The sequence below is a fragment of the Dryobates pubescens genome, chromosome 24 (assembly GCF_014839835.1).
Source record: "Dryobates pubescens isolate bDryPub1 chromosome 24, bDryPub1.pri, whole genome shotgun sequence".
NCBI lineage: Eukaryota > Metazoa > Chordata > Aves > Piciformes > Picidae > Dryobates > Dryobates pubescens.
The window spans coordinates 4404020-4476108 of record NC_071635.1 but is presented as its reverse complement, the minus strand read 5'-3'; the positions used below and the strand labels follow the sequence as shown (position 1 = coordinate 4476108).

The 72089-nt window shown below is 44.0% G+C and overlaps 1 protein-coding gene across 4 annotated transcripts; it reads right to left on the bottom strand.

Annotated features, from left to right (window-relative positions):
• Window positions 1–30461: 30461 nt before the first annotated feature.
• Window positions 30462–69213, bottom strand: UGT8 (UDP glycosyltransferase 8). Of its 4 annotated transcripts, none has more exons than XM_054172681.1 (6): window positions 69103–69213; window positions 50565–51388; window positions 35501–35643; window positions 34545–34621; window positions 32800–33019; window positions 30462–31208 (listed from the first exon to the last, which is right to left on the bottom strand). In XM_054172681.1, the coding sequence occupies exons 2-6, from the start codon at window positions 51384–51386 to the stop codon at window positions 30845–30847; spliced, it is 1626 nt and encodes a 541-aa protein (XP_054028656.1). In that variant the 5' UTR covers window positions 51387–51388; window positions 69103–69213; the 3' UTR covers window positions 30462–30844. The 4 variants fall into 4 exon arrangements, with proteins under 4 accessions (XP_054028656.1, XP_054028658.1, XP_054028657.1 ...); XM_054172683.1 differs by having other exon boundaries at window positions 69048–69156; XM_054172682.1 differs by lacking the exon at window positions 69103–69213 and adding an exon at window positions 68635–68763.
• Between the last annotated feature and the right edge of the window lie 2876 nt (window positions 69214–72089).

The following is a 72089-nucleotide window of genomic DNA, read 5'->3' as shown; positions in this document are numbered from 1 at the left end:
CCCAGCTGACTGTCCTGGTGGACTCAATATATAGAAGCTCCCAGACCTCACCTAAAGTTTGCTTTGAGGCAGTCAGGATCTTACTGAGATGAACTCAAACCTGAAATCTTGGGGGGGATGGGGAATAAAGTAGTTTCTAAGTCTATGGTTTTCTGTGTAGAAGCAGCTCCCAGGGTATTTCAGCTGCTTTTATTCCCTGATCACACAGACCATTTATTTTCAGTAGCTGAAGTGGTCATAGTGGAGAACATCAAGGGGTTGTGAAAGAGCTACACTGGGAATGGTGATGATAAAGTTTCAAGGGGGCTCTGTAATGGGAGATGATTTGGTTTCAAGCGGGCTGCTCTATGGACTGGAGTCCTTCTGGGATCAAATCATCATCACAGACTTTTCTTATCCTTGTGAAGGGGAGGTTAAGGATTAAGCTGGGTTGTTATTCATGTCCCCCGCCCCAAAGCTGTCCCTCACACAGAGCACAAAGTAAACAAGAGTTCACATGCACAAGGAGGATTCTCCCACAAGGGACAAAAGCATCACTGTAGAGGATTAAAGCTTTATTTAACGCTCTCATTTTTAATAGCTGTGTTGTCACTTAAAATGCAGTGTTCCCATGGATGTGATGCTGTGGCATCATTATCACACATGTGCAGATTTGCTTTTCCACTGGAAATTTCCAAGTCCACATAAAACAGCCCAGAGTCCCCTGAGCCAGTGGTCCCACTCTCTTTCATCTCCCCTGCCTTGGCTGAAGCCCTAGGCAGAGACAATGCAACCAAGGGTTGTACTTCTGCAAAGATGATTCAAGGGCCTGGGAAGCAGAGAATTTGGGACATAAGCTAACAGGAAACTCTACACTCATGGATGTGCAGATGTATTTTGCAACAAAACTCAAACTTTTCTTCTTTTGGTCTTTTGGGGGTTTTTTTGGCAGAAGTATCTTAAATCACTTCTTTGGCTCCTTTGTGATACCTCTCTCCTGAGGTTGCTACCTTGGGAGAGCTGGAGTTTCCCAGCTCTTCTTCTCCCAAAGGGATGATCACTTCTGAACCCATCAGGCAGCCCTAGACCCCTCTAACTCCTCCCATGCATGCCCTTCTCCTGGCTCTTTGATATATATCCTTTTCATCTTCTTTTTTATTATTATTATATTTTAATTTAGAGCCACACCTGACCATCTCCAGCTGGCCCTTAGTTGTTTCAGATAGTATCACAGAATGGTAGGGGTTAGAAGAGACTACTGAAGATCATTTAGTCCAACCCCCCTACTAGAGCAGGGTCATCCAGAGAAAAATTACACAGGAACACAACCAGGCAGGTTTTGAATGCCTCATGAGATGGGGACTTCACAGCCTCTCTGGGCAGCCTGTTGCAGTGCTCCACCACCCTCAAAGTAAAGACATTCCAAGGCTGGAGCACCTCTGCTATAAGGATAAATTGAGGGAGGTGGGATTGTTCAGTCTAGAAAAGACTCCAGAGGCACCTTAGAGCTGCCTTCCAACACCTGATTCTGTTCTTCTGTTCTTCTTCTGAAGGGATGCTACAGGAAAGCTGGAGAGGGACTTTTCATAAGTGTGTCTAGAGACAGGACAAGGGGGAATGGTTTGAAGCTGAGAGAGAGTAGGTTTAGACTGGATCTTAGGAAGAAGTTCTTCAGTACAAGCGTGGTGAAACTCTGGAATGGGCTGCCCAGGGAGGTTGTAGATGTCCTCTCCCTGGGGATGTTCAAGGCCAGGCTGGATGAGGCCTTGAGCAGCTGAGTCTAGTTGAGAGGTGTCCCTGCCCATAGCAAGGGCAGTGGAGTAGATCTTCTCTGAGGTCCCTTTCAACCTAGGCCATTCTGTCATTCTGTGACTCTGTGGTTTTGCCTTCAGCTCGAGTGAAACCTCCTGTGTTTCAGTTTGCACCCACTGCCCAGGGCAGGAGGGTGATTTAAAGCAGGGTGGTTGCTGTATGTCAGCAGGGAGAAAGGTTGAAACAAGTATGAGAAGAGTGATCAACAGTAATTTGTCAGGAGTCCATCACTCCGTCTGTCATTAAGCAGAGTCTGCAGCTCCCTCTCCCTGCCTGCCCAGGCAGCAGCAGCAGCAGCAAGCTGTGCACGCCGTGTAATGGCATTTTGATGGACTGCCCTTCCTACAGCCTCCCCGAGATTGGACTGCATAATGTACACCCCCAGCACAGCACTGCCTCACTGCTCTGCAAGCAGCCAGACCCCTGGCCTGCTCTGATCAGACTATGATGAATTGGACACCTGCCCGTGGAGCTGGGCTGCGCCGATGGGAACGATTGCCTAGTGCCTGGGATATGGCACAGAGCTGGCTGGCCCTGGCTGAACAGCCTGAAGGGCTGTGCTGGTCCATCCTGCCTCACCTGCAGGGTGAAAGAGCAGCCACCCCTTTATTTGGGGTTGAAAGTATGAAAAAAAGCAAGGGAGATGGGGGGGAGGTAGGATTAAAATAGGCGAGAGAAATACTGGAACAGGTTGCCCAGAGAGGTGGTGGACATCCCATCCCTGGAGGTATTCAAGGTCAAACTTGATGGGATCATAAGCAACCTGACCTAGCTGGGGATGTCCCTGCTCATTGCAGGGGGGCTGGACAATGAGTCCAAAGAGTGTGAAACCTCTCAGGAAATTTCCACAGGGTCCAAAAAAAGCACTGTGATTTTTTTTCCAAGCCCCATCCCCAACAGCAACCTCTCCCCACAACCATCCCTCAGAGGAAGCTCCATGGTACATGAGATTTATGGGAGGGGAGAATCATGCAGATTTATCTTGTGAAAACAAGAAAGAAAGCAAAAAAACCACAACAGGATCTACAGGCAGGCTGCACAGACCAGGTGCTGAAAGGGTCTTTCCCCAGGTGGTAACTCACAGACAGATACTTGCTGACAGATGCCACACAACAGACTCACCAGAACCTCCAGTTTGAAGATTAAAACTAGTCTGGGGAAGGTTTTTCAGGGTTTGGGTGATTGCAGTCTGTGTTCTGCAAGGGTGATGATTTGGACAGATGGAGTAAACTTCCTCACCCCTGGCAGGTTCCAGCTTTTTCTTTTAATCCCAAAGTTCAACTCTGTCAAACAAAGTGGCTCATTCATCTTCAGCAGCAGCCTCTCATTCACCCAGATTCCTCAATTCCTCCTAACACTGCACTGTTTGCAGTGTAAAAACCAAACTGAGGTGACTTCACCAGCTATTAGAAGAGCACACATTTGACAGACAGGTTTGTTCTCAGGCACTCACAGAAAATACCACTGGCAACCCCTGCTCACAACCCATGGGAATAGAGAAACTTCTTTTTTTCCCCATCTTTTTCACTGATGCCTTTCCACCCACACCCTCCAGCCACATGCCACCCTTCCAGCAGGAATTCTCATCAGAGCTCATGTTTTTTTCACATCTAATTACCAGTGAACAATTATAGGAGCCACATGAGTGATGTTACGAATGGGGTGGCCAATAGATGCAGTGGCTGGGCAAGACCTGGGTGCAGCCACCTATCTCCAAACTGAGGTTGCCCAAAAGCTTCATCCAAGGTCATGCAGCATGGCCACAGCATCCCATCTGCTGGTGATGCTCAGCACAAGGCCAAGTGAAAGGGCAGGGATGCAGGGATGCAGAGCACCAGCAGCAGGTCCAGCCAAAAACAATTTAAGGACAATGGTGTGATGCTCTGGAAAGGTCTTGTGTGTATGCTCCTCCTTAGGTGATGAATGTGACTCACTGCAGCCAGAAGCACACAGCAGCTCAGGGATGTCCCTTTGCTGGGGGATGATGCTCTGAAGCTCACTAACTTGCCATAGACAGTTATTTTTTTCTGAGTGTAATTTCTCCACAGGGGCAAAGCTTTCCAGATGGAACTCAGTGAATGGTCACAATGGTTTCCAGTGGGAGCTTGTCAGTGACAGGCAATATTTCATGAGGAGCTAGGAACCAGGGCACAAAGCTTTGGCTCTTTCCCTCCTAAGACCTTGCTAGGCGAAGTCACTCACTGCTCCAGGCTTCACTTCCTCTCTAACCTGATTCACTACTTGTGTTGCTGCAGAGCTACAGTCCCCAGACATGAACTTATTGATGGGCAAAGACCAAACTCACACCCAAGAAAGATGATTTCCAAAGAGCACCTGGCTCCTGAAACTTGGCTCATTAATTTGGGGATGCATGGACCAGGTTATAGTACAGGTAGTTCAGAGGATAAGACAGAATCAAGATTTTTTTCTCTTCTCCCAGACCAGCCATTTAAAGTAAAAGAAAGAAAAAACCCAAACCAAACAAATAAACAAGCTCAGAATATTCCACTTTTCATTTGGGTCCCTCACTTCTCACAGAGCTTCTCTGGAAGGCAAGAGGCTTTTTCTGATGGAAGCAACTCAAGCTTCTGCAGTCTAATTGGGGAGATAAACTCAAGACCAGTGTTCTCGAGCTGGTGGCCTTCCTGCCTGCCCAGTTCTGCAGTATGCTGTGCACACACCCAAGAGCTGCTGCATTTGGAGTGGGCAAAATTGCCACCAATAAAGGGCTCTGGTGTTTGCAGAAACAAGGCTAGATGCTGGCACTACAGCAGCCTGCAGGACGCAGCTCCTGCTTCCCATGGCAATGGAAAGTAACTCGATTCATTTGTTCAATAATTCAATACTAAAACAAATATTGATTGGATTAATAGAAGAATTTCAGGAGTCCTCTTCTGATCTGAGGCTTTTTTGTGTTTGGGTTTTTTCCCCTCTTTTGGCATTCTTTCCCTTTTAGCTGTCATCATCATTTTCTCTCCTGCCAAGACAGAAAAAGAGGACAAGAAGTCACCATCTGAAAAACTACAAGAAGACCCAATACCCTCAAGCTCTTGCCATCTTTTTTTCATCTTCTCAGAAGAGAGAAAGAGAAAAGAGGAGGAGGCCATTTCTCTCCTTTTAACAGGCTCACAGACAGGATGGGAATATACACAAATTTATTGCCACCCCTTTCTCAGCAGCTGGTGATCAATACACCTAAAGAAGCATTTAAAATTGATCTCCAAGCTCTTGTATGCTTCTGCTGGTGTCAAGGCTCTGCACAAGGATCCTGGGTGGTGTATAAGCAGAGAAGAAAAGGCAATATGTCTGTTGTAATATATTGATTAACCAGTGATAAGACCATTTTGGAAGAGTTATCCATAGGTGCCTGTCATTTATTGATGTCAAAGGCACGGTGCTTTGGTTGGAAGCACCTTTGATACTTAAAGAGATTTGATATTTTGGGAAGAGAGAGCTCTGGGAATAAATACTGAGAGCTCTGGGAATAAACACTATGGCTCATTTTAGCTGACTGAAGCTTTGTTTGGAGTGTGAGGTATCATCTGTCTCCACTTCAGAAAACTCTTCTCCCCACAAGCCACCACTGACAGGTTTACTCTGAAGTCCTTGGCTGATCTGTGATGATACAGGGAGGTGGTGGAGTCACCATCCCTGGAGGTATTTAAAAGATATGAGGATGTGGTGTTTAGTGGCATGGTTTAGTGGTAGTGGCTTAGCAGAAGTTGTGGAATTGAGAACCCTAGGAGAGTGGCTGGACTTGATCTCATAGGTCTCTTCCAGCTTCAGAGTTTCTATGGGTCTGTGACTCTATGATACATGTGTGCTGGGCTTTTTTTTCCCTTCAAAATATATCAGACTATGCTCACACCAGAACCCTTGGAAATGGCTACACTCGTCTCCTGCATTCCAGCAGACACAACCACAACACCAGTCCAGCCTGCCCTGGTCCATGAAAATTCACCTGGCTACCTGCATCACCAAGTATTGCTTCTACTGAGCAGGATCATTATCCTAATGATAGCTATCTACCCATGTGGCACAAGACATTCTGCTTTGATGCAGTGGAGTAACACTGCTGGAAAAGCTTTGCTCCTTCGTGAAACCATAGGATGACAACCCAGCTCACTGAACCCTCATCACTTGAGAGGTGCCTGCAGCACCCCAGAGGCACCACAGCTTCATCCCAGCACATCAGAAAAGCCATGGGGGAAATGGAAAGCTATCCTGATGCAGCCCTATTCAAATAAACAGGCAGACAACCCCTTGCCTGCAAGGACACACAGATGTGGGCAGAAAGGAAAGGACCACTCCATGGATTCAGGTATCTAAATCTTCTGCTCTCACAGTGCTGGCCAGAGCCCTTTCCTATTAGACATGAGAAATCAGCAGGAGCTTTCCCGTGATTACCAGGAAAAACAAGGCACAAACACCCTCAAGAGAAGATTTTTTTTTCCCTTTCCCTGACTTCACCCCTTTGTAAAATTAACACAGTGGTTGTCTTCTTGTACAGTATTCTTCTCTCTCCACCTTTAAGAGGTTAAATCCTCTCAGTAGCAAAGACCAGTGTCTTCTTTCCTGGCTGAACTTAGTGAGGTTCAAATGCATTTCCTTCCTTTTTTTATCTTTTTTCTTTTTTCTAATACACTGAGTATTTCAGATCCATTTGATGTCAGATATGAGAGGCAGCAGTGAGCAAAACAGAAAAGCACAGCTGCAAAGCCACATACACCTTCTGCTCTCACTAAAGCTCTCTCAGTCACCCAGGGTAAGAAGCTCCACAGTGCCACCTTGCCCATTCATTGTGCAGCAGCAAGAGAGACCAGAGAGCAGGAGCCTTTTCCTCCAGTCTCAGCAAGCATCCTGGTGTTGCCAGCAAGGCACCAAGAGGAACCATTCTTCCCCACAGACAGCAGGCACATCCCTGGGGCTGGCTTAGAACCGTTAGAATTTCTGGGAACACAAAGCTCTTCACCACAAGAAAGGGAAAATTACTGGCAGGGATAGCTTAAGCTAAAACCTGTATTCAGATGTAGATTCATCCACAGGGTCTAGGCTCACACCTGCCCAGCCCAGCCCTGCTTTTGTAAAACCTTCTGCAAAGGTTTTACATGCTGGGGGATGAAGACATGTAACATGTATAATGCATACATCACAGCAGGCTGAAGAGCCAAAAGGGATGCCCTGTGCTGGGAGAGGCATCCCAGGTGCAGAGGGAGGAAGAGCTCAGGAGTCCTCTAGAGGTGCAGGAGGTGACTCTGCATCCACACCTTCATGGCTCCCACTCCCTTTACTTCTTTCTCCATCAAAACCAGTGCAGAGGAGCATTGCCCCCACTAAGCTGTCATTGCTATCTGGTATTGGAAGATTGAACATGATCAGCCGATGTTTCATGACTGACAGCCTAGAGAGTCAAATAGGGTCAAAAAGGTGACTGGAGGTGATTGGTGATACCTACCATCCAGAAGCACTTGTCCACACACATTGCAGGCCACATGACCTCTAGAGACTGCTAACATCTGTTAATCATCTCTGCACTACTTATACAAGTGTTAATAGCAAGTTTCATCATAAGGTTAGCAGCAACAATCTGTTCTTGCTTTGAGACTGTGTGGATGAGCTCAGCAAAATCAAGTTGAAGGGCAGGGGAAATGTGCCCAAACATTTCCTACTGAGCACTTGCTCTCTCCACAGGAAGGTCAGCTCTCCAGGGCCATGTGAGAGAAAAGAGCTGTCTTCCTTATGTCCTTTAAAAAAATTCCACAAGTAGGAGAGCCATAAAATCTTGAAACTTATGTAAGGAAAGGTCAGTCCCAGATGATCTGGCATTAAATTGGTGAACTTCAAGATAGTTAATGCATTTTAATCTACATCTCGAGGACTACAAATAGAAGCATAGAATCATTTAGGTTGGGAAAGACCTTCAAGATCATTGAGTCCAATAATTAACCCTCTCTCCCAAGTCCACTACTAAGTCATACCCTCAAGCACCACCTTTGCATGGGTTTTAAATACATTGAGGGATGATGATGCCACCACCTTCCTGGGCAGCCTGTTCCAATGCCTGACAACCCTTTCAGTGAAAAAACCTTTCCCAATGTTCAGCCTAAACTTCCCCTGGTGCAGCTTGAGGCCATTCCCTCTTGTTCTATCACTAGTTACTTGGAAGAAGAGACCAACACCCACTTTGTGACAAGCTCCTTTCAGGGAGCTATAGAGAGCCTCCTGGCACATGCATGGACACACAGGATTTACACCTGCTCCAAGCCTGCCAGCATGCGCTGTGCTTGATGTGGGAGGAGAGAGGCGACGCAGGTGCTGGCAGGGCCCCTGGCTAGAGGGGCCCCTAGAAAGGACACTCTGAAATCCAGGGCTGTGGTTCAGATGGGATCAGTTGATATCTAGAAGTATTAAGAAGAAATTTAGAAGCAAACAAAATGACTGTTTCCATAGTACCCCCGTGGCCATGGCACTGGGTGGCTGCACACATGGTTGCATTGATCAGTTGATTAATTGATGATTTGGCTAAGGAGCCACATTTTCTACCAGCAGTTGTGACTCTGGGCACTTGGTAGCATTCAGCAACACACTCTGTGCTCAAGGAGCCCCATGTCTCTGAGGCACCGAGCAGCTACAGCACCTAATGAACTTTTCAAACCCTCTTCTGTGCTCTGCTCTTCATGCCCACTCCAAACCCTCTACAAAACTGCTGCTCCAAGAATGTAAGGAGATAAACAGAACAAAACAAAACAAACTAAAAAAACCCCACCCCACCCTAGTCATTCAATGCTTAAGGCATAAATAAAAGTTAAACTTCAGTTGTTCTTATCTGCTGACTCACAACAGCCCTCCCGTGTGTGTGAGCCCTGATCCCCGGCTTGGCAGCGAGGCGCTGCGAGAGCGGGCGACCGACAGACCATTTTGCCTGGCAAAAAGAGATTGCACAGGGTCACGCTGGGGCTTCTCCTGGGAGCAGCTGGGGAAGTCACCGAACTAGGAAATACACCGGTGTTTAGATCATCGCCAGGAGCTGAATGCTGATGAGCTGCTCTTCCCACCGGCAGCATCCCATCCTGTCACCCAAAGCTGCAGGAGCAGGTCCTTCTGCTCCTCTCCTGACCCATCTCTATCAATTTTGTAGAAGCTGCTCTGCACTTACATCAATTCACTTAAAGTGGGAATTGGGGGGGTTGTCATTTCCCTCCTATTGTACTGGACAGGCAGAGATTGAGACCTGCTTTCCACAGACACCACACAAGGTGCAAGGCAGCAAAAAGTCTTTCCCCTGCAGTTTATCATCTCCAAATGCTTAGAATTAAATTCTCGAATCTAGATTTTTCTTTTTTTTGCCTTAATTCCTTAAGCTCAAAGCTGCCATAAAGAATCAAGCCTTTGCAATGCCTGGAATACTTCTAAGCTGCCAAATAGAGGACCTGGCTTTATTTTGTATGTATTAATTACATGCTGCCAGGTGGGAGGCTGTGCTCTCGTAGGAACACCTGCTAATCCAATTACAAAGTGTCTTGTACTGGGGCAAAACATGATAAACTATCCAGTGACTTCACCAGGTATGGAGAGAGAATGTTTCATAGATAGTGTCAGGGTGTGGTGGTCCTCATTCTGCTCTCTTTGCTCACCTCCATGGCAGGCAGTGATTAGCAGTTTATTGGTATCACAACGTTGGGATGTGAATGTACACCAGCCTCAGCAGTCCCAAAATTATCAGATGCCCTTTCCTACATCTGCTGCATTCCTGCCCCTGCAGACTTTTACCTGGCGAAGGCCTAGCAGCAGCAGCTCTTCCTGAGCAGAGCTGAGTTATTGCCCATGTAGCATCAATGCCAAGCTGAGGAGAAATCATTGCTGGCTCTCACCTGTGGTTTTCCTGTGCCACAACAGGGCAAGTCATTGGCAATTGGAATGTGCTGCCCAGGGAGGCGGTAGAGTCACTGTCCCCGGAGGTGTTCAAAAAGGGATTGGACATGGCACTTGGTGCCATGGTTTAGTAGTCATGAGGTGTTGGGTGACAGGTTGGACTTGATGACCTCTGAGGTCTTTTCCAACCTTATTGATTCTATGATTCTATGATTCTAAGTCCCCCAGGTTTTGTGAGTAAGTCCATCGCTCCTTCCCTCCCCAGGGAGAAGATCAGCTGGGATCAGTGCAGTTAGGTGGGAGCAGAAGAGGATCCCCATACACAACACTGGAATCCTGCCAATAATCACCAGAGATTACATTTTAGTGATACTGCAAAGTCTTATCAGTGCCAGGGAGAGTCTGGACAGTGCCATTTCTTTTTATTGCCAGCTGGTTGCTCCTGCATCTCCTGCTGCAAGCTTCAGACAGTCCTTCTACACTTGGGACAGAGGACAAGCAGAACAGAGCCCCATCACAACTCTGTGTCTTGCCCTGGTAAGAAATGTGTCCAAAGCAGCATCAACAACAGGGGCTTTCAGCTGCACTGGTTAAGCAGACTGAGCCTTTGAGTCATCTCCATGAAGCTGTCAGCAGTACATCACCCTCCCCGCCTCAACTTCTGGCTTCTGCTTGTACACATAATCTGCTCTTTTGTCTTCCAGGAGAGCTAGCCAAAACTAAAATGAGCATTTACAGCACTCCTCCTCTTCCTAAGATCACCCAGTGAGAACTTCACTGGGTTTATTTGCTCTCTGATCAAGCAGAAATTGAAGAGGGGCTGTGCAAACAAAGTCACCTTTGTGGCACTTGTCAACAGAGTTTTATTACCACTTCGATCCCGATGGCCATCGAGAGAAAATCATCCAATGGATGTAATTTAGTAAGTGGTCAACAAGACTGCCATGAGCAAAGAAATCTTGTTCCTTTTCTTTTCCCCTCTCTCTGAGGTAGTCTCCCATCCCTCCCCTATTAATCCTCATCTGCAGCAATGGTGCCAACAGAGCAAACACGTGGGTGCTGGGGTGATGCCACATTTCCCTCATCCTCTGCCATGGGCATGGCTGCTGCAAGCTTACTGTCTTCTGCCCACAAGTCTCTATCAGAGCTTCCTCTCCTCAGCACTTCATGGAGAGAAAAGTTTTCAAGAGGCACATTGTCCCTTGAGGGCCATTGGGTCTTCAAGCTGAGCAGAACCTTCTTCAGCCCTCAAATTTGGTCATACATTTTCAAACTGAGATATTTTTTTTCTCTGCAGCCAGCCATATAAATTTCTCTCCAATTTCCAAAGCAAGGCACTTAGCTGCTAAAGGGCATGCTTAAAGCAAGGGAATATGTGACAGTAGAACATTCCTGACCTTCAGTGTGGGACAGATCACAGAATCTCAGCATGGTGGGGGTTGGAAGGGACTTTGGAGCTCATCTAGTTCAGCCCCCCCTGCTAATGCAGATATGGCTAGGTCAGGTTGCAGATGGTTAAATGTCTACCTGAATCATGATCCCTTACAGAAGATAAAGATGATTTTCTGGAAAAGACCTGGGTTTGCACAGGCACTTTCCTTGTAATTAATCCCCTCTCTTCCTTTACAGATCTTTGTAGTACAAAATTACAATGTCAGGAGCCCTCCTCCAAGAAAAATGTCACGACCTGGCTTTTTAGCACCATCTGAAATCTTCCACTCTCAGAAATGAAAAATAAAACCCATTTTAGACTTGTTATTAAGAGGAAGAAATGTGCTGATAGTCTAGCAGTACCTGTGAATTATAAGCGCTGTACGCATGGAGACAAGCACTGAGAGATTTACAGCTGGAACAGAACCATCCACACAGCCCTGGAGCTCCCTTGTTCCATCCAGTTCCAAACACCATCTGCCTTGGCCATTGCTTAGGAGGATGGCTGAGCATCAGCCATAGTCATCAATATTCTGTCACCTCACAAAACACTTCCTTAAAAAACAGGTTCCTGAACTCCTGACTGAGCTTCCTTAGTCTGGAGGATTCCATAACTCTGATTTAAATTATTCAGGATTCAATGGCTATTTTTTAACTCAGAGTCTCACCACCAGATCCAAGCAGAGGGAAGTACCATCCACATTTCATAACCACACTTCAGCAGGGCAAAAGTGCTTGAGCTCTCAACATAACCAAATTCTGTTCCACCAAGTCAACAATTCAAGGACCTAGACTCCTGAGGAGGAGCAAAGGTGTCTTGTGGCAGACACCAGCCAGCCATCACTATTTAAAGGTAACAGCAGAAGACCCCCAGCAGAGCTGCTGGTTGAATAAATATTGTAAGAGATGGGCAAATTGTTCCCTGGATATAACTAGTCACCTTGGCTTGTGGCCACTTCTGGGCTTCCCAGTTTCAAGAGAGACAGGGAACTACTGGAGTCCAGCAGAGGCTACAAAGATGCTGAGGGATCTGGAGCATCTCTGAGAAGGAAAGGCTGAGAGACCTGAGACTTTTAGCCTGGAGAATAACAGCCTAAGAGGGGATGCTCTCAATGCTAAAAAGCATTTCCCAGCATAGCTCTGACGAAGACCCCTGGTTAATGAGCATATTGTCTGGAGAAGTCTGAGAGATCTTATCAATGTCTATAAACATCTGAGGGGTGGGTGTTAAGACAAAGGTGCCAGTCTCTTTTCTGTGTGCCCAGATATAGGACAAGGAACAACAGGTACAAGCTGGAACTCAGGAAGTTCCACCTCAACATGAGGAAAAACTCCTTTATTGGGAGGGTGCTGAAGGCCTGGAGCTGCCCAGAGAGGTTGTGGTGTCTCCTCTGGAGACTTTCAAAACCCATCTGAATGCACTGCTGTGTGGCCCACCCGAGGCAATCCTGTCATGGCAGGGAGGTTGGACTTGATCTTTGGAAGCCCCTTCCAACCCCCTCACATTCTATGATTCAATGATACAAATTTGTAAGGAAAGGAATATTTGTTTAAGGTGCCATCAGGAATTCACTCGAGGAGATGTGGTGGGTGCTTGGCGTTCACCAAGCTGCTTGGAGCACTTCTGCAGGTACCAAGCAGGCTTTTGCCAGGGGGTTTTTGCAATCTGGGCACTCCTGCTTCCACATTCCCAGTTTATCACAGCAGAATAATTTGACAGGGTTTCATTATACCACCCATGGGGCTCTTGACAAGTAAACATATTACAAAGTGGCAAGAGTAGGAAGTATCCTGCAGACTCTTGCTCATTTTGCATTTTCCATTTTCCCGGTGTGCTGCGTGGTGGTGGCCCTTTGTGAGACTGAAGACTGTCATCTTTCTGTCACTGTTCTGTCAGCTGCCTCTGGGGGATCAGGAATCAGAGGAAAAGTGCAGCTTTCACCTCCTTCTGTCTGACAGCAAATCCCCAGCTCTTCTGCATGGGTTTATTATCCGTATCAGAAGTGTCTCCAGTTTGCAAGCAACGATTCAGGGGAACAGGACGTGTGCAGTGACACTCCAAAAGACAGTGGCAGGCTGGGGACTGAACCATGAGGCTCAGGTCAATGCACTGAGTGTGTTTGTCCTTGTTTGTGTAGAAAATGTGACTCGTGTTTTTGCACACTTAATTTCTCTGTGAATAAAGCCACTCGCTGAGCTCACTCAGCAGATGTCAATCCTCCTTCTGTCAATCAGCATAAAGCCCAGCAGTGGCCAGAGCTACAGACTTTGTAGGGAAAAAAATTAAGAACTCACACAGATCTTAGTCTTAAAGAAGCTTTCCCTTAAGTTTAAGGTTACTTTTCACCACTACATCCAACTCCCCACCTATTTCAGTCCCTATCTTCCCTCACTGCTTGATCCCCAGGTGCCTAAGAGGCTTACTGGTGCACACATCTTTTGTGCTTTCCTCTTTTTTTGTCCTCCAAACACAACTTAAATGGGATTGTTAAGGGAGAACCACAGTAAGAATGCATTAAAAAAAAGAGTTTCTATTCATGCTATGATTGACTGAAAGTAAACATGCAGTAAATGGCATCCAGCTGATGATCCCTTTCCTGATCCCTTTCCAGAGTCTGTCACCAAGAGCTGGATTGATACCAACGTAACTCTGGTGACCCTCACACAGGAAAACCTCCTGGCCGTTTTCTCATTGCTGGAACACATTAAATACACTAGGTTAGCTGCAGAGCCAGAGCTTCCTCGAATCAGGGCTTGATCCTACCAGAAGGAGCATTTAGACCCTGTTCTAGGAAGGAGCTCAGGCATGAAAATATTCCCCATAACGGGCTGTGGGACTGCTGGTGTGCTGCAGGGCAAGCTTGCAGGGGATCAATACTCCCTGCCTGGGTGGGCTGAATGACCTCTGCTAAGGTTTTAAATGCACAGAAACCTGCCATAGAGTTTGGAACACATTTTCTAGGCTTTTTACTAACTGCCCTTGTACTCTGTCATCCTTAACTGGTGGTGCCAGCAGTATGAAGGAAGAGACCTTATAACTACATTTCCATATCTGGAGATCGTGACAGGACAAGGAGCAATGGTTTGAAACTGGATCAGGGTAGATTTAGGTTGGACATAAGGAGGAGGTTCTGCACATTGAGAGTGCTAAAATACTGCAATAGGCTGCCCAGGGATGTGGTTGAAGCTCCATCCACAGAGACAATCAAGGTAAGACTTAAGGTTACCCTGGGCAGCCTGATCTACTTGGAGGTACCTCTGCCCACTATAAGGGGCTTGGACAAGATGACCTTTGAAGGTCCCTTTAAATTCAGCGCAGTCTGTGAGATGGCAGGGAAATATCTACCTCCCCATATCTATCCTCACTGAAAATCTTAGGCAAGCTGCCCCAAGCAGACTATAAGGCCTCCGGGCCCCTGGAGCACGCTCCTGTTGCACAGATACTCACACAGCAGCTGTGGGATGTGCTAAACCCTGAGCAAATAGCTGCAATAGGTGAAATTCCGGTCGTCTTGGGAGATCTGCCAAGCTGCTCAGGCTCCCAGCTCCAGATTCATCCATCGTGAAGACCTTGTCTACAAGGTAGCTTCTGTGTCAGACAAAAATCCATCTGATGACATTTTATTTTTGAAAGCATCATCCATCCAGAGGAAATGAACCTTTGCTTTCTAATCTATTTGGTCCATCTCCAAGATGTGGCAGAACACTTTGTAAATGAGGATGTTACCAAAAACATCTCCCATGTCGAAACGTCTGCATTCCCTTGTGTGCCTCAGCCCCAACACTGAAGGCTTCCATCTCACCAGAAGCATGAAACCATGGAATCACAGAATGGCTCAGGTTGGAAGGGACCTTAAAGATCATCTACTCCAATCTCTCCACCATGGGCAGGGATACCTCTGAACTAGATTCGGCTGCTCTAGGCCGCATCCAGTCTGGCCCTGAACAACTCCAGAGAGAAGAAATCCATGGCTTCCCTGAGCAACCAGTTCCAGAGACTCACCACCCTTGTACTGAAGAAATTCTTCCTGAGATCCAGTCTAACCCTACTCTCCCTCCCTTGTCCTGTTTTTAGACAGCCTTATGGAAAGTCCCTCTCCAGCATCTTGTAAAATCCCTTCAGGTATTAGAAGGCAGCTCTAAGGTCCCTCCGGAGCCTTCTCTTCTCCAGGCTGAACAACCCCAGCTCCCTCAGCCTGTCCTCACAGCAGAGGTGCTCCAGTCCTTAGATCATCTTTGTAGTACTCCTTTGGACTTAACTCCAGGAGTTCTATGCCCTTCTTATGATGAGGAACAGGACCAGAACGGGACACAGTAAATCTGTGCTTTCCTTGTGGATTTAGTTATGTGCCAACTGTCTTTCCAAGCCCTCCTTCTGGAGGAGAGGAGTGATGGAAATTCCCTGTGGAACAGGAGCTCAGGCTCTTCTGCTGCTTTGTTGTAATCAGGAATTTGACAAAATATTTTTCTCAAAGCCTTTGGCCAGTTAAATTATTGAAGCCATTGAGACTTCAGTCAAGCAGAGCCTTCAGGAAAGGCTGCTTTCCTAGCTTAGAGTAATGACCAGAAAAGCCTTTCTGCATCACTGTTTATCAGGCACCTCATTTACTTTGATATAATGCTAACACTAACCCAAAGTTCAAAGCTGTGAAAGTCACATTCTCCTGCATGGGAGAAGCAAATGTTCTTCACCTGAGGCATCTGAGAAGGTATGATCTAGCTCTGCCAGGACTACACAGTGTCCAGGACAGTTTTGGTCCTCCCACATCTGCACATGTGCCCCCCTAGCCACAATTCTGTCTTATTCTGAGCACCCAAACAGGTGGAGAAAAAAACTTTACAGAGAGGCTTTGCAGAAAGTCTCAGAAAAGGATGCAGAGAAGAATAAAATGGAGACAAAAGGAGAACAAGGCCCAGAAGCAGCACTGAACAGTTTCCATTGGAACAGAAACAGCAAAGCTTAGTACAAAGGCCCAAAATAACCTTTCAGTGGCCAAACCAGACTGGAGAAGATGGCAAGGTGTTGGTGACACAGGGACTGGGGGAAAGAGCCATTTGCAGGTTAGAAATTACAGGGAGCATTTCTTCACAAACAACCCAATGGGATCACTGGAATTTATATCCAGAGATGCAATAGGAATAAGACAGCTGTCAGGGGAGCATCAGCTGGGGGGAAACATCCCAGGGCATGTGTGGCTTGATGCCTGTGTGGAAGACAGCCTCAGATATGCAGCTCTTTGCAGACAAAAGACTCAGTGAGATTATTTGGCACTGGGATGAGCAATGGTCTCTAGGAAAGAGGTCAGGAAAGTTCCTCCAGAAACTAGAGAAAGAAATGGACCACGAGAGGTCACTTAATCCACCCTTTAGCCCCAAACCAAATTCAGACACACCTGGCATTGCAGGAAGGTGCTTGACCTATCTGTCTTCAATAATCAAAGATAATTCCCAACACCAGAGTTGCCTTGCAAGCTTTGGCAGTGCTCCTCCGCCCTTGATATTCCATGGCTTTCCTCAGGCCTAGCCAGAACCTTCCTCACACCAAACTAAGCCTGTTCCTTCTTGTCTGATCCTCACAGTTCACATTGGAGGTTACCCCCAAGACCATCTCCATGGGGAGGAGGTGTCACCAGCATGCCTGGGCAAGGCAGGGAAGGGATGTGTTGAGGAATGTTTTCTGCCTGGTACTGAAAAGCAGAACATTCCATGTATTTATCCTTCCTGCAGATAAAACAGATGCAATATCCTGTGTGGCATGTGGATAACATCTGGATTTATCAAGGGCTTTTCTAAAGCCATGCCAGGCTCCTGCTCTCCTTAACCTCCTTCCTACAGCTTTTCCATTTGTTTGCTTGCTTTTTGTCTTTGTCACAGGGGATTTCTGCTCTCTGGGTGTCTTCATAAATTGAATATGTCCACCACAACAGAACTCCCAGAAATGAAAGGCAAAATAACAAGGTTGCAAAACCATGTGCTTAATTTCACAGTCCAGTTCCTCAATATGGAAGGCAGAAACATCCCTATCCTGCATTCTCCAGCCTCACAGGCCTATATTGTTCAGCAATTTATACTCATCAGCCCCTTGACATCCATTTTTACAGATGAAACTTCCAGCCCAGAGCCTATTAAATTGCCAATCCACAATGCAAAATTTATTAAAAGCTTTAAAACTCCTCTGTCACCAGTTCCCTGACCCCATGCAGCTTCACTGCAGGTAGCAGGCAGGCAGTAACTGTGATTTCATACACACATGGAATCAGCACCTGCACCCAAAAACTTTTGAAGCTTGAATTCCCTTTGGGAGGATGAGGTTTTCACTTGGGTCATTCAGGCAATCATAGAATCACCTGGCTGGAAAAGACCTCAAGTCCAACCATAACCCAACACCTCAGGTTTAAGACTCAGCTTGACAGGGTGCTGGCCCATCTCATTTAAACTATACTATCACCTAGAAAGTTTGGACCAGATGATCTTTGGAGTTCCTTCCAACCTGGCATTCTGTGCTCTCCCTGTACACAACTGTTAGACCACATCAACTGTTAGACCACATCCCTAAGCTCCTCATCCAAACATCTTTTAAACACCTCCACACAGCAAGGCTGTGGCAGAAGAACTTGGCCCTGTGCTCTTTCACACCTTTCTATCTTCTCCCAAAGACCTGCTTGTTTGCAGCTTTTGTCTTTGCACTGCAGCTTTTCCAACAGGCTGAATGTTTGTTTGGGTAGAAGCTAGCCCCTGGAGCTTCAGACTATACCTAGCATGTGTTTTCATCTTCTCTGCAATAATTTTTCCTCTATACAAGCAGACAAGTAGCACAGTCTGGTAGGAATAAATATCCCAGTGTATTAATAAAGCTTGAAGCAAAGCACTGCTAGAACAAACCCACATATTTACAAAGCACATCAGGAGGAAATGTGTCCTGGGGGGAATCAAATCTGCCAGATGAATCATCTCACACTAAACTGCACTGACATGGTTTGTATATGGGTTAAATCAAAATAAGAAGCTGGAGTTAAACCCCTCCATTTCTGTGATGGTTTGATTCATGTCTGCTGATGAAAGATCTGAAGTGCTGCTTAAGCTAGAAAACCTGGAGTTTAATGCATCTGAAACCATCAAGGATGGTTAAACACAAAAGATTTTCCTCATTCTGACACAAAAAGAGGGTTTCACAAAACTGAACTCCTGAGGAGCACCCTGACTCCACAGCCCTGCCACTGGTTCTGTCCAGCCTCTAGAGAAGAAGCAAACCCTGACAGTACAGTACCAGCTTAATCTGGTTTTAAACTAGACTTGACTAAACTGTTGTGGATTGGTGTGAAATAACAGTTCTTTAAGAGGGCATCCATAGGAAGCAAAACATTTCCAGGTACTTCTTCACAGGCAAGGTCCAGACAAGCAGAATTCCTTTTGAACTTGGAAAATATTGACTCACTTTTATTTTTAAACCATTGTTGCAGAAGCTATGTGGCTTGAAGGTGAATGTCAGAGAAAAGCAATTCAACAAAGTCACCAAGGCCTTGACAGCCTTCAAAGTCACCTTGAGGAGGTTAGTGTGTTAATTTATCAGGAACAAAATATTGTTTGCAATATTCAGTGACTTCCAATCCATGACTCATTTGCATCTTTCCCAAATAAGGGCATACTTTGCTCCAGAATAAGAAGGAAAGGAATGCACTCAGGTCTTGAAGTGCAATCTTGTATACCTTAAAAGTGACCCTGCTGAAGGAGACAGCACTACACCTTATCCTTATTTCACAGAATCATAGAATCACAGAATCATAGAATGGCTTGGGATGGAAGGGATCTAAAAGATCATCCAGTTCCAACCCCCCATGCCATGGGCAGGGGCACCTCCCACTAGTCCAGGGTGCTCAAGGCCTCATCCAACCTGTCCTTGAACATCTCCAGGGAAGGGGCATCCACAGCCTCCCTAGGTAACCTGTTCCATTTCTTCAGGCTGACTTTCCTGGTAGATGAGGGAAACTGGTAACTTGGATTCATGCTTGCACACAAGGGCATCATTCCCCACCCAACTCATATCTCTGCCTGGCCATATTTTTATATCACATTTCTTTGCCATCAGTATCTCCTTTCACAGCTGCGCTTACATCCAGCTTTTCTTTTCTTCACATTTAAAATGGAAGACTCACAGAGCTGCAGAAGATTAGCAAAACAAGGCCCTGTCCTCAGCACAATACACAGGCTGCAATTTCATCCCCCAGATTGGGCTGCTCCAGTTGAATTGTGCTTTTGTGTCCAGTGGCATCAACAGGAACATCTTGCTGAATCGCCGCCTTGTCTTCAGTTACAGACAGCACCCAGCATTGTCCAGCCTTCTGCAGGACAGCTTCACAGAACACATCCCCAGGAAGAAAAGCCTGGAGAGGGCTGGAGGAAGGAGCAGAGCTGAAGGCAGAGCTATTTAGTCCCCAGCCTTCCACTTTAGCACTGGCAGCACTTGTTCAAAACCGGGTACATCACAGGTCACCAGTGGCTGTCACAAGGTGCCGTGGGCTGGTTATGAAGCAGACTGGAAATGGGAGCGATCCTGTTAGTTCATGCTTCAGAAAAACTGTGGTGATTCATCCCTCCTCTGTCCTGGAAGTTCACCCTTAGCACTGATTACTCAAGAGCAGGGCTCTGCCAGCATTTTGTACAAGGGAAAAGGTTTGTTGAGTCTTTGGAGCTATGGCACCATCCCAGAAACCAGCAGGACCAGCAAGACCCGAACCCAGCAGCTGGCATTCCCTGGGTGGATTTCTTGTAAAAGAGAATCATTTCACATCCTGCTCACAAAATAAACATTGTCCTTATCTGTCACCAGCCTTCAGCTCCCAAGCCAAGCATACTAACAACTATGATTTTCACCTCTGACAACAAAAGTCCTAATTCTGCCCTCGGAGACTTGCACAACCCAGGTGATGGCAAGATGTGAAATGAGGGAGAAAGCAGATCTGCACCACAGCCATGCTTGGCAGGAAGGGAAAGGTGAATGTGGGGGCTCCACATTATTAATTCAAGCAGTCATTCAGATTAGCCACATTCAATTTGCTGGACATTTCCCAAAGGTTATCAACTTCCCAGAAATCTGCCTCAAAGAAGGAGGATGAAGCACTGTCCCTTACCCTTACACTGAACACAGCAGCACTGCATCAGCTAGCAGCACAACTGAAGCAGAGACCACGTTTGGACCCCTACAACCTGCAGTGCCTGGGGCAGCACCAGCTGGGGAGTGCAGGGAAGCACCCAGGATGTGGGGCAATCCCAAGGACAAACAGGCTGAGAGGAGAAGGACTTGGGGGTGGGGGCTGACAAGAAGCTGAAGGTGAGCTGGCAGTCTGTCCTCACAGCCCAGATGCCATCTGTATCCTGGTGTCATCCCCAGCAGTGTGAGCAGCAGGTAGAGGGAGGGGATTCTGCCCCTCTGCTCTGCTCTGCTGAGACTCCAGCTGCAGTGCTGGGGCCAGCTCATAGCAGAGACATGGACGTGTTGGAGTGGGGCCAGAGGAGGCCACAGCAATGGTGGGAGGCTGGAACCCCTCTGCTGTGAAGACAGGCTGAGAGAGTTGGAGCTGCTCAGCCTGGAGAAGAGAAGGCTCCACAGAGACCTTGTGGTCTTTCAGTACTTAAAGGGGCCGATCAGAAAGCTGGGGACAGTCTTCTGAGCAGGACCTGTTGTGATAGGACAGGGGGTGATGGCTTAAACTAAATGAAGGAGATTCAGACTAGAGAGAAGGAAGAAATGTTTTACAATGAGGGTGATGATACACTCATACTGGTACTGCCCAAAGAGGTGAGAGATGCCACATCCCTGGAACTATGCTACGTCAGGTTAGACAAGGCTCTGAGGAACCTGATCTAGTTGAAGATGTCCCTACTGACTGCAGGAGGTTTGAACTAGATGACTTTTAATGTTTCCTTCTAATCCAAATGAGGCTGTGATTCTCTGCTTGCAAAGAGTCTGGGGCATTAGGGAAAGAGTGGGAAGAGGAAAACGGGAAAGAGGAATGGGGAAGGAAAGGGAAAAGAAAGGGGAAGGGGAAAGGGGAAGGAGGAAGGAAGAAAGACGAAAGGGAACAGGGAAAGGATACTGCAGAAGGGCTTGAATCCCAACAGAATTATCTACTAATAATTCCCAGTAAAAACACATAATAACATCTAATCAAACAGGCAGGTCCAGCTCTCTGGGAGACGCTAACAACACCCTTCTGCTTCAGGGTTTTTTCGTGATGTTTTTGTGTGGTTATTTCTTGTTTTGGTAGCGGTTTGGGGTTTTTCTGAACGTAACATCACTCGAGAGGCAGCAGCAAAGCCTTTTCCTAGGGAACATCGCCCCTTCCCGGCTCCCTCCCGCAGGTGGCAGCGCAGCCCCGGCCAAGGCCAGCAGCGAGGGGATAAACCAAAAAAAAGAGGGGGGAGAAAAAAGATGGAGGGGGGGAAAAAGGCAGCGGGTTTCTAATGGGCTGCCTGCGGGAAAGCAGCCCTGCTGCGGGAAAAACTCCGCGGGATGCTGCTGTTTCCAGTCCCTGGAGAGAGCAGCTACAGCCACTGCGTGGCGCAGAGGACGCGGATGCACAGACATCAGCATCCTGTGACACGGATGCATGCATTTGTTGTTCCTTCTCACTGCAAAAATGTCTAATAAGAAACAGAGACTTCAAAAACTGCCATAAACTGGGAGTTTATCCCTTTCCCTTTCCCTGACTATAGGGTCAGGTTGAATGGAGCTCTGAACAACATGGTCTAGTGGAAGGCGTCCCTGTTCATGGTAGAGAGGTTGACATTAGATGACCTTTATGGTCCTTTCCAACCCAACCCATTCAAGCTTAGGCAGATCAGCATCTTTTGTTTTAGGCATTTTAAAATGTCTTCTTAACACAAACCAGCAGGCACGGCTGAGGAAAGCTGACCTGTGAAACAAAGAAGCAAAGGTTCTGCTGGGGGAAAAAAAAACCAAGCAGGAAACGTTTCAGCACTGAAAACTTTTGGCCAACTCATTTTCAAACCTAGAAATGCTTAGAAATGCAGTTAAAAGGGTTTTTCAATCCATGTGTGTGACATGAGGTGCAGGGTGCAAGTTTATCCAAGCTCCAAGATGAAGCCAAGAAGCATTTTCCTCCTGTAACCCCATTAAAAAGCCTGTTCATGATAAAACCAGAAAATCATCACTCTAAACATTGTCCTGCCTGGTGTTAAACCTGGAGGTGTTTCAGAGACTGGATGGGGTGCTTGTTGCCATGGTTTAGTTGATTAAATGGTATTGGATGATAGGTTGGACTCAATGATCTGGAAGGTCTTTTCCAACCTGGTTAATTCTATTCTATTGTATCTGAGAATCTATGAAAATGCCTTAGATACCATGAATTCCCATCCACTGCCCCTGGTCTATGCCCTGTTCACTGAGGATCTCAAGGCTCCTTCCTCCTGTCACTGCCACAAATGCAAAGATTTTATCTTGTGCACCTGTTAACAACCCTTCCTGGGGAGCTGGATAGTCACCAAGCACCTCCTTGGCTGCTGACCTGACCTTCAGCTTGTTAAGCAGAGAACCAAGTGTACATTGTAGCAATCCAACCACAAAACCCAAGCAGCACAAGAGACATACTGAGTTCTCAACACCTCATTTCACAACCTCACCGAAGAGAGGAAGGCAGCAGCCTCCCCCTCTCCCACACGTGAAACCTCTCTGTGTGCTTTTGTCCACATCGGCATTTCACGGTATCGGTGCTGGGGAGGTGAACGTCCGTTGAGCTGGGACTTCTCCAGGAGGTCCTTGTGTCTCCAGACTGCTCATGAAGCAAGGCCAACCATGAGGAGGAGAACACAAATAAAGGCAGTGAGGAGAAGCAGCCAGCCACGCTTCAGGATTTCAAGGAATACTGACAGGTGGCTCGACTGAACTGGGCTGACACAGAAGCCGCACATCGGCAAACTGGTTTGCTCTGCATGACTGGCATTCTGCAACGGATGAGAATCTCTCCAACTCACTGGTTTGTGGTCCTGCACTTGGCAGGGCCTGGACACAGTGTTCTTGCACATCTCCCAACCTGAGAACTAATTGTTTTGTACCTAGAAATTTCTGAACCACGCAGATATGGGAGGCTGAAAAAGATAGGTGGGCGATCTTGTCACCCAGATCTCCAATGGACACTGGAAGTGGACCTGCAACTTTACCTCCATTTTATGAAGATCATAGCCATTCAAGTAACTGGACCTAGAATATCCTTGACATTCATAGTTTGTAGTCAGAGGGCTAAAGGCTTAGGAAATAAGAGAGTGTCAGAAATTATTTCTTCCTTAAAGAAACAGGTCCCTTCCTTCAGCACGAATGCTGACATATTCCTTTCAGCTTGACCCCAAGAGCCAAGCAGCCACCAGTGGTGCTCTCATACCACCTATAGTCACAGCTCCTTTATTCCCCACTCTTATGCCTGGGTTTAGCCAATGTTCCCAGGCATGAATACAAGAAAAGGGGTGTCTGCTCCCAGGAGGCATGTCAGCACAGCTTTGGTCTCCAGCTCTTTATTGCTCTTGAGCAATATTTGTGAGGAGGTGCTGCTGGCCAAGCCCAGCATGGTGGGACTAGACCATCTGTCCAGAGCTACCTTCCAGCAGCTGTTGCTGATGTTACCACCAGAGGAAGGCCCTTTTCTTCCCCTTTCCTACACAAACAACAGATAGAAGCAGCTGGGAGGAGGTTGATCAACAACAGTTGAGAAAACCAAGTGCTCTCTTGATCTGCTCAACTCATAAAACACTGACATATGGCCTGGCCAGGCACTATGATGAAAAGCAAGCAGGAAAGCAGCACCAGCCATGGATAAACAGCTTCTTCCCCTGGAGTCACTCAAGAGGTCACAAGCAGGTTGTCAGCTCTGCCAAAATACACCCACAAAAGCAGAAGGCACTGCCCCGACTTCTCTGGTGTGACCTGAGAAGGTGGTCACAGAAGGCCAGGTAATCTCAAAGGCTGCTGGCAAGAGTTCCTGGGGCACTTCCCCATCCAAAGGCCCCCAGCATGTAATGCAAAAAGAGTCTTCTAATCTGCACAGTCTCCCAGTTTTCTCAGGACCTTGTAAGACAAGGACAGGATACTTCCAGAGGACTAGGCAAGATAGTGCAAGGAAGTTGGTGACAGATCAGGGAATAGCCTCTCCTAAGGGAAGCTGCTTCTATGTGATCTGATCAGTGGTGACAAGTTGTTTGTGACTTAAAGAGAATTCTCTTACCCATTTTAACCATTTCAGCTTTTTTTCCCATCACACACTTCAAAGTGGTCCCATGGACAGGCTGGAATGTTTCCTGCTCTTGGCTTGAGGTGCTCTTTACGACCATTAAATAGACCTTACAAAAACCAAAGGGAAAAAATAAGAGAGCTGATGACTCTCCCACACTGGTGTGGAGTCATTTACCTTTTGACAAAGCACAGAGTTATTAAGTCCTGGTTTCTCATTATATGTCATTCCTTACCCACTGCTTCCTTCACTGCTCCTCCTCCTTTAGTAAGATGTTCTGGAAAAGGAACAAAGAGGGAATGACCCAAGTTTTATTTCCCCAAGGTTATTTTTAACCTGGATCTTCTCACTGGCTTTATTTACGGTGCAGCTCCACAAAAAAAAGATGGGTCTGCATAACTGAGGAGGCAGCAAGCTGCAGCTCATGGCTGAAAGAGAAGCCAGTAGCAAGGAGTCCTTAGAGAGGAACATAAAAAGCTCTTGCACCCAAGCAATGAGTGATGTGATCCAGGATAAAACCAAAATGTTGCCTTTACTGTACCCTACAATCAATCTCACTATGAATTCCATATCAATTTATTTTAAAACCCCCATAAATTATCTTTCTGTTTCCAGTAATGTAGGTTTTTCACTCATACATCTTCTCGTCATGCTTTTTTCAGCACCACCAGAAGACTCAAGATTGCACCTTCTTCTGGAATGTCAGACAGAAGCTGCAGAGCCAAGAACAACAGAAAGAAAAAGCAAATCAAACATTTCTTTCACCAGGAAACTGACAGGTGAGGCTCAGAGTGTTGAAAGGTGTTATCTGCGATGAAATCAAGCTACTGAAGTTATGGTCTTAGATCCCACCTTGGAAATGTTCCCTGGGCTGACAATCCTCCAGCAGAAAGCCAACACAGCCCAGCCAGGCCCTAAGGGGTACATAGGAGCTTCCTAAGCTTTCCATATAAGCAGAAGTGGAAACTTCAGGCACTTCGGAAATACCCTTATTAAGATGTCTGCAAATCATGTACTTGAAGGATGGGGAGTGTTTTAATTAAAGGGGATCTAAGCTTTGCAGTCTGCTGCTTTTCTGGCAAAAGCTGCTCTCTTTAAAGTTTAAAGAGTGCCTTCTGTGGGTCACCACTTGCAAGTCACCACAATTGGGGCTCACAAATTATCTGAGAAGGAAAAATGGAAACTGGAGCCATTGGACCAGCTTCTGACGTAGTTATACCACCAGGAGCATGACACAGGAAAGCTGTACCAGAAGGACTGGTAAAAGCCACAGGGCTTGGGCCAAGTGGCAAATCAACACTTGATATGCACAAAAAACTAAACACACTAAAAACTCTGGAGAGAAGGGACAATACAGAAATACAGAATCATAGAATAGTTTGGCCTGGAAGGGACCTCCAGAGGTCAGCTAGCCCAAATCCCTGCAGCCAGCAGGGACATCCTCCACTACAGCAGGTTGCTCAGAACCTTCTCCAGCCTGACCTTGAGTATCTCCAGGGATGGGTCCTCAACTACCTCCCTGGACAACCTGTTGCAGTGTTCTACCACTCTTAGAGTGCAGAACTTGTTCCTAACATCCAATCTAAATCTGCTCTTTTCTTATTTCAAATCATTGCCCCTTGACCTATCCCTGCAGGCCTTCACAAACTGTCTCTCTGCAGCCTTCTTGTAGCCCGCTTCGGGTATTGGAAGGTCTCCTCAGAGCCTTCTTTTCTCCAGACTGAACAACCAGTTAAGAGTAGAAAAGCACAAGAGAAGAACCTCTTAATAAGGCAGGCAAACACTTGAATCCCTTATAGAGCTCTGTATTTTCTAGATGTATTTGCTTTCTTCATAAGGAGTTTTCTCAGAGGGCTATCTCCTGGAGCCAAAAAAAAATGTTTTCCTTGCTCTAGATCTCACAGGAGTAAAAGAAAAAAATTAATTCCAAGCCTGTATCTGAGACTATCACATATCTGCTAGCTGGTTTCAAGAAATAAACAGGCTGTTTGTGTTTGGAATGAGAACAGTCTTCCTCTGAGGCTGCCAGAGGAATTCAGAGCATCTTTCCACAATGCACTTTGAAAATGACTGTCTAAGCTTTTGACACCCTCTGAGAAGTACAACTGAAAATCCCAGAAGCATTCAAAGTACAGATCTAGCACCTCTTTCCTCAATTTATATTGATATTTGGTTTAATATTTAGACCAAACTTATCACATGCAATCTGGTTAATGACCTTTAAACCCCAATATGATCCCAGCAATATACATCGGTTGGGTTTTTTATTCCCCTTTCTTAGGCTAAAAAAATTGCCATTCCTCTTCTAGCTCATTGCTGGGACTCTCCTTCAGCCACTTATCTATTGAGAGTGGCCAAACCCCAAGGAATGAGAGATACTTCTCATCAGTTTACTTGCAGTGATTTGTCCCTGAGCAATGAGCTGATTAACACATCCAAGAACATGCTGAATATTTTTATACCAGCCCCTTGCAGCTCATCTCAAGCCAGCCACTTACTCCAAATTTCCTCTCTCCTACTTCACCTTCATGCCTAAATTAACAAGGTCCTGCATCACCTTTGCCCTTTCTGGTTCTGAACAGCTGATATAATTCTGCATCGCATATAGACACATAAAACGTTGCTTAGATCTCTCCCAAGTTAATTATTACACTGTAGAGGTTGGTCAGTGGAACACAGTGTCAGGAAAAGTGGGACAAGGAATTCTTCCTACTACAAAAAGAATATTTTCTCTTCACCCACACCTGTGGTTTCCTAATCTCAGCTTCACCAATTAGTTTCCTCAAAGTCTTTCACCATGGAAAACAATCTACACCTATGGAATCAGAGAACTGTCCAAGGTCACAAAGCCCAACCACTGCCCTAACACCCTCATGACCATTTAACCATGGATACACATTTCTGGGATCCTTACATAAGTGACCTCCCACTTTCATAGGACCTCTGATGATTATTTTTTCTCATAATTATAATTTTGACCTTTAGTCTGTCCTAGCTGATCTTTAAATATGCAGGAATGCAGTAAAAATGTTTATTTCCATGAAACTCAGATAATGAACGATATAAAACTCCAGTGAAGTCTGGTTTATGTCATGCAGTCATCAAGCATAAGCAAAACAAGTGAATGGACACACACACTAACTTCCTCCTTATCTCCTTCGTCACTTTTGGTACAGAGGTGCACCAGACGTGAAATCTATTCCAGTCTCAGCCTGGACTAAAAACAGTATCTGCAGATTTATGTTGGCTTAATTTCTTGACTTTTGTTAAGCCTTTGACACAGTCCCTCACAACAGCCTTCTCTCTAAACTGAAGAGATATGGATTTGTTGGGTGGACTGTCCAGTGGATGAGAAAATGGTTGGGGGTAGTGGTCAACGGTTCGATGTCCAGATGGAGAGGGGTGACAAGTGGTAGCCCTCAGGGGTCTGTATTGGGACCAGTGCTGTTCAGTAACTTCATCCATGATATTGACAGCAGGATTGAGGGCACCCTCTGCAAGTTTGTTAATGATACCAAGCTGAGTGGTGCAGTTGGTAAGACTGAATTATGTGATGGGTGTCACCCAGAGAGACAGGGAGAGGATGGAAAGGTGGGCTGAGGAGTTTCACAAGTTTCAACAAGGTCAAATGCAAGGTCCTGCACCTAAGTTGGGGAAATCCTCGGTACCAATAAAAGATGGGTGATGGCATGAAATTGAGAGCAGCCCTCCAGATGACTTGGTGATGCTGGTGGATGAGAAGCTGGACATGAGCCAACAATGCACACTTGAAGCCCAAAAGACCAATGGCATCCTGGGCTGCATCAAAAGAAGCATGGCCAGCAGGTCAAGAGAGATGATTCTGCCGCTCTGCTCTGCTGAGACCTCACCTAGAGTACTGCATCTAGTTCTTTCCAGGGAAAGCATCACAGTATCACCAAGGCTGGAAGAGACCTCAAAGATTATCGAGTCCAACCTGTCACCACAGACCTCATGACCAAGTGCCATGTCCAATCCCCTCTTGAACACCTCCAGGGATGGTGACTCCACCACCTCCCTGAGCAGCACATTCCAATGACAAATGACTCTCTCAATGAAGAACTTTCTCCTCACCTCAAGCCTAAACTTCCCCTGGCACAGCTTGAGGCTGTGTCCCCTTGTTCTGGTGCTGGTTGCTAGAGAGAAGAGACCAACCCCTTCCTGGCTATAACCACCTTTCAGGTAGTTGTAGAGAGCAATGAGGTCACCCCTGAGCCTCCTCTTCTCCAGGCTAAACAATCCCAGCTCCCTCAGCCTCTCCTCATAGGGCTTGTATCATGATATATGCTGAGAAGAATGTCATAGTCATGAGGTCTTGGGTGATAGGTTGGACTTGATGATCTTTGAGGTCTCTTCCAACCTTGGTAATACTGTGATACTCTGAATGAATTTGTGTACCCTCCTAAGCATCCACACTTACATGCATTCACCCACAGAGAACTCCAAAATAAACAGCATTCATTTGAACAAAAAAAACATACTTCCAACAGCCATATTTCTCTATTAAATCCACGTTTATTGCTTAAGTTTTATCACAGTGGAGATTAAATTATGCTTAATCATCCGGTCAGTGCTTTTGTACCTTCTTCAATGCCAAAAAAAAAGGAAAAAAATAATACATTTGAACCAAGTCATTCATACACTCGAAGTTCTTCATACCACCCCACCACTCATCGCCTCTGTGTGCTCCTTTAGTTGCCACCGACTGCAAGATTGTAAAAAGGTTTAGCTAATAGGCTTATTTATAATACCATTTTCTTCAAGTATTCAGAAAGCAGTACAAGAAGCTGTACTGTACATTAGAAACATATCTGTACTGTTATTTATTGCTATAGGATAGAGGCTCCTGATGGAATGATAGTGAAATATTGCATCACTGTGTATGAAGATGATCTCAGCATCCTGTCCTCATCACAGCTCTTCCCATGTTAGTGAACGACACTAAGCTAAGTGGGTTGCTTTCCTTTCTCTTTCAGGCATGGGATTTCAAACCACAAATAAATAAAGCATACACTCACAACATGTGTAGTGCAAATTCCAAGTAAACAGAATGACATGGAAATAAACTCATAGTTGCCAACGCTGGTTGAGCAGGGCGGGTGTGATTTTATGCCCGGCGCCCTGCCTCCCCACCCTTGGTGCGCACCACCGCCAGCGTCCCACGTCGGCGACAATGATTGAAGGAGATTGTTGCAGGGAGGGGCTATGAGCAGGGCAAAGGGGGACACGACCACCTCTGCAAACCTGGTGCCTGGGTGGCCAGGCTTCAGCCCACACGTCCCGTCACACCGCGGGAGGAAGGCTGGTCACCCACCTCCCACGTCAGAGAAGTCATATTGGCAACTATGTGAAGCATGGATTGCGTGGCCCAGATGAATAAAGGTAGTAGTATTTTTTTTTTCCAGGTACAACCATTGAAAGAGAACATCCACAACATCGTGATTTAGAAAGAACTTAATAAGAATGAGAATTAATAGGAAAGACATTCAACTCTGGGGTGGGAGGGGGTGTTTGTTGGGGTTTTTTTTTTGTCATACTGGTTTTATTCTGCACAGCTCTGGGCCATTACAACACCTTCTGCACCGAGCACAGGGCTACGTTTTCTTTCTGTTGTTGCCGCTGTCTGTGTCATTTCTTTGCCTTAATTATGCAAATCTACTTCCCACACAGCCATCTTTTAAACTGAAATGAACCTCACTAATATTTTCATTGCATAAACTTGTATCTGCAGAGAAAGGCAACAAATAAAACTTTGCATCCATTAAAAATTAGGACGTCGTTGTAGACTTACTCAAGACCCTTTTCTCCAACGTACTGGTAGTGAGCAGAAGAGTCATGCAGCTTATCAGTAAAACAAGTACATATTTTTGCCATTTTTCTTCAGTGCTCATTTTAAGTTTTGGGGTTTTTTCCTTTTTTTAATGCCTGTGTTCTCAGTCTGTAACTTCCTATTTTTTTGCACAAAGACTGGGGAAAAAAATTAGGGTGTTCTTGTTTTTTTTTTTAACAGCATGTTGAACCTTCCACAAAGAAAACACAGAATTAGCACTAAAGTTCTCTCAACTAAGAGATGGATATATGAAAATAAAAAAAAAAAAGGGGGTAGGGGGGGAGGGGAAACCCACAACAACTCTGCAAATAAAAATAAACCTCTCCTCCTTTGGGACACACATTTAGCTTTTAAAAACTCAAAATCCATAAATATGATCACTGGATAACTTCAGAGAATTAAGGCTTCTAAAAACTTCAGTGCCAAAATAGCCTCTCTGCATCAGTATTAAGAATAAAATACGTTCCATTTTAGGTTGTGCTTGCCTTTTCTGTTTCTTAAAAGACTTTCCTTAGTTTCATAGGATCTTGTCACATAATATTACATACTGAAGGGGAGTGTTAGAACTGCTTATTGAGGTTTTTAAGTAGTTGTTAGACTAAGTTACAGCGATAAAATTCGATTACTGATCTGATTCAGGACTACTTTACATGGGGCAGTTGGTTCATTTCACCTTCTTTTCATGTTTAATGTGGCCATTTCTTCTATACTTGCCATTCGGGATCCCATTTTGGTAATGTCCATTGACAGCGCTATGTTTGTCATTTGACCAAAGGTGTTTGCTTTGTTTGCAGATAAATTTTGTTATCCTGGCCAAAATATAATAAAGTAAGGCAGCACCCACTAGTAGGACAAAGGCAATATCCAGTAAGAAATACTGATATAAAGAGATACTGTAAACAGCGGCACGTAGATGTTGGGCTCCGTTGTGGCGGAGGATGTAGTTAATCCAGTACACAGTTCGGTTAACGGGGTGACCGGGTTGGTCTTTGTGAATCTCAGACAGCCTTTGGGCCCGCTGGCGGTAGCTGCAGGGAAGAACAAGGAAGAAAAGGCAAAGAAAGGAAAAATGGTTGTCAGTGCTGTGAGCAAGGCGAGCCTGCCAACACCTACACAGGCTTAAGCCTCTCCAGATCAAACGACGCATTACCGCGGGGCGCTCGCAACCAGCAGCATGCAGCAGGCTAGACAGGGCAGCTAATCTGCCTTTAAATCAGTCCTTGCAGCTCAGAGGTGAAGAGTGACTAGAAAAGCAGACCCATGTTGTGACTAAAGGCAGAAATCCACCCTCCAGCAAAGCCATAAAGAGCCAAGCTGACCTGCTGCCAGAGGGGAATCTTATCTAATCCAAAATGAATCCTACCGAGTGAGACGCATTTGTCCTTCCCACTGTAAAGTGGCAACATACCCTGTCTAATACATAGCTCATTTATGGTATTGTGCAACTGAGTTACTAGAGAAACACAGAACAAAGAGAAAAATTTTTGATTGCACAATAAATTATTTTTTGCTCAGGTCCAGAGTTTGGCCTCAAATTTCTTCTTCTTTGTCCCCAGAAACTGGTCATGTCAGATCCCTCCTCTTCCACTTCACCACAGCCGCAGGGTCGACAGGTTATTTATGCAAGACTTGCCTTTATACCCAGGACAATTGCACAAGGGAAAGGTGATGCAACTGATGTTATCATCAGGATCTCTTTAGCAACACTCCCTTTCACTGCAGTTCTGCTGCTTGCTCCTTCCCAAGGCAAGCACCCCCTAAAGCCTTTGCTCTCATGAATGTAGGAAGCATTGTCAGACCCTACTGCAACACTACACCCAGCCCAAAACAATAAACCAACAGCTAACACATCCTGATTTTCAATCTGGAGATGGTCTGAACATCACAGGCATTTAAAACAGAACAGTTCAGAACAAACTTGTGAAGTGACTCTGCTTGCACTTGAATACCCCTGGGCAAATTACTCTGCTGGAACTAGGAAGAGTTATGAAACCCAGTTTGTCAGTTTTTTGTTATTCCATCTGATTAATAAAGAAACAATGATAAAAAACAGACTGCAGTCCTCATATCCATAATAGTTTGTTAGAATATTGTCACTGCAAACAAACACAAATGACTTTTCTGACCTTAAAACAGATATGACTGGCCAGAAAAGTAATATTTGATTTTTTTTTCCAATCAACTTATGGGACTTCAGAAGAGAGTCACTCCATATTTTTTTAGCTACAATCCAAACAATTGTAGAGGTGTATTTGGCTGCAGGTCCCTTCAGAAGCACAACAGACATTGCTAAACACAGAATAAGCAAGACATGAAAGAATTCCTGCAACAAAGAGTAAGTCAGGACAGGTTTGTTTCTATAACCCTTCTGCCCTTCACATGGCAACTGCCACAAAAAGCAAGCCAGACCGTTGAGTTTTGGTGTGCTGAGCAATGATCTTAGCACCTACCCAGAAACCTCAACAATTGAGTAATCTCCTGAAAAGAAAGAGATGACCAAAGACTTGCCCCAACTGTGCACACAAATAAATCACAACATGCACAAACATTCTGTACATGCACTTTTAACCTGTAACAGTAACTTATAACACAAACAATGAACAATTGCTGGTTCCATACCTGGGATCATTAATAACTTTTACTAGGGCTTCATACAGCTCGTTCTCAGTGACTGTCTTCCAGTTCAGCAATATTCCCATGCCTTTGGCCTGCACACGAGTCATAGTATCATAATGGTCTCCAAAAAGGGGAATCCCCACCACTGGGACTCCGTGGTACATGGTTTCAAAAATGCTGTTCAAACCCCCGTGGCTAAGAAAAGCTTTAATGTTAGAGTGACCTGAGAACAGAAGAGGCATGAAGATTAAAAACACCAAACCAACAACAAAACCAACTCCATTTACATCTCCTTAATGCAAAGTTATTGAAGCAATTAGGTGCAACACCTTTCACTAGGTTTCTAAGGCTGCAATTCAGGAAGGTGAAAATGAATGCAACTCATTCTGAATTTCTCCTTAAACTTAACCTGCTGAAATTTCACATACATTAGATGGCTTCCTTACACCAAGAGAGATGGAACTGCCAAAGAAAACTCTCATGTGTAAGAGTTGAACAAAATTATTAATGGACTAATTAAAAAGCATTGTTTACTCCCAAGTAACTGCAGGTGGTGACTACAAGCAGTTCAGCAGTACAAATTAAGTTAAGAAGAGAGTGGTTTGCCTCATTATTCATATGAAATACAGGCTAATAACAGGACAAATGATGTTACATTCTCTCTGAAGCTTCACATGCTTTACTTCAGGCTAGCAAGATCTGACAATAATGATGATAACCTTATGTAATGGAAAAATGAGACTGCCTCAGAGCAATTTAGTAACCACAACAAATCTACCTGCTCTAAAAGTCCTTTGCCTAATCACTACATTCTGACAAACACTCCAGCTGACATGCACACACACACCCCGATGCTCGACACATTCTCAATGAAGTCATCAGCACCCAGCACAGCACTGGAATTGTTGTGTGAACATACAACCATCCACTATGGTTCTCTTGGTTCTGCACTTCAGATACTCTTTGACTGAGAAGGAGCCAGGGGGAGAGAAAAAAAAATACATGGACTCTAACAGTCTTTACCAAAAGAGAGAACACCAGCAAATTTTATCTCCATACTTGAAAAGCTGCAATACCTCAAGTTAAACAGAGACATGCTTTTTCATAACAGAAACTGACAATTGTAGTCATCCATTCCCTAAAATGGCAGATTGACAAAAAATTCCTACTTATTTATCTTTAATTGCTGTTGTCTCAAAGTACTTCCATGGTATACAAGACACTTTGCCAAAGGCAACCAGTCTTTAGAATAAATACATGCTTACACTTTATTAACTTAGGGAAAAACAATGGAGATAGCACCAGGGACAGATAATCAATATCAGCAAGGTCTTTCACTTCATACAAGAATCATACAGTCATAGAATGGTTTAGGTTGGAAGGGTCCTTGAAGATGATCAAGTTCCAACTGCCCTGCCATGGGCAGAGACCCCTCCTATTAGATCAGGTAGCTCAAGGCCCTGTCCAGCCTGGCCTTGAATACCTCCTGGAAGGGGACATCCACAACGTCCCTGAACAACCTGTTCCAGCATCATCTTGGAATTCTGACCAATGCTGTATTCTTGTTCTATGGCTTCCATTACAAAAAAACATCTTAGCTTTAGGATGACTGCTAATTCAGTTAAATATTGTTAGAAGAGCAACACCTAAACTTGAGTGAGAAGTAGTGATGTTATGAAGGTTGGAATTTTAGGATCTTCGAGGTCTTTTCCAACCTTAATAATTCAATGATTACAACAGATACTCACCAAGAAGGTCATTTTGTGGTAGCCATTCTATAAGCTTGGTATTGTTGCCCAAAGTTCTTGGTTTGTTTCCTGAAAACCTACAAACAATTAAAATAAAATAGAGGCTGAGCTATCAAGATGTCCAAAAGGGATCAACTCATACCAGAGAATCAAACTAAATCCATGAGCCTGAAGCAGATCTTCAGTTAGATGGGATACTCTTTACTCATTATTACAAAAATAGCAAAATAAGTTCAAGCAAAAAGCTGTATGCAGCCCAAAACTTCTAACTTCATGTTTGCACCACTGGGTTTCCTTGCAATATGCCTTGTTTTCTAGTAGCATCATATAGCTCCTTCTCACAACATATCAGTTAGCACTATGACTGGCAGGTGGTCTTGTAACTTCTCCATGCTTTCAAGTCCATGGTTTTACTGAGAACTCTGGCTGGTACTAGCTAAGTAACTCCACCATGAACATCTCACCCACACATATATACTAATCAACACCAGACATTCCTTTTCAGCTGTCCAGTTTCCTGTAGGTCCTGATAATTGCCACTGTCTCACTTTAGAAGCAGTTACTAAAACCAGGAAGGTAAAGGCTGACAGCTCGGCTTCAGAGGCAAGAAGCTACTGATGACCAGTTTGGGATCAGACTGTGAGACAGGTGGATTTTTCTTGCTCAGTTGCCTGGAACCCAGTGGCGGTGTCACAAACACTGTAACCTCAGTCTCTCTTTTCCCTCTCCCCAGTCCTTCTACAATATACAAACTGAGCACAGGACCTATGTCTTATGCCGACACAAAATTATTGCTCCTCCTTACTACTAGGGACTATAATGTTCCCAGAAAGAGTCTTTCAAAAGAACCCAGGTCCTCTGCACCACTCCAGACTGTCTCAATCTCAGTTTCTGCAACTCTAGAGCAAGCTGGCACAATAGGAAATAAGGGTGTTTGAAATCACCGTTGCACTTACCTCCAAATCACTCTCTGAGGCAGCCTTGCCAGAGCATGTGCTAGCTTATTGGCTATATCTTCTGACAGGTATTTCACTCCAGCTCCAAAGGAGACGAGGACAAAGCCATTTTCGTTAGCACCATTCACCCATGTCTGGAGATCCTGTTAAAGTGAAAACTTGTACTGAGCACTGAGGAAGTAGGGTTAAAACAGAGGAACAGACTCAATAAACAGTGCTTAGAAAGAACAATTGTTGGTGTCTCTGTTACTTCACAAGCCAAGTTTCAAAAGTCATAAACCTTTTAGAAATGCCCAAGCACAATGACCTGGACATTCAGAACAGGCTCTGAACAGCAGACTTATTCCAGGTTTGTTCCAGGTTCACTATTAAGCACCCCTTCCATGAGACAATTTGTTCTTTCTTAAATGAGCAGTTAACACACATTCCCAAGTCAACACAGCACATTTTAAACTCAGCTACATAAACAGACCTATCTCATACTACCAGCCTGCAAGTATTGCACAGGAAAGAGTCTGTGACTTAACTGTGTGATTTCTAGCCTTAAAGGAAGCGAGAGCACTTCAAAAGGGCTGGGTTTCTTTCATTTATACAAAAATAATAAATGTAACTTGAAAGAAGCCAGGGTTTCAAAACCCACTCAGTTTCCAGTATTTCAAGAAATAAGGAACAATATTGTATCTGTATGGCCAGCACGGGGTGGCTGTCCCTCTTCCTTGGACCCATACTACAAGAAGAAGGTGATAGTGATAAAGTGTATGTGGTGATAGGATAAGGGGCAATGGTTTGAAGCTAGAGCAGGGCAGATTTAGATCACACATTAGGAAGAAATTCTTTACTATGAGGGCGGTAAGACACTGGCATGGGGTGTCCACAGAAGTTGCAGACACCTCATCTCTAGAAGTATTTGAAGACCAGGTTGGGTAAGGCATTGAGCAACCTGCCCTAGTGGGAGGTGTCCCTGCCTATGGCAGGGATGATCCTTAAGGTCCCTTCCAACTCAAGCCATTCTAGAGTTCACTGATGTGTGCCTCTTCCACAGCAAGTTAGCAGAATTACATTAAAGAGACACAAGTGTAATAAAAGCCAAAGTCCTTTGCACACTTCAGCTCATACTTCTAATTACTCTGAAATTGAGTCTCTTTGTAACACCATTTTAGCTGATCTTAACTCAAAGGCTGTCTCATCTTAGGCAAGGAATGCAAGATCAAGCTCCCTGCCCTCTGCTGCACAGAGCTTTGGGGCTCACCAAGGGATGCTCACCCTATGCATGCATGGTCTCCCCACATACAACCACAGCTGGTCCTAGGTTTCATTGCACTGAACACCTCAGTGGGTCCAGCCACTGGCAATTCCTTCACAGCTGACGCTTCAGGCAAGCCACAGTTAATTTGCAAAGGAGACCACAAAATCCCAGTGCCAGGTTTGGCCTGGTGGTAACAGGGTTTGTGTCCCTGACAACAAGAGAAGCCAGTGGATCACCACCTGCTGCCACCAAGACAGCAGGGCTCTGCAGGGTCAGAGGAAAAACCATCCAAGCATACAAGAGAGAGCATGGAGGTGCCAGCTACACAAGCCTCAGAAACAAGAACAATGTCATTTGGCTTCAAGCAGAGGGAAACATGATGGAAAAAAGGTAAAGAACTCAGTGCAACCTTTGCTTTTTGGAAATGTAGATTTAAATTCTGGGGTTTTTCCAATGCAGCTGCTGGCAGTGGAAACTAAAATTTCTAGCACTGATATCAATATGCCAACCTGCTGAAGAATATCTAGTATTTCCCAGGACATGGTTTAATTCTGGTCTCATCCAACTTAAGCATAAGCCTGCTCAACACCAGTACAGCAATAGGAAATGAGTAAAAAAAAACTGAGAGCCTTGTTCACAATGCACCTCTTGTCCTGGCAATAAACAGCAGGGTGGACACTAAGAGAGTAACGCTGTGCTATCCTATCTCAGCACAAAACCACCACAAAAACCAGCAGGCAAATGACACTGGGAGGGTGCACAGTGAAAAAAGGAATTGATATTTTCTCCAGAATCCATGCTTTTGCATTTTTCTTCATCCTTTTCCAGTACACTTCTTTCCCTTTTTTTTCTTTTTTTCTTCCTTTTCTTTTTTTTTTTTTTCCTCTTTTTCCTATGTATGTGGAGGGAAGAGGGAAAAAGAGAAAGGAGGGGAAGTGTCTGTGACCTGCCTTGAAGCTGAATCATTTATTACTGGCAGAACTTCTGACATGAAAGTTTCCAAGTGGTTATGGGATTTATTTAAAGTTTGTCCTTGAATTTTGCTTAAGGACCTAAGGCATGCTGCAAATGCATACATGCACAAATTCACAAATGCAAATGCACAAACACAGGCTGGGCAGAGACTGGAGGGAGAGCAGCCCTACAGAGAAGGTCTTGGGGGTGCTGGTGGATGAAAAGCTGGAGCTGAGCCAGCACCTCGTGCTGACAGCTCAGAAGTCAAGTGCATCCTGGGCTGCATCCCCAGCAGCATGGGCAGCAGGTCAAGGGAGGGATTCTGCCGCTCTACTCCACTCTGGTAGGACCCCACCTGCAGTGCTGTATATCTGGGTAATGCTTTCAGCACTGCCTCCCAGATTAACCAGTGAGGTACTGGCTACAGCAACAGTGAGGTGGGACTGAAACCTGGCTGAACTGTGGACCCAAATGGTTGTGATCTGTGGCACAAAGTCCAGCCAGAGGCATGCTTGCTTTATCAAGGATGAAAAGAGGAGAGCTGCCACTACTGTTTAAGTGTTTCTCATTCAGCTCAGGGAAGCCAGAAGAGGTAAAAAATTACTTCCTTACAATGGAATTTCTAAATCAGCATTCAAAAAAATCTGTGTATGGTAACAAATAGCTATTAAATACTTAGAATTTTATGGAGAGGGGGGAAAAAAGAAAGGAACCTTACTATTTGCCACAGAATCAGTCCCCCTACAAACAGGCTTTTGCATTTTATGGCTGTGCAATAGCAAATCAACCTGCTTCACATTCTTCTGGCTGATTTCATAGCCAAATCTTTGTGACTCTTCCTGTTGAAGGTAATCCCACTGCTTCAGTGGAACATCACACACACAATAGGGAATTACAATCTTGACAGGCAAGACAAGATCCTGTCATCAGGCTCAGACGATGGCATTTGTTTGCCATATTAAATGGGATTACATTGAAAAAAAATAAAGCCAATGGAATACAAACCAGTTTACAGTGTACTTTGTATCAACTAAAGCCTGTTATCCAAGTGCTCCCTCTCCTGACCCACTTCCTAAGTGTGGCAATGAACAAAGCCCACTTGAAGCTCTCAAAATGGGATCTGAGCAACAGAAGTTTGCATGGGAATGTTTTTAACTTCAGAAATCAAGCCTGCTTCTCAAACAGACAGGGCCACTCAAGGAAGGGACAAGTGAAATGAGGTTTGCAATGCTCCAAGATGCTCAGGAGTGAATCACCTCCCATCCTACAGGTACAGACCCATTAACACAAGCACAACAAAGACCTAGCTCAGGTAGAACTGCTCAGACTGCCCAGATGATACGTGGCCAACCAAATCATCTTTTAAGATGCTAGATTATAAAGAATATGATTTTTGACTCAGTTCAACATCAAAACTGTCCTGTGCCACCCATTATAACATTAATCACCTTCCTTCCTTTCCATTCCACCAATCCCAACCACTAGGCTCAATAGAATAAACCAGATCGGAAGAGACCTTCAAGATCATCGTATCCAACCTATCATCCAACACCACCTAATCAAATACACCATGCAACCAAGCACCCTATCGAGTCTCCTCCTAAACACCACCAATGCTGGTGACTCCACCACCTCCCTGGCAGCACATTCCAATGGGCAATCACTCTCTCTGTGTAGAATGAAACCACCACTCCAACACTCTACACTAAGAAGTTCCACAGACACGTAGGCTCATTCTCTATGGATTCATGCCTTCCTTTTTCTTCAATCCACTTATATCTTTGACCTCCAGCATATTCTGTCTTCCTGATCTAATTACACACCATATGAAAACACAGAGTCAGGCTGAGTCATTAGAGTTGCCTTCCTTAAGAGCAACCTTCTATGTCCAGGCAGCATTTTACAGCTCCTTGCTTGCAGCAAAGTGACCTCCTTTTGCCCAGTTTGAAGGATGTTCAGGTTCATTCTAAACTCAAATTTTTTATGTAAGAGAAGTAAATGGAACTCATCTAATGCACTATGTCCAATTCTGGGCTTCCCAGCACAAGAAGGGCAGGGAACTGCTTGAGAAGGTACAGCAAGGGGCTATGAAGATGAGAGGACTGGAACATGTCTCTTAAGAGGAGAGGCTGAGGAACTTAGGGCTAGGTAAGAGTGAGTGGGACGGATTCTAGCAATGCTTATTAATACTTCAAGGGTAGGTGTCAGGAGGATGGGGACAGTCTTTCTTCAGTGGTGCCCAGCAACAAGACATGAGGTAACCAGGCACAAACTTGAACATAAGTTCCATCTAACCATGAGGAAGAGCTTCTCGACTTTGAGGGTGGCAGAGTCCTGGAACAGGCTGCCAGAAGAGGTGGTGGACTCTCCATTTCTAGAGTCATTTCAAACCTGCCTGGATGCTGTGCAACTTGCTGTGGGTGAACCTGCTCTGGCAGAGGTTTTTGACTAGAACTCCAAAGGTCCCTTCCAACCCCTCTCATTCAGTAATTCTGACCTTGCCTCATTCTCTTTTACAAATTTGGCTGCCTATCAGCAGCATCACATAGAGATCATTACATTAGTGGGACTGCAGGTTTTGAGTATGTACCGGTCCTTTTTTCTTTTTTTCCTTTATGGTATGCACTGGTCATTTTTTAAAGATGTACTGGCCTTTTACTGAGGTGCTCCCTGTGCTTGCACAGGAAGAATAAGCACTTATTGATCTATGCTATACTACAGGCATGGGGGGTAGGAATGAAAAATAAAATCAAATCTTTTTACCATTCTCAGACAGGAATGCTATTGTGCCAACCCTACTGTGTGAGCTTTGTTCTGTTTGATTTTCTAATTAGCTATTCTTAGCAGGCTCAGATGCTAAATGCACAGCTGTGAGTATAGAGTGAGGGCCCAGCTGGCAGTAACCAGTGGTGCCTAATACTGAGCTTTGTCTCAGATCAACGAAGTACACAAATACAAACATCACCGGGTTTAATACCCCAAGCTTTCCCTGTTCAGCTGCTCGATTCAAATGGGTAATAGCACAAATGCCTGTTCTTTGAATATGGTTGCAAACCACCCTTCCCTAATGAAGAGCACAGGCATACTATGTAGCTTCTACTACAAAATGCTGCTTAGAGTAGACAAAACCAGATCTATTTCAAAATAAATAAATAAGAAGGCACATGAAGTGACCTTTAGAAAGCAGATACTGGAAAATAAAGAGAAAGGTACACAGGCCATTTTTATTAGTGGCCTAACTTTTCTGGCATCATCTAAATAGCATTTCTCTCATGTGAAATATTTAAATGCTATATTAAAGACATTTTTAATCTCATTTGAATTTTACTAAAACACCCCCCACATTTCAGCACAGGCAATTAAAGGTCATATAGATGCCATTATATGACCCCTCCTATCACTGAACAAACAGGGTCCTATCGTACCGTTGGAAAGTTTCAAAGTATCAGCTCAGTCCACAGCAAACCCAGAGAAGCACCACCACTTTAGGCCAAGGATGCTCCTTGTACACACTTGCCATGAATTTGTAAATCATTTTATAGCCAAAACTAGAGGGCTTTAAGTTATTTGCTATAACAGGCAAAGGGCATGGGACACCACAGCAAACGACCGCACCAAGCAGAGGATGGCTTGCACCTCCCTGACTCAACATATCCAGCTGCCTTCTGCTGCCTCAGCCAAGGTCTCTGCTTCAGCTAGCATGGATGTCACACTGAAGGTTATGTTTCTAAGTAAATTCCTGCCACTTACAAGGGCAACAAGGCAAGCATGCTCATCTCATTTTATCCAGGTTTATTCCTTTTTGTACCATCAGGCTCAGTGAGTTCAATTAGCAGCAGCCACACTGCTCCCTACCAAGAAATGATCCTTCCCCACCCCACTATTTCCTTCTGGATTCATTGAAAGTTAATTGTTCTCTGTCCTCAAATACAAGTTGCTGTTGGCAAAACTTCTTTCTGTTGAGAACTTGTAACTAAACATGTTTTTACTGCTCTCCTGCTCTCCATTTAATCTGCTGTGTGCCATCAAAATGAAAGAGAAAGGGTGGAGCATTTGTAAAGTCTCAGCACATTTATGTTTTGTCTTCCCTACAGGTGCTGATGTTGGCTGATGTCTGTCATGTACTATTAAGATGTTGATAAATCTTATTCTATTCATAAGCTCTAACTTACACAAAATCCATGCAGTTAATACTCATGATACTTTTTCACATTTGGTGGCTCATGTTAGCACAGAGTAAGAGAATTCCAAAACCCAAGACACTGTAAACATTAAAAAGCATGTTCAGTTTATGGCATTAGACTACATTCCTCTATCCTCTTGCTGGTTAAAGCCATGCTAACATTCTGGTGGGGAACAAAGTGTGAGATCTGAACTGTTTGTCTCTCAAGACCCCTGAGCACTAAGTGCATGATGATCACATATTAATCTAACAATGCTGCTGATAAAGTGCTGCTTCAACAGCACCAGACAGATTGAAATACAGACTTCATCCTTTTGTTGCTTCACAGTTGTTATATTTAGTATTTAGACTGTGTATTAGGCTTATCAAAATCCACTGGGGAGGGGGAAATCTTTCAAGCCTCGTGAAGCTTTTCAATGTCTAAAATGGCATTTTCTCATTCCTGAGCTCTGCTGCCTTTTCTCATTTAACATCCAAAGCAAATGGACCCTTTAAGTCCACGTAACCTTAAAGAGGAAAGAAATGCAGACTCCAAAACACAGGCAAGAAACAGTACCACAAGCCTTTTGTCTTTTCCCCTGTACCTCAGCCCTCTCTAGAGTTACAGGCGTATCCAATGAAGCCTCCAAGAACAGAGCCTACCTACAACTAGAGGTCAACCAAAAAACTGCCATGCAAGTACTTCCCTGATGCAATGCTCTCCGTCAAAAATCCATTACTCACTGGACCTTTGGCAAGCACCCTGGGAAAGCAACCTTGCTTTTCAAGTGAATGGAAGGCAGTCGAAAATAAAGAGGCTTGCCCTTCAAGAGAGGTTAGTAAAAGCACTGCAGGGAGGAGCAGGTGCAGCAGTATCCTCAAATCCAGGACTGAAATCAAGAACCTCGTTGATGTTACCCCAGAAGCAATATTTTGTTAAAAATATACCAAAACAATAACAACAACAACACAACAACAATAAAAAACCCCACAAACAACAAACCCTAAGCAGCAAGCCCTGTTGTATAACTTGCAAGCACAGGTAGAAAAGCTTGACTATTACATGTAAAAACAAACCAGGGATTTGTCAATGCTCCGATAAGCAAAAGTTAAGAAAAGGCAGTTTTAGGTACAGCGTTTCCACTTCAAGAAAATCAGATCAAATTAAAAAGAAAGTGAATAGAGTAAGAAGAAAACTGAAAAGCAGCTGAATTTCAAATCCATCCCTCTGCATTACAGATCCTGACACAGCCTCATCCACAGTGTAAACTAATTCAGGGGAGAAATTGTGTCTTTCATTGCTCTGGTACAGCACCTCTGCTCTGTGGATGGCTGGAGATGCAACTTTAACCTGCAACTTTGATTTAATAAAAGTAAATTGTTCTTAGCTTCCTTTTGAGATTGAATAGCTCTTCCTTTTTCCTGGAGCTTTCCTACTCTCTTCCCTCTTTGTAAAACATATTTATAACAATTACAGATATTTTCATATATTACTTATATATTTAAACAGGCCATTAGTCAGCAGCCCTTCTTTAAGAAGCTTAAGATCATCTAGCTTCTAAGTCTCTGTTTAAGTGGCAAGATCTCACATCCTTCAATAAGACTTCCCTCATCTCTTTTTCTGCTCCTTTGCTTAGTTGGGGTGACCAGAATTGCACTCAAACTCTTTGGAGGGGCCTCATCTACCTGTATGTGTCCCTTACCCCTAGGCAAAAAGCACGGAGACTGAGCACCACAGCTGCAATTCCTCAGTTCCTCCTCTTAGGGATGAACAAAATAAAACCACTTGGATGACACTGTTAACAACAGAACTCCTGTTTCAAGGTGATGCTGTAACCTTCAACAAGGTCACTGTCAGGACTGCTCAGTCAGGATAGGAAAGATGACTATTTCAGGTCATCTGTAAAGTACATCGAATGAACTTGGGCACTGAAAAACATTACTGTACACCAGGTTTCAGCCAAGCATGAACTGACACCCTGAACCTAGGATTCCCTTGAAGGCAAGCTTATAATCAGAACAGCATTATTTCAAAGACAGATGCTTTTTTTAGGCAGAAAAGATAGATGACTGATTTTCCCAGCACTCTTCAGAAAGGTCAGGGAAGAGGTGTCTAAAACCACATCATGGAAGATGCTGCATACCAGGGGCTCTTAGCCACTAACACCACAGCAGGGAGCCAGGCATGGGACTGTCCCTTCTCCTCCCCATCCAATCACATTCCTCTCCCTCAGAAACCTCCATCCTCTCCTGTAGACCCCTTACCACCCCAAACAACAGCTGCTGTCTGGCACTGACCCAGCCACAGAATAAACTCTCAAGGAGATTATTAGCTGAACACAAGTTACCCATTTCACTTAAATATCCTTTAAGCAACTAGAACATCTGAAAAGTTGGCTTGAATACAACAAAATTATAATAATTGCTTCTCTTAAAAGTCAGGTTTGCACACATCCCAATTTCCCAAATTATACAAACTCAAGCACATTCCAAATGCTACAGAAAATAAATATGCCATTGCAAATAAGTTCCTATCTTCTGTTTCTCTACGTAACATTAGAAACTGTCCTCGAGTATGCTAGAAGTGGACCTTGTCAAAAACACCAGCTCATTGTCTGGGGCATTAGAACCAGATGTTTTTCAAGGTCCCCTCCAACCCAAACCATTCTATGAATCCAACCTATGCAATATCCAAGATCTGAATGAGACCATTTTCCATTCCTAAGACACACAATCACTTGAGATAAATCACCACTGCATACACATGAGCCAAGTAAACTTGCTTTTTGAGGGACAGCACAGGCTTGCTGAAGAGATTTTGTGCTCATTCCCCAGACAACTGGATGCCAGCTTACATACTTGGATATCCTGCCTTCCTGACCAAATTTTACTGGAGAGTTAACTGACTTCTGCATCAGCCCTGCATCCTTTTCCCTGTCTTGCATGACTCAGCAGTTACCTTACCTGTGTAGTGTATCTTCCCAAATAGAAATGTAGCAGTCAGGCAAAAATTGACATGGTTCACCAACCTGGTCATACTGGAGCATCTGAGACTACAGCAGTTTTATGTCTCTGGGTGCCTGAAGAGCTCAGGTAGTGCTTACTTGTATAGCTGGGGTGGGGAGAAGGTTTACATGGAAGATTTCAACGCCAAAATACATAATGATAGGGTTCAGCCCAGAATTTACATAGTGCTCCATAATCATCACCCTGAAAAGACTTCCCCAGTTGACAATGACATGCATTTTAAAACAGTGTTACAGTTACTTCATATCACCAAGAATCAACTGTCAAAGGCAGCTCTAAAAGAACTATTGCCCAGACTTTAAAAATTAAAAAGATTGTTAAAAAAAATAAAACAAATAATCAGATGATGGTGCTAGGCCATGGGCAAAAATCCACTGCAACAGTCTGCAAGGGCTCAGACTGTGTCCTTGAATTGGAATGAAGGAGGAAAATACAAAGATTAAAATGTCTCTTTATTCCTCCACCTAATTTCACTAAATACCAGCAGATTCATCTTTAAACATGTAACTGTTGATCTGTCAGCAAGACTCAGGGGGGGAATAAAACCCCACAACTCCAAAACATTTCTAGTGAAGACATTTCAAAGCCACCAATTTGTAGCGTAGATCTGGATCTATATGGTAACAAGATGAGAGATGTACAGGGAGGAGCAAGTAAGTTCCTGTAATTACTATTTGTTGACAGCAATGGCTGACATGATAGCTTATAATTCTGAAATGTGAACAGCCTCTTTTGTAGCATAAATTTCATTTACTCAGGTACAGAAGATTAAGAAAAATACAACTGTCTTTTGTTTCTCTTTTCCTATCAGTGACAAATGGCTTTCAGTCCACAGTACCACCTCAAAAGCAGCATTAAAACAAGCACAGTATAACACACAGGTAGTTAAAAGAACTTTAAAAACTGTAGCTGTGAAAAATCAACAGCTCAACTTACAAACTGCAGGGGATGCAGCATTTTAGTTTGTTGTTCTGTTGTTGGGTGTTTTGGTTTCTTTCAAGTGCAACTGTATCCAAACTGCAGGATCCATGCTACGTCCAAACTCACCAACATCAACCAGTTGATGGGAAGGCGTCCTTTGGAGACACTGCTCAGCCACTTTTCCTGCAGCAAGGACTCCTACTTGTTCCCAATGCCCTCTGTCCCCTCCTTGGCAGGGAGGGCGTTTCCCAAGTCAGCTGTTTGAAGCACTCGCTGGGTTTCTAACCCTATTCAAGGACGTCTACTATGGGACTGATTAATGTCTACTTACCAACCTAGTAACAGGATACAAGTGCTGTAACAGAGGCTTCCCCATTGATTCCTAAAACGTGCTGCTTTAAAAAGCCAGCTTTAGCCAGCTTCACAAGATCCCTCTGAAGAAGTGTAATAAGGAAGAGACAGAAGAGCCTTTTACTTTGCTAATGGCCACTGGCATTTACCTACAAAATGCTGCCAGGTAGCACTGTATACTTAATAGTTTAAGTCAGCAATGACCTTAAAGACTTGATATTCAGTCTGTCTCCAGCTCTTGATTTTTTTGAGGCTAATTCTGCTGGTGCTGTCCTCTGTGCAATTCAAAATACACTTCCTGGAGATAACTATACAAATAGCAGACTCTATTCACTTCGGAGTGATGGGTGCAGCTACATTAACCATCTCCCTTTCACAAAGCATACTATACATGCAAGGAGCACCTTCTGCATTCACACACTAACCAGTGAAAACAGCATGCTAGCTGCCACAGAAGACAATTTGCAGTGTCTCTTGCCTTCACCAAGCTTTGTCAAGCAGTCATCAACCCTTCCATCACAATGAAACAAGTGACAGGTTCTGCTCAGCTCCATCCACTCGCAGCAGGGCTAAGAGCAGCACAGGAGGAAATGTGCCACGATGGGGACGTTCAGTGACAGCCTACGTCTGTATGACCAGCCCAGCCTTGCTCTGCTGAGGAGCAGACTGCCGCAAGCCGCCGCAGGGAGCCGGGCAGAGCGGTGACCTCCCAAGGACTCGCCGCTCTTCCTCTCGCAGGCTCTTGGCTCCCGCCCCTCGGCTCGCTCAGCACTGCGACCAGCCGAGGGACACTGCGCCAAGCGCAGCCCGGCCGCGGGACGCTGCCTCACAGGAGGATCAGAGTCTGACAAGTCTGCCCGAGGCTTCTGGGCGAGCTGCAGCCCAAAGACGCGTTTGCAGCGTGGGTGCTGGAGCCCAGTGGTGCACCCTGCAGCCATCGTGGCTGGAAAGCTTAGCAGCCTGCCACGCAAGCTAGCTGCATCATCAGCTCCTGTCGCTTTCTGGCCTATGCAGGGCAGAAAGGACAGAATCACAGCGTTGTTTTGGTTGGAAAAGACCTCTACGATCATCAAGTCCAAACATTGACCTAACACCATCACGATCATTATACCATGTCCCAAAGTGCCACGTCCACACATTTCTTGGAGAGGGACTGCACCTGGGCAGCCTATTGCCATGCCTGACCACTCTTAGAAGAAAGAAACTTTTCTTAATATCCCCTAGCACAATCTAAGGCCATTTATTTTCATCCTATCACCTGACAGTAGGGAGAAGAGACCATCCCCACCTCACTCCAACCTCCTTTCAGGCAGTTGTAGAGAGCAGTGAGGTCTCCCCGCAGCCTAAGGCCAGTCCCCTTCACGGGTGACGCACAGGTAACATACGGTCCCTGCAGAGACTGCAGCCTGGCCCTACCCGAGCCCTGTGCCAGCACAGCAGAGGCTCTGCGTACACTGTCCACACTCCAGCAGCTTGGATTGCAGCCCCAGAGCTAACATCCCCCCATGAAGCACGTCACTTAAAAAGACCAAATGCTGCTATAGACCCTTATGTTCTCCTATCAGACACCAGCAAACATTCCATTTGCAGGTAAAATAAAGATTCCAGCTAAAAATCTTCCCAAATAAATCTAGTTTACCTACACCAAAAATACTCTATAAAGAGACCCTGCATGCAGTTAGTGGGGAATTCATATAACTCTCCATTGAGCAACCACAGAACAGAGCTACCACATCCCCTAGAATTAAACAACAGTCATCTCCTAACAGTTCCAAAGGCCTTGACCTTGTTTCCTCTTTAATTATCACACTCTGCCTTTTCAGGTTTTGTTTGGCTGGTTGTTTTTTCAGGGAGGTGGCAAAAAAGGTAAAAAGTAATTACAAAACAAGGTAGTTGTGCCATTGCTGAGGTTCCTGGTTATTTTGTGTCAAGCAACTATTTTGTACTTGAAAACTCAACGTGGATTTCCACCCTCCACCCCTCCTATATTTCTCTACCAGAAAAAGTAGACTAGGCACAAGCAGTTCTGGAGAACCTAAGAAATTTGAATGGCTTACAGAACAGCTTCAATTTGCCTGCTAATGCTGTTAGATCCAGCCACATGCCCCTCTTTTCTGATGATCATCTCTGGGCAGAAACATAACTTTTATTTATGAGAATCACAGAAAGGTACTTCCGGCTTACCTTATAGCACCAGGCCAAAAGCTGCAGAAAATAAATTAGCAAAGGCTCCTGCCTCAGAGATGCAGCAGTAGCTGAAAAGTCACAGCACTAGCTATCCAATTTACATCTGCCAGAACCAAGCAATTTTATGAGTTCTACCTAGCTGTTCAGTAAAAACAAAATGATTGCCTAATAATTTACCTACAATACACACCACAGTGTTGCACAACAGTTTAGGCATGGACAAATGATATATAAGATGAACACACTCACTTTGTCTTTCTTGCATTCCATCAAAAGCCGTGCTTACAACACTAAGAATCAATTAGCCTGATAAAACTGAAGAGCAGGCAAATTAAGTTTCAGATCAAATAACTACAGGAGAGTTCCTCCCCTCACTGTAACAAATGTTTTTCAGCAAGTACTCTACCTAGAGGTCTATTTCAAGGTCACTGTGAGCCTTACTATATTCAACATTTTATTCACTCTTTCACCTTCTTGCATACGATGTTGTAAACAAGCTAACATCTGTGGTTCCAGACTAAATTTAGAAAGTAGATAAATATATTCTCAAAAGGCTCCAAATATATAAATGTGTAGGTACAAACATATTTATACACAGGCACATCCCTAGAGCAGACACTGAAAGATGACTGATCCTTTCATTTCACTTCCACCCCATTTGATAGCAAAAAGAGTGTTTACCTCTGAGGACTTTTAATTTTTTACCCTACAGGCCAATTTACAGAGACAAAAAAAAGCAGACAGTGTTAATGTAGTGCCCAAATTTATCATGCAACAAAGACATCTTTCTTCCTACAGAACAAGCAAGGACCATTTTGGAGAATCGGGAGCTGAAGCTCAACCCAGCCAGGAAGTTTTTCCTGAAGAGAAACAGGGTTGAGTTTTGTTCAGATGGCACAGGGGTACCTTAAGTAACTTTCTCAGGATATCCATGCAGCCTGATGCTTCCTAAACATGACCACATTAATGTACACACAGGAAGATCAGTTAGAAGCAGCACTTTAAGGGTCATTTGATGACGCCTTGGAGCACAGACAATATACTTTGGGCTATAACCAGTAGCACGTTCAGAGTGCAATGCCAAGTGCTTGCTCTCATTCAGCTCAGATACATTTGAGGATGAACAGGGGAGGGGAAAAAGAAGAGATGATGGAATTGGCTCAGTGCTCAACATCCTGCAGCCCAAATCAGAGAATTGTTTGATGCTTTGAGTTGGTGAAAATACTGCAAATATTACCAAGCCAAGACAATATCAACAGTGCCAAGAATTAAAAAATAAAAAAATAAATAAATAAAATAAAAAGGAGAAAAGAAAACCCAGCCTTCCACAACCACTTTGCAGCAAAAAATGGGCCTGGCAGTTTTCATGTGAAGAAGCAAAGGCTGAAAAATCCATTTTTAGAAACAAATTGTTGAGCACTGCAGGTCCACCTACCTATTTATTAATGGACACTTCTGGCTGGGTGATAATTATCTCCAAGAGCTCTTTCTTTATGTATACATAAATAGAAGTGGGAGTGACAAGGTTTTCTGTGAAATTTTGTTCTGCCTGTCACTCACCATTGTGTTACTAAACAGAGGCACCCTTGGGTATCAGGTAGCAAAGACCACATGGTACACCGAAGTAATCAAACTTAATTATTAATCTGTGCAGCCAGGACTTCTGGAATCAGTCCAGTCACTATCACTAGCTCTGTCTAAAGTTCAGGACTGGATGCTCAGCAGGTGTATGGTAGAATTTCATATTTGAGTACAACAGTGGTGCCATTTATGTTATAGATTCATAGAAGGGTTAGGGTTGGAAAGGACCTTGAAGATCACCTACTTCCAAACACCTGCCATGGGCATAGACACCTTCCACTAGCCCAGGTTGCTCAAGGCCTCATCCAACCTGGCCTTGAACACCTCCAGGGAGGGGGCATCCATGACGTCCCCAGGCAACCTGTTCCAGTGTCTCATCACCCTCACTGCAAAGAATTTCTTTCTAATATCTAAATCTGCCCTTCTCAAGCTTCTATCCATTCCCTCTCATCCTATCACTACAAGCCTTTGTAAGAAGCCCCTTTCCAACTTTCTTGAAGGCCCCTTTCAGGTACTGCAAGACCAGATTTCATCAACCAACAACAAAAGCCACCAGATCCCATTTGAATCTACCATTCATCATACAAGCTCAAGCAGATAGCACAGGAATGACTGTAAAGCTCAGCAAACCTTACTTCTGGCAGAGGGCTGGCCGGTTTGGTTAGGATTCCGCCCACATATACAACGTTGGGGAGTGTAGGTCTCGGAAACTCCAATGCTACATCAGTACAAAGCATCCACAGGCTGGATCCATGAACCAAGTCATACATGGACCGTTCCGGCAGAACCTTGTGTTTCTGCATTATCCTTTCGTATTTTGGCAGAACCAAAAAACTGACTCCAAATCTTGAAATAAGATAAACAACAGTATTTTTAATCCTCTCCCATAGGTTCATGTGATCTGTGAGCAGCGAGTTAAATTCTGGGACGTAAGACAGGGGAGCTGGAGCACCCACTTCGGCTGGATACCAGAGGCCGGTGGAAAAGACGGCGTATTTAACCCCTAAAAGATGAGCTATAACAAATCCACACATCTCATTGGGATCAACCAGGAGTAGGTCAAATTTTTCCTGTTTGAGGGCACGCATGAGGTTTTGGTTGCCAACGATCATGTCACAGTTCTTGGAATAGTGGTCCAGGATATCGAAGAGTTCGAGGGCTGTCAGCCTCCCCGAGAAGATACTCCTCATCTTGGACTGGAGAAAATCATCCGAGGTGCTGCTGTTAAAGATCCCTGGGTAGCGCTGAAGTCTATAGTGATTAGATGGAGGAATCTCTCTGCCCTCAGAGAGGAGAAACACTGTCTGATGACCTTGGTCATGCAAGGCTGAGGCCAGAGTCTTGAAAATATAAAGATGGCTTTCAAACATAATTGGCGGCACGACAACAATTTTGGCAGCCCTCGCTATCCCGACAGCACTCCACAGGAGAATGAGAGCTGGAGCGTACGGCTTCATAGCTGAAAGGAGAAAGAAAAGCATTACATCAACAGCAAATAGGTTGGTGTGCTACCTGGGAATTTTAAAAGTTAAGCTTTCAAGTGGGACATCCACATTATATCACATCCCCCCATCTCAAAGACATCTTTGCAACAGTCATGGGGAACAAGGCAGCTGCTCAGCTCCAGAATGCATTTAGCAGTGCTTGGTTTCCTGCAAGATCTGCGTTTCCCTCTCCCCTGCTGTTCCCTGCTGTTAGGGGTAGACAAGAGGTTTCTTCCAACACAGGTACTAATAGGTCACCTGCAGTAAATGGCAAGAAAACCAGTTCAAACAATGAGGTTGGTACCCTCCACGAAGATGCCACATGCACCACTTTGAATTACATATGCTCAAAGATCTTGAATTCAGATCCTGCTACATCTGGGACTATATTTAAAAGCACAACTGCACTACTGTCATAGTAATATATTACGTTACTAAAAGATACTAAGTTCAAAGAGCTGAAGTCTTAAAGTCCTGCATCTATTCACACAAGACCCAAAGGACGCATTGGTGATTTTCAGTGCAAAGGATTTAAGAGGACTCCTTTGTAAGTACAGCTCAGTCTTGCCCCCTCAACTGGAACATCTAATACTCCTATTTTGGTTTTGCAGTTCAAGCACACCACCCATTACACTACTGCTAATGTGGTTATGTGCATTTCTACCAGAAGGTCCTGTTTGACTGTCACCCACAGCCTTCCAGCTGCCCTTCAAGTTGCAACTCTGTTCTAATTTAAAGATAATGGGTTTTGTTCTTTTATTTTCACACAGTCAATGGGACTAGAGAAGAGATAGGTAATTATTTTTCTCCTAAAAGGACATGCAAAATCATGTACTTTTTTTAGTACCAACATTGGTTGGACAGATAGGAGTGGAAAGTCAAAATCTGGCTGGAAGATGCTGCCATTATCAACTTAAGTACTTTGAGCTTTCAAAAGTTACTCTTTGTCTATGAGAACAAGTGAACGAGTTAGTATTTCATATGTAAACATCACAGATGCCACTGAAGCACCATTGTAAGTACTTGATTCTCAACTTGTTTAATCCAGTACTTGAGCATGCACTCAACCATGAACTCTAACCTATGCTGAAAGCCCCACAGCTCCTGACAGAAGCGGGCTGCCACAGAAAGAGAAAATACCTTCCCCCCCCACCCCCGGGTTTGTTGCATAAAGCCAATAAAACACTGCATGCACCAGAAGAAAGCAAAGTCCATTAAAGCACAGTCACTTTAACCCTCCTAGGACAGAGAAACAAGTGCAAGCCAAACCAAACGATCTGCTGTTTTCTCCTGCCAACACAATCCACATGGAAACTTGAGTCTGTTGCAGTGTCCTTCATAAATAAGCACAACAGAAACAGGGAGCGTTGCTACTCAGTCCTTGTTATCTCCTTACAGTGTAGTCTTACAAGCCTTCTACAACAAGACGACAAGCTGCTCATGACTTCAGATTTGTTTGCTGGACATGTGGGTTTTTTAAACCTTCCATGGGTTACCAGCTCATAAACAGAGAATCTTGTATTTGTATTGCTACTGTGTAATACTGCCCCTTCTGAAAGGTGCCCCTATTTTTCTCCTACTCCAGCTTCTGCAAGTGGTTTGATTTTGAATCGCAACTAAGCCTGCCAGTGTAAAGTTATAAATTCACCACAAGCCACACTAACTATTGCAAGTTTTTCACATGAGGAGTTTCCTTTCCGGATCTGAAGCCTCTTCCACATCTGTCTTCAGAAACTGTGAGCCACTGCCAAGGAGATTGCTGACCACCACTTATGAGAACTCTCCCAATTTCCTATTCAGCAGCATTATACACACACATTCATTTGGGCTGACATACAATTTCACAGCAGGTTTGTTGGTTTTTTTCCTCTCCCAAGACAAAGCTGCCAGAATGAAGATGTATGGCAAAACCCAGGGGCAAGTTATGAGGAACTGAACATGGAGAATTTACCGAGATTTCCACACCACCACCAGTCACAGGCTGATGTAACTTTCTGGTTAGTACTCAGAGGCTTCACTGTTCCTAGGCACAAAGCTCAGCTTTACAGAGATAACACTTCAGGGCAAGAGGGAGGAAATCACTTGCTGCAAATATCACCAGTAGCACATAAGATCTTCATTAGAGTGCACCTTTGCCATTGACATCAGGAGTGATTGATTTGTTTAAGCTGTTTCCATTAGGGTGTTGGAGATTACCCTTAAACATCTCCTTCTTGGCAAATAGCAGTAGTTAAACTAAACAGCAATCCTATTCGCTCTCCAAGGAGCATTCTTACTACATGAGAAACCTCCCATCATGAGGGTCTGACCTACTGGAAACTTTTAAGGTATTAAATCTGACTTTTTAGTTTAGGCCTTTGCTTTCACAGGAGGCTTTCTAGATAACCACAGCATCCCACAGAGCTCAGGTAGCCTCCAAGGAGCTCCCATTCAAAGGACATGCCAGCACCAAGGCCCTCTCACCATACCACTTCAATCCTGACCATAAAACTCAGTTTCAAACCATAGCAGAGGCTTCTAAAAGCATTCAACATTGTGCCGTGTGCAGCTATCTTCAGGAGGGCCCCACTGGAAGAAAACACTCCAGTTAAGTGAATGTGGTTTTAAAAAACAAGTAAATAATGGTTTGTCAATCAAATATCCAAGAAAAATGCTTAGTCAGACATGGAAAAAGCCCATTATTGATTACATCTCCCCATACTATAAGCATTCCCACGGTATTAAATTACAGCTCCTGTCAACAATAGTGGTATTACAAAACCATGAATGGAGGTGTAGGATTGGGAAACTCAGAAACAGTTAATGTTCCTATCAGCAGCACAAATCAAAGGTAGCAGGAGCCTAATGGCTAAGCATGATCCAACAGGTTGCCAGTTGCAGGCATGCCAGGGCTCCACTTAGATTTCCTGCCCCAGTACAGGCCCAGAGCACAGCAGGAAGATACAATCCTTAGCCCTAAGGTGCATTTTCCACTGCTGAGGTTAAGCACATGCCACCAAAAGGCATGGGGACTACAGCAGCACATCCCTGGGATGATGACAGTACCATCCCACCACTTCATATCCCCACGCTCAACAAGTAGGCACATAAATGGAAAGCACATTGGGTATTTTACTCTTTATGATGGCATTACAAAGCCTAGCCCACCTAACATGAAAATCTGGCAACAAAACTACAAGTAATTTAACAAATTACAATTAGTTTTTCATCTTGAGACAAAAGCTTCCCCAGCAGTCTGTAGCTTGCAGTATCTTCAGAGCAAATCAAAATACTCCATTACTTCCCAAGAACGTATCATGCAACTTTCCTTTTCAGTGCAAGCATCTTCTACAGGGACAGGAAAATCTATGTACAGGACCTGCCAAGCCATAGAGGTATTAAATGCATGATGCTATTAGAGAAATGCCAGTTAAGTGACATTTTTACTGGGAAAAAAAGGCACTGACCTTATATTGAACTTTTGGCAGGAAGCTGCAGGATGAAGCCTCATCATTTCATCCCCTGGCCAGCCAGAAGCAAGGGAAGGTTTGTGTTTAGCAGGAACAAGGCAATATGTAACAGAACTTTGTAAGCCAATTCATCATGAGCGTAATTCCCATCTGGCAGACTGGAAGGGGGCAAGAGGTAGGTACTTGGTACCATCAGCAGGGCAACATCACAATATCAGGCAAGCTCAGCACCAGGCTCAGTCCAAGATGCCCCTTTGTTCCAACCTTCAGCAACAAGTTCCTCCAGCACACCAGGTATTTCTACCAGGACAAAGTGAGCCACTGAGGCTTGCCTATTTCCATGGGAATTTCTGATTCGACTCCTCTCCAAAAGCAGTGAGCAGTGCCTAAGCAGTGGAGGATTTACAGGAGGAGGAAAATTAGGAGGTGGTGCTCAGCTGGAAGACAGCTAATCAAAACCAGAGCACAGCGACACTAGCTTCCAATCATACCCCTGCAAAGACCCACAATACATCACTTGCTAAAATAAAAAGGATCAACACTCAATGTAACTGCTTTCTGAATGCAAGAAGCATGAAAAAGAACTGTCAAGTGCTGTAACAGGAAAAAAAAGAAACAAACCCCAAAGTAAGAGGACACTTTTCTCCAAGAACAATACAAAACCATTTCCAACCTCCATCTTAAGTTGTTCTGCTTAGATTTTTCCTTCATTAAATAGGATTGCTTTTGTGTCCAACCTGGTATGTAACACCCTCTTATAATAGAGGGTGAAAAGAAAACTCTGCTTTTCAAAAATGTTAAAGAAAACCAAACCACCACCCCACAAAAACCCCCACAAAAAGAGCCCACACCACAAAACCCAAAATCACCCACAAACACCCCACAAAATCATCACCAAACTGAAGCCAATACTACTTGCAGCCAAAAAGCCCTAAAAGTAATTGGAGGAAAAGAGATGCAGAGTGGTTTTATATGAGTGAAACCAACAGCAAAGAGGTCGCCTATAGGAGTGCAGCAAGAGAAAGTTAAAGATTAAACAAATACCAAGAGTTAGTTAAACATTCACTGATTCCAACAGCTTCTCATACAGCTAATGACCTACATGTGGGGTGTTTTCAAATGAAAGAGAAAGTGTGAGTTTTGAAGTGTTACAAAAAAGTAAGCATACCTGCAGCAGACTGCTGGAGGGATGTCTTCAGCTGGCCAAAACAGTTCCAAATCCTGATTTACTTAAAAATTAGTATTATAAAACTGAACTAATACCACAGTTACATTTCAAGCTGAAAAATGGTTTAGAAGTGATTCCAATTAATAATTTATGTAGCAGCCTATTGCAGCACTGGAATACATACTGAAGATTATATTTACTGCCAAGCCTTAATAATCTGCTAATCACTCTGTAATTAAAATTTATAGGTAAGTTTGGAACTTTTGCTGCTTTATATCCTTGGCTGCCTACCTACTATTTCTTAACCTCACAGAAATAACCATTTTCAAGCCAGCAATACCACTGACAGCGTTTTCTTCCACTGCAGTGAGCTCTAGAAGCTAAAAAGGCTCTCAAGCACCTTCACATGCAGCATGCCTTGAATTCAAACTATGCAAACACTCCTAAAAGTAAACAGTTCTTACGTGTTTACATGTACCATAACTATATGGAGTCCTTTTAAATCACTAGTAACACCTAACGCTGACTTCTAAAGCAGCAAGGGAGGTTTTACAGAGATTTTGTTCAGTGATGCTATTAACTCTTGCAAGTTCTTCCCCTCCTCTCAGCCTTTTGTTAGATTTATCAAGGTTTGTTGAGTTTACCTGAGCAGTCTGGTCAGAAGACCAGGTCCTCTGCCTGGAAAGGTGCCCTTCACACTAAAGAGCAGTGCTCAGGAGCAATCTTTCTAGCTGCTGATCACTCTCACCTTACCCAAAAAGCTCAAATTACTCATTACTATTTAACAGATACCAGGTATACATTAAAAGGAGCAGGCTTACCAACCAGGCTTCCACCTCTGCAGACCCACGTGTGGATGCTAATTAGCACTGAAATGACTCTGCCCCAGGAGAAAGCTAATAGTGTGCATCACACAATTATCCAGAAGGGGGGAAATCTGAGATTTGCATGCATTTTAGCAAACCCTGCATTCTGCAAGCTGCCACCAGAGTTCAGGTAATGTGCACATTTATTACTTAATCTTGCTCACTGTATTGTCCTCTCCCTTTACTACTAGTTTATTACATAAACCCTCATTATTTCAGAGGGGAGAACAAACCCTGCTGTAAACTCCCCAAAATTTTACATTAGTGATATGGGCCAATTGGAACAAAAGGCAGAAACAATGACCAAAAAAAGTACATTTTATCAGCAACTAAGCTTTTAATAAAAGTTTCAAATCTGATTTGGTTTCCACTCAGGCAGAGTGGATCTTGACCAGTTATGGACCACAGCTGCCCATGGTGGGCTCTAGGCCAGGCTGCTGAAGAGCCAGGTTGTTTTCTTTCAAACTCAACATCAGTTATCCCACCTGCCTGTATTTCCATCCAAGGTTAAAAACTGCAGCAGCCAATATCATCTTACCATGCTCAAGAGCAACATCTACCACAGGTAAATGCACATATAGAGAGTAGTTATTTCTTTTAAGGTATCAAGTACTGGAGCTGTAAGAAGAGACACAGTCAAAAGGATGGTAAGAAAAAAGCCAAGCTGTGAATGAAAGTCCACTGAGAGCACTACAAACTCCCTCTCAACAGCACATAACCAGCTACTAGCTGTAGTTTATCATAGTTCTTCATAAAAAAATAGAGCATTAAAGAGGAGAAAGATGTGAGCACAGATCTCAGATTGTTACCTGATGCGTTACCTGTTTTACTGAAGCTTCAGTTTTGCCCTACCTACTCTAAATCCCATTGACATGAACTTATTTTACGTGCAAATCTGTTTGCTTTAGCTGTTATTAAACGGGTTTACAGATAAAACGAAGTACTCAATCTTCACAGGCTTGGAAACATTTCAGTTAAACAAATACAGAACCAAGCCCTACAATGCTAGTTGCATGACCAAAAGCCCTGTAAGCAAAGCATTTTATCAATCCTAAGATAGCAAGGAATGACTAACAAAAAGCCTTTACAGTTAATTATAAAGCTGAAAGAGGAAGAAAATATTCCAAGACAAAGTTCTCTAGCATTGGTTACAGGACAATGCAATGATAAAATACATGCACCCAAACAAATTCTCAGTAGTATAAGCCACATGCAAGCAGTTGGCATTAAAGACCAAAATATGCACATACATCTAAGCAGGAATGCAGTGGCATTGACTCAAAACTGGAAAACAGTGAAAACAGGTCTGTCTTTCTATTTGTGAGATTGTCCAAGACACCACTTGAAACAAGACAAATGATTTTTTTCAAGCCCCCCTCAAAATATTTTCTGTAAGATTTAATACTAGTCAACATCACTATTTTTTTTGCTGAGTACCTAAGTAAGGAAATGCTACACATGAGGAAAGACACTGACCCCTTTATGTAAAACAGCAAGTCTCACAAGATGATCAAATTATCATGGGCACAGAAAGTACAATTTGATTCCTAAACTCTTTAAGATGGCAACTACAAAATGTGTTCCTTACCTAGAATACTGTCTGCTGTGCTGGACATATTGCATAGATAATAGGAAACACTACTCCCTAATCTTTTAGGATTATCAAAGTAAGTCAGGCCTGTAAACTGACTTCAGGCAGCAAATTGCAGTTCAGGACCAGGAAGCAGATGCTACTAAGCAACCCCAGTGCCATAAAACAGAGGAAAGCATCAGAAATGTGTGAACAAGGCTTGGAACAGCAAACCATTCCATTATCTAGGAAGAGATTGCTAACAGGTATTGCACAACCTTTGGATTTATATTCCAAAGTTTTTCCTATCACACATCTTGTTACTAATTGCTGAGGTAGTGCACACAGTGATCGTTACTTTGTGTTGTAATGGTTGAGATAAGTGGTAAGATTTGGCTTCTAATTACAACCAAATGAATAAATGAAGAAATTAATGGAAATTATTAGCAAGAAATCATGTGCACATACACAAAAACAGGCTTTTGCATTTACTTTGTATAGTTTCTTGAGTAACAACTACATCCACTCTCCAATGACTGAAGCACTAGAATGTCACAGTTACAGATAAAAAGAGAGGAAGATTTATAGGCATTACAATGTCACTGTAAGCATCTGTCAGAGACTTATTGTGTCAGTTATGCAAACAACAAAGGAGTTGAGAGACAAAAGGATATGCAGTTTATGAAACCCCTTTTAGTAACAGCTTCCTATTTATGCAAGAGGTTTTATTAAACACTGGAGGGTTTTTACCTAAGTATTTATACTCAGAGTTACAGAAAAACTGATTTTTAAAAGCCTCACTCAAGAGGTAGCAAAGGTAGAGGAACAGACAGACTTCTCTTTCAAAATACAAGGTTTACAGTCAGTAAACAAAGTATTTTTCAGTAGACATGCCAGTAAGAAGTTACAGAGAAACAGAACTCTTATTCAAGGCACAATGTCCCAGTAAAATGAATTCATAGCAAGAAACCAAGGTGTAACATTCACAGTAGCACTTTGCCACTGGGTTCCTGATGGTCATGGAAAACAATCTTACAATCTATCTTTCCAGAAGTCTATCTAAAAAGATTGAAGGTTTACAAATATTATCTTTATTATTCTATGAAGAGATGCTAAATATATTCAAGACTTCTAAATGTATTTGTGTTGGTAATGTTAACATTTAAAAATCAAGTCACTTATAAACTAAAGCAAGGCCTGCAGACTTCAGGATTATAATACTCCAGTACTGATGGCCTCAGTCAAGAAGAGATTCACCTGGGTGAGAAGGATTCAGGTCTAATTAAATGTTTCCATAACATGAAGTATGTTACACCAGGGCAAAGACAGGATCCTCCTCACACCACTTAGGTTTCTTAACACTCCCCACCCTGTGTAGTGGGGATCAGTACTTGCAATCTGACAATGTTTTGTTAAAGTGATACTGAGAATCACTGTAAAAAGCAATTCATGAAGTAAAACTTTCTGCTGCTGGCCTAGGTCCAAAACGTTACAGCAAGACCAGAACACACTTCTATCCCAAGCGCCTCAGCTACTGTGTTGCAGCTGAGCTGATGTGCTGTTCTGGACCTCAGGATGGAAGCAGAGGGCAGAAACCTGAGAAACAAAAAGCCTGCTCCAAAACCTCGGCACCTTCAACCGAATGCAACCTGACCCAGTGTGCAAGAGACTCAGATTTCTCCGCATTGGCGCGCTCCATTATGCAGGTCTTCTCCTTGCTGCCCATGGTTATTCCACTCCCAGCACCTTGGAAAGATAAATGCTGACTGTGTGTAGTGAAGCAGCCATCTATTTGCAAGTGAGACAACTATATTCGTTGTTGAGAGATTTATCCAGTTCATTCAAAACTATATGAGAATGTGTTCTGAGAAGTTCTACATCCTCACAGCTCCTGTGAATTCACTGCAGATTTTGGCACTAACATATGTGTCCCTTGACAAAGTCCCCTCAACTTCTGGAGACCTTTCCACCAAGCACTGAGATATGAAAGAAAGGTTTCCCAACCTGCTGCAACCATTTTGCACCAGAAAGTAAGCAAGCAGAAATAAGGTGGTGAAATCAAGGGGTGGGGGCAGTAACAGAGAAATCGACGAGGTTACTCCACATTTCCTAGACACCAGTGCTGTTTAAGATGTTATTACTGGCTCACACACTGCTAGTCCTGCTCCTGTTGTGACACTACACTGCCCAGAAGAGTCCAGTAACATAATCATTTATTGCAATGTTTCATGATGCACAGTCAACAGTACATGCTCAGAAAGAAGAAAGCCTCCTACCCACAGGGAGGAGGGGCATGAGTGCCACAGTAGCTGAGGGAAACAAAAATGACTCCCCTGAGAGGTCAAAGCTGCCCAGGAAGCTCTCTTTCACACTGGCATCAAAAGACAAGTCAAAATACTGAATTAAGTATCAAAAAGGAATTAAGAAAATAAGGAAAAACTTGTCTCAGCCTGTTTTTAAACACTGCCATCAGCAACAGATTAACTTCTAATAAAATGACTCTCTGAAGGAGGAGCTCGAAGAAATTGCAGAGCACAGCTTGTTGTAAGCTTAATTGGTGCAACAAGCACAACATAGTTACATACTACCACCACACAAGCCTGGTATTTTGCCTCATGAACAAGCCTCAGGATCCGAAACAATATGAATTTTAAACTTATCTGCATTTCACTGGGATTTTAACTTTAATAATTGTTTGGAGGGATGCTTCATTTTTTTTCACTACAGTTAGCTTCAGCTTGGTACAAGCTCTCCCTGATCACGCCATCACATGACACCTAGAAGCCCTGAATGAGTTTCTTTGTTTGACTTCTGACTTCATCCTATAGCAAATAACTACATTTTAACCAGCCACACAAACAGAATCACAAGGGAAGCTATAGCAGGTGTTTCTGCAATAAGAAATAATACTTTGAATAAAGTTAAAATACTTAATGCTTTGCTCTTATTCAGCTCAGTTAAAATAATTGCTCAAGACTGTATGCAACACCACCACACACTCCAACATGTAGCTCGTTCAGTCTGCTCATCACTAGGTTCTGTATCGAAATCTACAGGTAGGTCTTTTTACAGCCAATTATTCTCTTTTGCTTTTAGATCTGTTTTGGAGTGTCTGCTTTGAATTGCCTCTTAGTAGAATTTGCTTGTTAGAATAAGGATAAAAGTATGGCGTGTCGTGGCTTTTTCCTCCTCAGACTCTGATTTTAAGAGCAAGACCACATCATTTAAAGTGAAAGGGGACAAATTAACTCAGGACCCTTCTAAAAAGTGATACACTCCAGCAAGGTATAAGAGACTACTAAGGGTTTTTTTGCAGTAGCTCCACTTTTTTATTATTTTTTTTTTAAATACACAGAAACTTCCTGCCAATTTCTAGGATCAGCAGTTGACTAAGGCTAGAATTCAACTTCAGAAGAGTCTAAAGATAGGGTTTGTGGATTTTCTAGGACAATCTGAAACTTAAATGCAATCTGTTAATTCATAAAGTCTAGTTGAGAGGTGTCCCTGCTCATGCCAGGGAGACTGGGGTAGATGATCTCTAAGGTCCATTCCAACTTAAGCCACCCTATGATTCTATGACATGAAATATTAAGGAATTAAGAAACACAGAGGGCAGAAAGCCAAGATGAAGATGATTCATAGACTACAGTTCACAGAGAATAATCTGGGTGCAAAGCCAAAACAAATCAACCACAAACCATCCAGATGAACATTGAGTGCTTCTACATGTGTACATGTGTCTGCTCCTACTCACTGAAACTGCACTTTCTGGGGGATGAGAAGACATCTATCAACTGCCAGGACCTACAAGCAACAGATGCCCCAAACACTAGACTGATTTATCTAGTCATGTTACAAAAAACGCCTGAAATGTTTCACTTCAGAGCGTTCAGAAGAAAAATACATGTAAATAAAACTTCCCACAAGCATTTTATGCTCAATTTCTTGGAGACTTCTGTGTCCAGGGACCAAACACTGTTCATATCAACACCTCTCAAAGTTCAGATTCTTTGACCCTGGGGACAGGAAATAAGATTCTTCCGAAGACCAGCAAGGTTTAATCAAGGATCTAATTCTTAACAAAACATTCTTGGTATTTACAGTACACTGGTGTACAAGTTTCAGACTACTGCAAGTCTCCTCCAACTTGGCTCAGACATGAAGCTTAGTGGAAAAGAATGCAGAAGGATCAAGATCTTTTTTGCCAGGAAGGTATCAAGCAACAGCAAGATTCTCAGTCTGTGTAGCTCACCTCACAGAGCACCAGCAATCTTCCCACATGAAAAACTGACCCAACACTTCCATCACAAGAACATCTGCAGCCAGCACTACCTATGGCCTGCAAGCTGTGAATACCATTTCAGCTGTTGCCCCAAGGGCCATCAGGGACAAAAACTTGGCTTGGCAACCTGATAGAAATAACAGTTAAAAAAAAACAAAACCAAAACACCCACCACCACACACACCAGGAACAATCAGAAGATGCATTTGCTTCCAGCTTAGCCAGTCCATCTTGTTGGGTTTTCCCATTAGCTTCACTGTCAAATTCTTTCCCTATCAGTTTGTCATTACTGGAGGGAATGATAATTGCAGCTTGAAAACTTCAGGCTGGCACTCGAAAATCCTCTTCCTCTGTAAGAGTGGTGTGGCACCAGGAAAGGTTACCAGGGAGGATGGGGAACCTCCATCCCAGCAGGTGTCCAGAACCTGGATGAAAAAGAGCCTCAACTGACCTGATCTTATGTTGCCAACAACTCTGTACTGAGTGGAAATTCACACAAGACCTTCCAGAGGCCCTTCTAGCCAGCTTTTGGGACCTACTGACTGCAGACACTAGAGCTAGTTAACCCTTTCATTGCTGCAAGGCTAATTCCTGCAGAGGTAGTGCTATCTATATCCTGAGTGTGGCCATTGTCAAAACTCATCTGCAAGCTCTTTACTGACAGTGACTTCTAGTCTAAAATGTTCTTGAGAAAGATACAGCTACCAAGGTCCAAGTTCAACATCTGAGCACACCCATGCCATGAAAAAAGTACTTGTCAGCACCTGTTTACATTATGATGAACTGACTGCCCCAGCAAACTCACAAAATAAACATTTAACTACTTGCAAACAGCATTCTCTAACAACTACAACTGGAAAAAAAAAGGCACTAAATATTTTTAATCTGAAATAGATACATTGTAAATTACTACCACAGCTCAGTAACTGCTTCTGAAGTGAGAAGGGAGAAATTAAGTGCGCACTTGAAATAGTATTTCATGATAGAATTTCCAGCATTATGAAACACCTCCTACATTTGCATTCTTATTCCTATGTCTATTTCCCATGTTTCATCTTAGACAAATAGAGAAAACATTTTCCAAGAAACAAACCAGGTTCAAACCAGTAACTGAATCTGCATTCAGTCAGTTCAAGGACAGGTGTAACCAAGAGGAGAGACATGCAGAAAGCACATCCTACCACCCAGTTGGAGTGGGCTCCTCAGCCATACTCCCTGTTTCACCTTAAAAGCAAGCTGTGCATCTACATACTACTTAAATTATTCTAATGGTTAAAGCAGTATTCCAGCTAGAATTCCTGGTTTTAACCCAAATTTCATTCAAAGAGATAGGCTTTTTTTATCTCATTCATAGTTGAAGTTAGAAAATATCTGAAACTGAGAATTTCTCAATTTAAACATTGAGAGGACAGCAATGGTGTTCATAAGAGGAAGTGAAGAGGAGGTAAGTAACAACACATTAGTACTGGTCATGGGGCTTTTTACACCAGTACTTTACTTTTGTTAGACTTTTACAATTCTTCCAAAAATACTTTTCTCTTAGGAACTGCAGTTCAGAAGCTGAAGCTGACCAAAGATTTCTGATTAACTCTCCCTTCAATTATTGAGTAGAAAAGGAAAAATGCTTCAGTCCCTTACTTCTGATGAAGTTAAGCTGCCCATTGACAGGAAGAAAGCACAACAGAGGAAAGAAAAAAGCTATACTCACTCTCCTGCACAAACAACATTTTGTGCATGACAAGTGTGCTATGTAAGAGAAAGTATCAAAACAACTCAGGTTATAACTACTTGTTGCAAATCTGAACTGTATAATTTAGAAAAGTTACCTACAAAGTCTTTCAAACCCCTTAAACCTTAACTGCCACATTTATAGTCTGCAAAAATGCAAAGTATGGTGGTAATTTTTCCATTTACCATCACTTCTTTCCATATGAAAAAAAATAATTGTTTTTAACTAGGTTAGTAGCTAGCAATTCTCTCCCTAAAAGAATAATCTATTCCTCAAAGAGTTCAAGACTGACCAAGGACAGTCCCAGGTATAGTCAATTAGGTGTACTGCTTCTAACAGCTAAACAATTAAGTTACTCCATAAAACCAGGAATTAACAAACAAAACTCAATGTTAAAAACTGAGCATTTCCAAAAGCTTCCAAAAGGACTCTCTACCATTCCAGCACACTGGCTCCAAGTCAAGAACTGTAGCACAAAATCTTTCATATAATTAGCAAAATAAAAAAATAATTCAAAAATAGCATGGTGTGATTATGTAACAGCAAAAAGCAGAGCTGAAAATTCGTCTATTAGATAAAGTGTCATTAAAATAAAATTAATAGACTTGCAATGAAAAATAGTGGTAATCAACTCTTAAGGGGCTCTTTAAAAAGCTACAGACCACTTAAAAGACTTCTTCCCTGCAAGGACTATTAACAGAACCCCACACAGCATTTAAGATCTACACATCCCAAATGTTATAAAACAGGGTTCAAGAAAACGAATGTCACAAGTCTTAGAAATTCACTCAAAGTACAGTTGTTCTGGAGGAAAAGTGGAAAAACCACATTTCAGGAGAGAATTATATTAAATAGTTCAAGTGTATTTTAATTCCTGGCAAATAGGGAAAAGAGGCCTCTGCAATGTCTGTTCACAAACAATGAGCTGCATCAGAATGTCAGTTGTCAGCCCAAAGATACTTTCTAAAACAACAAAATAAGATAAATCCATAGAGACTTTTTTTAAATAATAATAGCAAAAGATTAATTATTTCAAATGCTTCCACTGTATCAGCATTTCTGAAACAATTTCATTCTCTTTTTCAATAGCACTCTAATACTAAAACAGAAACAAAAGTATTTCTATTAAAAGTTAAGATCTACAGAGACAAAGTATTTAACTTGCTAAGCATCTCTTCAAGATCTTAGAGTAAGTATATTAGTAGCTTTTAATACCATAATGAGATCTTTCTAGTAACTGTGGCAGTTTAGGCTGGTTGCCTTTAAGAAACCCCTTAAACCCTTAAAAGTTGAGACCCCCATTGTCTAGACTGTCCAATCCAGTGGGTGGACACAGGAAAGAGTGTATTTCTACCCATGAGTCCTGCATCCCTATAAAACTGTCTGCAAGACTCGAGATAAACCAAGATGATTCTTGAAGCTATTCTACGGGAAGCAACCCAGCTTAAAACAATGATGTAGAAAGATGCACTTGAAAGAGCCTGAGCGGTAAAACACAAAGGAAAGTCGGTGTGGGCAATGAAACACTCTGCAGTTGAAGTCAGAAATCATGTAGTTCATGCTCAAGAATGTCAATTACAAACTAAAGTCAGGACAGGCATTGTTGTTACAGTCATTATTACAATTAATTGCAGAGCATTTTTGAAGTGGTGGGAAGGGTGTTCCAGCAAAACACATGCTCTATTCAAGACTCAACAGGTACAGAAAAGGCCATACACAATGCTATGCTCAGCGGTATTGCTTTGTGGATAGTGAGGCACACCACAATATCTTCTCACCTAGTATCTGAACATGTAGTACCACACCTACTACTCAGCAAGAACTTTGATAGATGTGATTTATTTTTTTTTCCCCATTCCTGGAAATAAAACATATTGCTAGAAATCAGCCAAGCCAAGCAGTAGCAAATTACGTACAGCAGAGAATTATGGCAGGTTCTCTTTTCCTCCAAGTGGACCAACTAATAGTTATCATCCCAAAGGGTTGATTTAGATAGCTATATCTGAAGTGGTTTAGATATGACAAATAAGGCATTAACATTTCATGAGCATTTCATGGTAGTTCTGATTACCTTTTAGAAAAATTAAAGGTAACTAAAATATCTGTTTATCACAGGGCAATCTGGAGCTGATAGTTCCAGCTTGATCGCAGGCCAAGCCCAAACTGTAGCTGCAATGACTACCGTTTAAATACACCAGCTAGTAGCCCCTCTCTAAGTTGAAGTTGCCAGCAGATCAACTACTTTGTTAGCAAGTCAGCTGCCCTCTCACCACCCACACAGGCAAGGAGAGGGCTCTGACAAAGTTCAGGTGTGACACCACCCTCTGCAGAACTGATGTGAGGATTGTCCTCTCTTCGAGTCCTGGTTAGTCCTGTAGGTTTCTTTACCCAAATCCCGCTTCAGAACAACCCAACTGCTTAGAGCACTCTAAGAACACAAAATGTACAAGGGCATTTACAAAGCACTCTAACACGATCCTCACAAGTCTGTATACTTCACAGACACAACAAAAAGCAAATCACTTTTTTCTTGCTTCCTGGAAAAAGCTTCTGTTGATGGCAAACATTGTGCAAAAGTAAGAGATACAATGCAAGCAATTCAGGCCAAACATTCATTTCTTCGTGTTTCAAACAAAAACATTTTCACAATAGCATGAAAGCTCTCTGAAAGAGCCTAAAGACTAGCACAAACTGGTTAGTAGTTTTGAGAAAAAAGTAATAAATAAAACCCAACTAAACAAACAGCCACTGCAGCATGCAACATTCCACCTGGATCAATGACAGAAACAAAAGAACAAAAACAAGGAAATGTGAAGCAAAGGTTAACTGCATACTATGTTGTGTTGGTGCTATAAAACCAGCTCAGCTAAAATATGTTAAGTGACCTTGTGTGATAATGCCTTGGAAAAGCAGGAAAGGCAGCTTCAGATAAGCAATATAAAGATGATTTTTAAAATTATTATGTGAATGATTCCCAAAGTGAAGCCACCTAGTCATAATACAAAAAATAGAAATAGTATTTTCCAGGTGTCTGCTTTGATGAGGGGTGAAGAGCCTTCAAGGATCTCTACTATTAGTGACCCGCTGCTGTTCATCCCCAGGCTACTCTGATGAGCATGCAAAACAGGCTGCATATTTTTTAATGATTTCCTATTGTTCCATAGGTAATACTAAAAGCAGTATGTGAACAAGTTATAAAAGAAACAAGATAATAACTGTTTAAATGCTGCAACTTTATTGACATGTTCTCTTAAAAGTTTCTGCTTAACCGTTTTCCTTCTTTTTAACCCCAGAGGGGAGGCATGGCAGCACTGGTGCAATGTTCTCCCCTCAAAGGCAAGGCAGTTTTGATCCAAGCTCAGTTAGCATTCAGGGAAAGCACAGCACGCTGCAGGCGCGTCCCAGGCCAAACATTCACACAGAGATCTTTCACATTATGTGTTCAAGTTGGCAGCCGGGTAATAAAACATTTTCTCGGCCTCCACAAGCCAATGTGGCTGCCCGACTTACATAACTTTGGGACGGCTGTGGGTGACAGCCCCTCACGGCAATAGCGACGGCTGAGCAACCACTTTAATTAGCTAATCCAGAAAGGGCAAAGTGAAACGCAAGGCTGAACTCAGCCAAAAATCGGTGTCAGAAACGCATGGCTCCCTCCCCTCACCGCTCCCGCCGGGGCCTGCGGCAGCGCCTGTCCGAGCTTCCCGCCCTCGGTGCCCAAGCAGCAGGTAACGCGCGCCCGCGCCCAACGGCCGCGGCACGCGCCCCCTCGCCCCTTCCCCTCACGTACTGACATCCTCCCCAACTCCTCCTGAGCGCCTGCCCTCCGCTAAGGAATTGAGAGCTTGCCTCAGCGCCAGCACCGCTGCGGCCCCGTCCTCCCTCCTCTTCCTCCTCACACGACTCATGGCGCTCAACTTCCTCAAGGCGCAGCGTGGGCACCTGCCCACCCGACACCCCCCTCCCCTCTCCAGCGACTCTCTCCGCACTCACCGCTGCGGCGCCGCAGGGCGACCGCCTGACTGCTCCGCTGCCCGCCCCGAGGCTGTGCCACACAGGTGCCGTGCCTGCCGCGCAGCGACCCTCTCGTAGGGATGGTCGCACTCTCTGCCGCCCCTCAAGCCCCTTCTCTCCCCTCAGCAGCAGCCCAAGCTCACCTCAGGGTAAGGACGGGTAGACAGGCGTCCTTTCTTCGCCCCTCAGCACCCCCGCAAGGACTCGGCGCTGCCCGCCGCCCCACTCCCAGGTCACACCGTCCCCACCGCGCAGCTCCCCTTGCTCAGGGACACCGCATCGCCACGGCCTCGTTGCCCTGCGGCTTCTTGCCCATCCATCCATGCTCACCGCCCCCCGCACCCACTCCTTCAGACCCCCCGCTACGGGGTGATGCAAGGCGCCCAAGGCTTGCTCTTGCGTTACGGGAGGGAGGGAGGGAGGTAGGAAAGAAAGAAAGAAAGCAGGAGGAGAGAGGAAAACTGAAAAAAAAAAAAAAAAAAAACAAAACAACCAAGGTGAAAGGAGAGCCTCCCTCCTCGCCCATCTCCCTGCCGGCTGCGCCCAGGGCAGGTACCTCTGTCCGCCTCGCGCCCTTCTCGTTGCCCCTGGGGATTCCCGAGTTCCCTCACCGCTCTCCCTTCTGGGCCGTTTCTCCGCGTCGCTGCCTCTGGTAACGAGATGAAAATCGAAGCGAGCTACTGCTCGGAGCTCCGCTTGCCGCTCTTTTCCTCCAGTCGAACGGGCGCGGGGGCTGCACGGTCCCGTCCGGCCCAGCCTCAGGCTCTGCTCCCGCCGGAGACCCTCCGCTGCGGCGTCGGGAGCGCCGGGCCCGCCTGTCCCCTCCGCCCAGGCTCTGCTGCACCTGCTGCGGGGCTGGGTTGTTCCTGCGGCACGGGCCGAGGAGAGGGCACCCTCGCTCCGTCCTCCCTCAACTTCTCATCACTTTCCTCTGTCCGCACTCCGTTCTGGCACCCCACCGTCCACCGGAGACATGCACCGGCGCTGCTGTCGGCCCCCGCGGAGATGCTACTACGGGGCAGACGAGGAAAGGCTTCCCTCGCTGTTCTCCCCTTCGTTGGCGCGGAGAGCAGCCGTCCTAGTCCCCGGGCACCCTCCCGCCCCATGCACTGCCCCGGCTCCCACGACAGCGGGGAGCTCCCGGCGGGGCAGGTCCCCTGTGCCCGCCTCTGGCGGGTGGGACCGGGGCCGCCCTCCGCCAATCAGTCCGGACGCGGCGGCAATGCCTCCGGAGATATCGCCGGGTGCGCCCGCGGCGGCTGCGGTAGTCTAGGGGGAAAGAGGCCCTGCCGTATGGGAGCAGTGGAGCAGCTCCACTGCTCCCTACCGCAGCTCCGTGCAGTCCGGGTGTTGCCTCCATGCTTCACAGGTTCCTCATGCTCGCCAGCAGCCGAGCACGCTGCCGCCCAGGCGTTGAAATGCGCGCTGCGAAGCGTGGAGGATTTACAAGCCCCCTCTGGGGATTTAGATCTCTACCTGTTGTAACCAGGAGGGGTATCAGGACAGAGCTGTGCCCTAATATCAGTCTTTGTTTTTTGTTGTCAGATAGATTTGGTTAAAAACAGAGCGCACAAGTGCTTGAAAAACGCCTAAGCATTTTCTCTCTAACAATCCCTTCATTAGAGCTAAGTGCGGTTGCCTAACTGATCCTGCCTATGCCAGTGATACACGGTCCTTTCCTTCTTCTGCAGGAAACGACACTCGCTGCTGCTCCCGGCTTGGGGAAGGCTAGCGAAAAGGGATGTAACACTGACATACTCTCCTATCCTCTACCATCCAGAGAAAGACCTCTTTGTAATCTTCAAAGCCATCACCTGAGAAAGTTTAAATACTAATGGTAATTCTCCAATTAGTTGTGTGTGTGGTTTGTTGTGTGGTGGTGTTTGGTTTGGGTTTGTTTGGTTTGGTTTTTTTTTTAAATTTTTTTTACCTGCCACACACTTAAAAATTGAAACTTTTTTCCTGCTTAAGTTATAAATTTTAGAGTGTTTTGTGGATCCATCAAAGGAAATACTTCTTTTGTTGAAGTTTCTGTAATGAACTTTAGAAGAAAAGGCTTTTCAGACACTCTTTCTGATTTGGCAGATTAAGTTAATTCTTTCTTAAAAGTTTAAGTTTCATCAGACAAAGCAAGAAAGTTAATGAAATTTGGGGATTTAATGAAATACATGGTAAGAAAGCTGAACATAAGCTATAAAATTATCTCCATTCTAGTAAAAATAGTTTGCAAAATTAAACTCTACTTTCATTCAAATTAATCCAATTTATTTGGGATGTGGAATTTCTCATGATACTCATTACAGAGCCTTTTAAAAGCTCCTCTGTTTCCCACGTATAAAAGAAATCATTAAATTTCTCAAAGCTCATGCCTCATTTGACATCCAGTGAATATTAAATGAGGTGTTAGGCTTTAAAGGGTGATACTCGAGTCCTGCCAGTTGATAGTGGCCTTTGGCTTTGAGGTAAGTATTGAGCTTCTAAAAATGAGGTTCTCAAGTTAAATGTCCCCTAATCAAGAGTACAAAACAAGTACTTGTTGAAAGTTTTAGTTACTTGCAGGCAAATTTCAAACTGTAATGCACATTGAAGACAGTAGGTAGCAGTCAAATAAATTAATCTTCTCTGCAGATCTAAGCTACCTTCTTACTCCAGTGGTAACTGATCTAGTCAAATCCAAACACAGCAGAACCATACCTAGTTTAATAGTGGGCTGAAGTCTAGATTTGAACCAATGTTAGTTTTGTCAGACTTCCCTGAGATCTGTTGGCTGCCCAGGGAGGTGGTGGAGTCACCATCCCTGGAGGTGTTCAAGAGGGGATTGGACGTGGCACTTGGTGCCATGGTTTAGCCATGGGGTCTGTGGTGACAGGTTGGACTTGATGATTTTTGAGGCCTCTTCCAACCTTGGTGATTCTGTGATTCTATGATTCTCCTTCATGTTTCTGCATATTCATTTTATTCCTTGGGTAGCAGTTTTAGTAAAGCTGGCCTTGCTGTAGAAGTATCAGTGCTGAGAAGTAGCAATTGATTACCTGGGGGATTTTATTAAAATTAATTATCAGACCTTGTTAAAGAATTAATTTGACAGTCTGTTCATGGAATATTGTACTGCAAATGTCTTACAGTGATGGTAGTATTTCAAACTTAATTACTATAGACAATTTAATACCAGCTCAGGAAAGAATGTTACTTCCAGGAGCTTTTGCATTCTTCCTTACACCTTCTACTTTTCCTGGCAACAAGTCAGCGTTACTTGATTTTATCAGTGTTCTGCCTTCCCAGTTTCCTATCTTCAGCAGAGCAGCATAGGTCAGACAAAACATTTTATTGAAAATTAATGTGCTCAGAGTTAATGATTTCCTCATAACATTGTGCATTGATTTTAATGTGATGTAGTAATCTTTCTTCAGTGCAAATATTTCAACTCAAAGTGCATGGTATTGTCCCATCGTTGCCTGTTTTGGCTGCATGATATTGCAAAGCTGATTTTCTGTCAAACACCATATATGTCACAATTAACAATCTTCTCTTTCTTTCAAAGATGGTCTTTTCTATTCAAAGGGAGTACTGAAATATATGGTACCTAATGTTACAGTAG

Coding starts and splice junctions, on each gene's coding strand:
- UGT8 (XM_054172681.1), bottom strand. CDS start 51,386: ATGAAGCCGTACGCTCCAGCTCTCATTCTCCTGTGGAGTGCTGTCGGG. Junction 35,644..50,564: donor CGGCCAGCCCTCTGCCAGAA/GTAAGGTTTGCT, acceptor TCACTTTAACAG/GATCTCCAGACATGGGTGAA. Junction 34,622..35,500: donor CCTCAGAGAGTGATTTGGAG/GTAAGTGCAACG, acceptor AATTGTTTGTAG/GTTTTCAGGAAACAAACCAA.